The sequence below is a fragment of the Nipponia nippon genome, unplaced genomic scaffold, assembly GCF_047370975.1.
Source record: "Nipponia nippon isolate SJK-2023a ecotype South Korea unplaced genomic scaffold, ASM4737097v1 scaffold_7, whole genome shotgun sequence".
In the NCBI taxonomy this organism is placed as follows: domain Eukaryota; kingdom Metazoa; phylum Chordata; class Aves; order Pelecaniformes; family Threskiornithidae; genus Nipponia; species Nipponia nippon.
Genome location: NW_028262391.1, coordinates 39,007,639 through 39,079,727, shown reverse-complemented (window position 1 = coordinate 39,079,727; position 72,089 = coordinate 39,007,639). Strand labels below are relative to the sequence as shown.

Sequence of the window (72,089 nt, the reverse complement as noted above, 5' to 3'; positions counted from 1 at the left end):
CCTTGTTGATACAAGATAATTAGTTAGCTTGCAAAAAAAAAAAAGTTCCCTTTATTTAATGATTTCCCTTTCAAAACAGTTGTGCACTTAGACATTTATACATGAGCTAATTATTTTTTTATGGCCACTCCTTTTAGCTCCTGAAAGGCACTTGCTCTTAAAAAACAAAGAAGCAAAACGTTTCCAGTCCTTAAGACCACGACGAAAACTCAAAGAAACAAATGTAGAGTTATGCAGGTTGGTCTTTTTTTTTTTTTTGAGATGAGACTGACAGAACTTGTAAGCTTTGTTCATCTCAATAGATACTAAGTGTGAAGTTAAAACCTACTTTTTCATGTCAACATTATCTTGTTACTGATCTTCATAGCAGATTTGCCACAGAAATATGTCTCTCTTCCCATGAAAATGTAATTACTTTGTATTTACCTATTATTCCTTCTTTTCTACTCCCACTGCACCTACAGTGATCTCAGATGTATTGCTTATTTTCTGTTCGATTTCTAAAAAGAAAGTGGTGTCCCTCTGATACTTATTTGCATATATTGTGTGAAGAATTATTACTATTTTGTAAAAATACGTACACACGTTTTATACCACAATATTCATAAGTGAAACAAAAAGCTCTGTTTACCTCCCATAGTTGATGCATTACCAACAGTATTGTTTTTTTCCTTTAAAGGGCCTCTTTTATGCATTGTTCAAAAATATGCTTCCCGCCATGTGCATTAACTGCTGGTAGGAGATCATCCAACAAATAAATATTTCTGTTGGCATAAACAACATGCACAAAGATGATCCTTTGCTTCTGATGACCAGAAAGGTTTAAAGCTCTTTCATCCACCTAAGAGGAAGAGAGAACTACATAAATTAGACGACAAACACCTAGACAAAACACAGTATTATAGAAGATAGCTCTGCATTCATAATTGCAATTGATCCATGATTTACATTGATTATAAGGCTGTGTTCTTAATCAGATAAGGATTTACTTACCTAATACAGTTGTAGCCTTCCATGGCAGAAATACATCAAATCACACACAAATTTTGTGAGGCTTGATTCTGTGACTTGGTCTTTTTTGTGTTAGTGTTGCAGTTGCAGGCTTTCACATGTTCATAAAAGAGCACTGTCACCTGTCTCCTGATTTTTGATAATTTTCATAATTTTGGTTATAAGAAAGTATTCCCTCACAGAGATACGCATAACCTGATAGACATGTCCCTGTACCTTAAGGGAATTTGTAGGAAATTTAGACCTCAATTTCATGTCTTTGTTACTTCAGCTATTGCATCTTTTAAGTCCACGAGTCACTGAAATGAAAATTAGTATATGAGCTTCAATGGGGAGTCAAGAGGGGTATAAATTTATAAAACTTCTGTTTAACAATATCCTTCTGACAGCTATTTCTCTAGCCAAGGAAGAGAAGACGACCTTTCCCAGAACAGGTCAGGTCAGTGAATAACTGATCTATTATAAGCTGGTGTAGAGATGTCTCCACTTCTGAAGTTTGGAAGTGGGTCATTCTCATTCCAAGATTTTTTGAAAGAGGAGGATGAAATCTTAAGGGGAACAAAGTGACTGTGTAACAGGGTGCTCTGATTGCATCACTTTTGTGACTGATCACATTAGCATTTGCTCTGATTATTAGGAACAACTATATAATTTGAAATGCATGCCTCTGAAGTAGTTGAATTAGCTTAATCAGCTATAGTATAATTTTCTACTGTAAAATTTTTCATCTGCATTTTGAATTCCTAAATGCAGATCAGGGATTAGTCACTTTAAAAAAAATTCTTTCTAACTTCAAAACATTTGAGAATGTTTGTTCTTACATGCACAATCAGAAAAAAAAAAGACAAAATTTGGTAGTCAGTTCACCATTGGGAAATAACTGACTTAAACGTTCAGTAACAGATGCTTAGCAGTTACAATATAGTATAGCCTCATTCACTTCAGTTTACCCCTGCTGAGACACAAGCCCTTGTTAATGGACTATAAATGACTCACAGACAGTAACTACACTGAAATGGCAGAAGAGAATACCATCATTCTCCTGAGTCTGCTAACAAGAGCTTCTTGTTATAAAGACACTCAGTGAACCTCTCCATATTTCATTGTTTTACCATCTTGATTTCTTCATCTAGTAGGATGTGATGTAACTTTGTTGACAAGAGTATAAGAAAAATATTAAAAGCTGGTAAAACTTGTAGCTTTTTATATGCAGTATTACCCCCAAGAGGCATAGATACTGAATAGTTTGTTTGAGGTTCTTAGAGGCAAACCCACCAATATATGGAAAACATATCACAAAGATGATGTGCTCTTAGGAGAAGACATGCATACACACAAAAGGCGTGTTGAATCCTAAGGCCTACTAACATGGCAAGACATCTGACAAGCTAGAGTCAGTTACGTCTGAAATAGACTTTGGTGCAATTGAACATGTGCTGCTGTGGGGAATTTTTGAGAAACTTCAGTGTATAAAAGAAATTCTGGGATACAAAGTGAGTGACTATGTTTAAAGCCTTTTCTTCAGGGTAACAGTTCTTAGGGTTAATTGTATTAATAAACTTGGTATAGTAAGATTGCTCCTACAATACAGTTTTGGGTTTTCTTCACTTAAAAAATAATAAGCATTTAAAAACCTAATCTTTCTCCTTTATTCTTTCTCCTTTTTTCTTAAATGGCTGTATAATTGCTTACATTTTAGTATGAATTGTAATACTTACTTCAGTCATATCTCCATGAGGAAGAATTTCCATACCTGACTCCAGGCTGCATACATTGACTGCAGAATTGTATCTGAAAGTAAGAGTTCAGCATTTCTTATTTGTCACCATCTGAATAAAATCTCATGCATTTTTATTAATTGTGGCACCTGTGCCCCAAAACAGTGCTTTGAACAGTACAGATATATGACTAAAATCCAGTCCTTCATCTAGCTCTCATGTTTTCTCTCTGTAAAACTGCAGGTGTTTCATGCTGTGAGACCTGTGGCTTTCTCTTTAATTCTTATATGCTTTTTTTTTTTTTAATGAGAAGAAATAAATTGTTGCACTTTCTACCTCACATTTTAGACAAGCACTGGATTTATCTGAAATCTTGAGCACTTACATACCAACAAGTTATGGACTTGACATAAGATTTTATTGAGGATATACAAAGCACAGGATTTTCTCCTGTAATAGGCCAGTTTGCCTTAACAGTCAGGGTACAAATTTACCAGGTTGATTATTTGCCTGTTCCATTGCATTTTCACAGGACTGTTACCTTTGCTAGTTATCTTAAGCCAATATGGGTACGGTAGCTAATCTACAAATTCCCCTTTATTTTGTTGCATATGGCATGCTCAATTTTTATTCCAAGGTGAATCCTTCTCCACTACTTTCTGTCATATTTTTAACTTTCTAAGTAGATGTATATGAATATTCTGTTCTCTCTGTGTATATACTAGTTCTGCTTTATGACTGAGTAACTTAAAAATGAGAAAAGTGTTAATACCATCCTTTCCTGCATATTCCCCATTATATACCGTTCTTTATCATTCCACTGAGTGTTTGGCATTCCGTCTCATTTCAGTGTAAGTGTTCACATTCAAAGTGAATACAGACTATCTTGTGACCAAAATTTTGAGGCATTGTATTTATTCCTTAAGAACCATACATTCAGTACTTGCTATCTTCCTATCATTTACGAGAAGTCATTTCCAACAAGACTGAGTTGCTCCTTCTCTATCAGCATTTCAAGATTGATGCTTATTAGGGCAATTGGAGTGAGTTTAGAAAACTGCATGAAAAGTTATTTGGAGAGTAAGGGAATAATTTATGAGAAAAGATTAAGTAGGTTAAATATGCATGCCTTAGTTAAAGAAACACCTATGTTGTTCGTAAAGGTCTACAGATATTCAGCAGAGATAAACAGCAAGGACAGTGTGAGTGGAATTATTAAGGGACTGTCAGTCATCTGACTAGAATAAGGAAATGAAGTAATTTTTTTCCAAATGTCATCTGAAAATTAGAGGAAAATTAATGATACAAAAAATTAAATCTTTGGGCCAGCACGTGTAACCTTTAGCATGCTCTGAGATCAGGGTCACAAAATGAAAATAAGTCTTTGAAGAATCATGGCAGTTTGAGGCTGTTATCACACTCCATTGTCTGTCATGGTTTTTGAGACAGAGTTTTGATTTTAAAATGGTTGGAATTACGAGTATAATTAGTTTAAGTGCTTGGAACATTTGAACTGGATGTGAATCAAGTACTAGATAACATATGTTAGGAAAAAGCGTGCATTGGGAAATTGTTAGCACAAATGAGTTTTGTGTTTGGGGGGATTTTTTGTGGTTTTTTGTGGTTTTGGGGTTTTTTTGTTGTTTGTGTTTTGGTTGTTTTTTTTTACTGTAGGAGTAAAATTGTAAAAAGTCTGCAGTGATTTAGAAAACTAAATTCAGAGGAATGGAACTGTGAAGAGAAATCTGTAGTATCTGAATCTCCAGATCTGTTACTATTGGCTTTTCACATAGTAGGAGATTTTTTCCTACTGATGCAGAGGACTTCTGTTCCTTTGGGACAGAGCAAAAAAACACTACCCTCTTGAGATAATTTCTGATATTTTGTTCTCTTTGCCTCTAATTAGGAGAGAGAACTCAGAAGAGGAACATATAAAGATCCTTCCAGATAAAATGTTTCAGAAACTACAATAATGCATATTGTTTCTGTGAACTCCTGACGTTGGAAAGATAAACCACAATTACAGTTGTGTCTGCTACTTTGCAATCGCAGTTTTCTATACCTTAGGTGGTTGTTGCAAAAGCTATTTCCCGATAATACATTATAGTCAATTTAATGCATGTTGAAATCTCATTCTTTATTTGCATACACTTATCAGTTACTGAAATTGCTGCTTGTTGAAATTCAGTTGTGAATTTAGCCATCTTCATGTGTAATCAAGCTGTAAAAAATCTTGTTAAAATATTTCCTTAATACTAAAATATCTGACAAAAAATTAGCATAAGCAGAGATAATTCAACATGAGTGTTATAAAGTAGAAATGTTACAAACCATGTGCCACACTTTTTAAAGTCATATTTGTTATCTCTTCTTATGTGTGTTTTTTGAAGCATATATGCTTTCATATTCCTACTGAATATTCATTTATTCCTGTGACTTCTATTACATTTTATTTCTTACTACACTATTCTGTTGCTCACTAAGAACATTAGTCAGGGTTCCCTTTTTATACTCATTTCTGTATGCTAGCAAATGAACATGGAAAAAAAGCTTTAAAAAAAAAAAAGCTTGTTTAATGAAAGAGCTCCATGTTAATAACTGCTTGATTAGGAATATATATATGATATATTAGATATATAGAGAGAGATATGATATATTAGAGAGATATATATGCTTTACAACTTCTGAAATATGAAGTGATTCCTTGCACATGAAGTTCTTCTGTCTGTTCCAGAAATTTCTTAGGATTTTACCCTGCATCTTATTTTTAACTGACAGAACTGTCTAGATAATTGTTGTAACTGGCTACAATGGCTTTTATGACCCAGGTGACTTTGTTGTCCAGAACCTCATTGACATCATCTTTGTTGTTGCCCTAAGAACAGCTGACATGGGATTAATTGGTTAGACAGACATGTGGGCATTTAATAATTAGTCTGGCAAATAACTGTATTCAAATCATACGAGACAGCCTGTCGTCTTATACTGTGCAAAGTTTCAAGTCATGGAATAGGATTCGAGCAAAAGAATGTTTGATTAACAAAACATGTTGGTGCCTCCTTTCTTAGAAAAAAAATAAAGGAGCTATATTCATATTAAATAACAGAGAAGTTCCGTTCTACTGCAAGAAGCTTTATAAACTATTAATAAATAAAATGTGTTCTTTAAATGAAAAAATGTAAGCATTGAAGTATACCTTAATATCTTAAGAATTCTTTTTTGCTCCTACGTAAAACTTTTGCAGAGATGCAAAGCTGAAGAATTATTTTCCTCTGAGCATTGTACCCGAGATCTGGCCTGCATCTTTTCTTCAAATTATCCACTCTGAAGTGGATGTGAGTAAGTGGATTTAAGTGGAAATCTGTTGGTTTACTCCTTACAGAACTGTCCCTAGTTGCAGTAACTGAGTATTAAATATTGTTCACTTTAGTATGGAAAGGCCATTTATTTCCTGGAAAGCCATTTTTATTTAGATTCTTTCAGATGTTATAGGGAGGAATAGGTCCATGAAAGGACTGGGAAGGAGAGCAATCATTGAACTCTGGGAAATGCAGGTACTGAAATTTTGTTCCTGGTGATGCAGAGGAGGCATGCCATGACTTTGCCTTTTCTTGCTCATTAATCCGTGACACTGGCTGATGGTATCAAGGAACAAAGTCATGTTTGATGCACACATTCTCTTGCCAAGACAACACCAGGCAGTTATCCCTATGGACGATACATATATTTTTCTGTGGTGTTTTTACCTGCTTGTAAGCTGGTGCTAAGCACAATCATTCTTCTAAAACCTATAATGTCCACTCATTAGGAGCACATTTGCTATTCTTGTTGAAATAGGTGTAGACTAAAGCATTAATTTTCAAGTAGAAATACTGGAGTAAAGTTTAGAGAAGGGTTCCTGTGGCACCACAAGCACATAGTTGCATAGGAGTTATTCCTGGTTTAATTATTATTACTATGCATACAGAATGTTTGAGAGTAACTTGAATAAACATACTAAATGTCTTTTATAAAAGAATCACAGGAAAACATATAGTACAATAAATATTCAATAAGTTTTATTTTTAATATATTCAGAAAAAAGTTTTTAGAAGTTATATGTAGTAGAATGTTTTATTGATCTTTTATTTTCTAGCTTTTTGAGTTATACTTCCTTGAACTTGAGCACTTTTCAAATCAGTATTAACTCATCAAAGAAATAGAATGTAAACCCTGTGCTTAGTTGCCTGCTGCTACTGATTTCTATAGCACATAATGCTTGAGTGCCTTTGAAGAGCTGAACATCAGATACTGTAGCAATATGAGAAGAAACTCAGACCCTTTTTAGAATAACGAAAAAGTACTGCTAGAGTCTTTCTGAAAACTGTGCTTTAACATTAAAAATTACTTTTAATTCCCACTGTTTGGTCACACATAGAATACAGAGATTCAGGATGACTGAAGTTCCCACTGGTCTTCAATCACACTATTAAAAACTCATATTCTGTGTTGTTAGAAATCTTCCTTAGATTTGGACTAAAACACCAGCTTCCATTCCTGGCTTCCATATCATAAGATAAAAAAATGACTTCTGTAATTTACAGTGAGATGTCACTTTATGGAAAATGTGGAGAAATAGATTTGTTTTGCTAAGGGCAACCCCAGGCTCCTCTCTTTACGTACAATAAAGATGAGGGAGAATGGTCTTTAAGCCTTTCTAAATTTTTTGAAAGTTCTTCAATTAGTATGGAGCAAAATTCATCTGGGTTTTTTTACTTCTTTTATTCAAAAGATATAGTTAATTTCATCATACTGAAATTATTCCATTGTAGCAGCAAAACCTGCTCTTCTCTTGATCATGGTAGCTTTCAGTGGAACCGGCTGTGGGCAAAGAAGAGAGAATGCGGGAACAGCATGTCCCTGCTTTTGAAGATCAGATCTGTGTACTAACATACCTGCAAACTATAAGATGCAAATGGGGAATGACGCTTTTAAAAAGGAAAGATGAGGAAAAAAGGTCTGCTAATGTTACTCTTTGCCATCTTCTCCCATTACAGAAGCAGAGTGTCAAAACAGAGATGATGTAGAGACAAAGGTACTCTCAGCATCCATTTTCCACCATTTGATGTAGGGTTAAGGAAACGCTGAGGTTAAGTGAGTTAGAGATTGAACAGTAGGGCATTTGCATCAATTTAAATACATCGGGTTTTTTTATATCTCTTTAGTTACGGCGGTATGATGTGGTGTAAAGCAGGCAGGCTGAGAGATGCACCGTTTCTTTGTGGAGCACAAGTATTTTGTGTTCATATAGTTGAGGAAATTGTGTATACTCCAATCTTCTGTATTGTCTCCGTATTGTGGTTTCTGTTCATGCATGAGAGGAGATGCACATATGGATAAGAGAAACTTCCATAGAGCAGGTAGTGTTGTATTTAGTGATTTGAGGTTATGTTAATTGGTCAGGTTCCAAGAGCATGAAAATACAGAAAATTAACTCAGTTTTCATGTGAGGTTCACGGATTCCTATAACAATTATGCAAGTAATCTGTAGAAAAATGAGGGCAAATGATTAAAAAATGAAGAGACACTGGAGAACATTTTGGGACGACATTTCCCATTGTGCTGTTTCTTATTCATCGCAGGTGGGATATATTCATCTCCTGTGTTGTTCGTCTCACTATTGCATAAGCAAACCCTGAATTGTCGCTGAGGATAACATTAATCTACACACAAAAAAGGATTGATAATATATTTATATTCATTCCTAGACCATATGGTTTACCTTTCCAAAAACAGACTGTATTTTATATGTTTAAAATGTTTTCATTTTAAGTATTTATGTGGTAATAAAGTATAATAAGAATATTAGTAAAATCATTCACAAATATGAAGCAGAACATACAGATGTTAAAGCAGCAAATATAATGCTAACTAAATGTGCTATGATATCCACCAAAAGTCTTGTTCTTTGGAATTTCCATACTGCCTTGCCCAAGGAAGCCTTTTTCAGGCCCAACATTTGCAAGCTGTACTTTCCAAAGGTGTTGAAATCTGTAAATAAATATAAATTTCCCTCATTTAAAAAGTGAAATATTTGATGAAATTTTTTCTAATCCCAAAAATTTCTAAGACAGTTGTGTAGGAAACTGCTTCAGTAATAAAATTCATCTTCTTGCTCTGTCAATCAGTTTATTTGAAAACATCTTTAGAAGTAACATACAGAGCACATTTCCACAGAGCAACATCTCATGAAACAAATTTATTATGCAAAATGACTCCTCTAGGAAATTATTAAAATGAAGCATTAATTGAGGATTTGTTTCATGAGGACAGACAGTCTTAATTTTTGAGCTAAATGTAGACCACAGGGGAACAAGATGAAATCACTGGGTTTTTTCAACGCTGGGAGTGAAGTCACAGAGTGCAAATGTTAAGTTGAAGTGAATGTCAGCTTCTAGCACTAGAAACTGAAGTTTCATGGGGTTGTTAATACCAAGTGTAAAACTCACTCCTTTCTTTCCACAAAGCTTTGGACTTGATGGTCTAAAATTCTGAGCGTTCTGACCCCACCCCATGGTGCTATGAACATGAATTTAAGGTTATAAATAAATATTCTTAAGTATTCGTGCCAATCATGAGCAGGACATTTGGATCAGAGTCAACTTACACAAAAACCATTCGCAGCTTCTGCTGGTTTTTGGCTAGGACCATATGCTAATTTGGCTGGAGAGACATGTAGATTGATGAATTTTGAGAGTAACTCTTCACAGCCTTTTTCATTTTATGGGTAGAGACTAGGTCTTCTTGCATAATGTTTAAGGAGGGACGCAGCAAACCTTTTTTATTTTTGCTTTTATGTTTGTTTCTCTTTTTTCTGTATACTACACACAACTCCTACTTGTCCTTTTCTTTCATATGTTAAATATGTTCCTTCTTCCTCCCACCTTTTTTATTTTATTATTTTCTGAGAATTGTGTACTAAGTTAAACAATGGGAACAGCACAGAACTTTTTGCAGCTAAGAGCTATGTCTGTATCCTTTCATCATTAAGGGCGAAAGCCAAGAATATGTAGCAGATGAGAACAGTCTTGCATCATCCATTGGATTAACAGCCAACCCAAGGGAAAACAGAAGATATTATTAGGTATTCACCAAATTCATTTTATGGTTGTCGGACTGACTGTACAAATGTTAACTGTAGAAAATTATGTGTTCTGAAGCATATAAAGATCTTTTGACACTTCTAGACAGAGATTACCATGCATTTTTTAGGAGCATGAAAGACAACCTGAATACACCACTTACTAATTAATGAAAAGGTAAGATCACGTTCATGGGCTAAGAACAAAGCCCTTCTTTCCAGTGCCTGCTGTCTGCTCGGTTTCTGAGCCAAAGGAGACACCCTTTCTTGAAGAAAACTGGCATTTGCTACACGTAACCAGTATCCTCCTCATGCTGCTACAGGGCATGCACAGAGTATTAGGGCGTATGTTCACGTCACCTTTCAACAATGCTGAAATGCCATATTCTGTGAGTTTAACTCAGCTCAGGTTGGGGCTAAAGATTATCTTGACAACATATTGACCCAGTTAAGAAAACAAACTAAGACACTATTTCATAATAATGCAGCTAATGACATTTCAACTGTCCTGTATGTTTCTAGATTTCATTTTTCAGTTACAAACAGATGTGACTTACTTTGCTTTGATGTGGGTAGGAATCATTGTTTTTAAACTGGATTCATATTTCTGAAGAACAGAGCTTTTATTTACTTGTCCATCTGCCTCATGTGGTGCTGGTTAGTCATAATGCCAATATTCCACTTCTAGAGTTTTATTTGTGTTCAGATTTTTCTTTGGAGCAAAAATTTGAAAAGTTTATAATTAACATTGACAATTTTTAAGTAACTATTTAAATCTGGTGGCAAACTCCCTGGGGTTTTTCCAGTCACGACAGAGTGTTATCCTTGGAGATAAACATGGAAAGTGTTCTAACTGAATATATGCATGTGTGCGTATGTATGTTATATCTGTGTATGTTTGTGTGTATTGGGGAATTAGAAATCGCAGTGATGGGAACATTTTTAGAGGACCAATAAATAAGGCCAGCTTCAAAGCAACATTTTATTAGACTGATATTCAGTAACAATACACGTTGCCAATGGTTAGTTCTTAATCACTGTCAATCATTATTGACAGAAGGGTTGGAAGGAGAATCCGGGGAACTACAGGCCTGTCAGCCTGACCTCGGTGCCGGGAAAGGTCATGGAGCAGGTCATCTTGAGTGCCATTACACGGCATGTGTGGAACAACCGGGGGATCAGGCTCAGCCAGCATGGGTTTATGAAAGGGAGGTCCTGCTTCACTAACCTGGTCTCCTTCTATGACCAGGTGATCTGCTTAGTGGATGAGGGGAAGGCTGTGGGTGTTGTCTACTTGGACTTTAGTAAGGCCTTTGACACTGTCTCCCACAGCATTCACCTGGAGAAGCTGGCTGCTCACGGCTTGGATAAGTGCACTCTGCACTGCCACACCCACATCATGCCCAAAAACATCACCTCAGTGTCTGAATTGTGTAGACTTTAATTGGAATCAGTGGGATTTTCTTCCAGTAGTGCTTTAGAATTAAGCCCCCAGTCTTTTTATTTGGGTTACGTTATCTCATTTATTTATGTGGATTTCTTCATGTGATTTTTCTGCTCAAGTCTTCAAACTGTAACTAGAGTCATCTTGTGCCAAAGATGTATTTTAACAGCTAAAGTGTGTATGCATATAGGTATTTGGGTGTGTACATATGTGTATATATATGCACACAGAGAGTTCATATTTTTATAATATATATCTGCATGTGCACACACATATATTTACAAACACTGCAGAAATCCTACTGTTTCCTGCTTGGTTCCTAGTGTTTCTCTGTCACTATAATTCTGTTGTATCAAGTGCCATATCTTTTTCCTCTACAGAGTTTTAGATCACCTGCATATTTGATCAAGGCACAATACAGCTCTTTCCAATTGCCATAAATATTAATTATGTTAATTAAATATTAAATCAAATAGTAAATCATAATTAAAATTAGAATATTAAATATTTATTGAAAGAGATCTAGTGTTGGTGACTCTGAGAGCAGATATCCAGAAATTATCTCCTAGTTAATGTTGTGCCATTTATAATTGTTATGATAATGGTCCGGCAGCCAATGACGTATTTCAGACTGCTATGTTCATGTTCAAGTCACATCATTCTTTCTCCTTGAAGTGGATTTGTTGAGCTATATTGAAACCACTGATCAAATTTTAGCAGTACATTTCCAGTTTGGGGAAGATGATTATAGTACAAGACCTGAGAAGTATGCTGGTCAAAGTTGACGCTTGCTCCCCAGTTCAAAGGCTGCTGGCCTTGTAACTTGACCTTTGAGTAGTTTAGAACGTAGTGAAGGAATGCTATACTTTAAACCTAATCATCGCTGGGAGGAAATAAAGTATTACGTCTCTACACTTTTTCCTGATTGTGCTTTCTACTCTTGGAATTCTCACAATAGAAAAGCCAATTTGTGCTGAACATCTGTCATTGCATTTGACTAGTGAATATTATGTTTTTAGCATATCTGAGCTTACAACTCTTACTCTAACCTGTATTTAGTGTTGTAAAAAGAACTACTGGTCTTTCTCTGTTTTCTACCGAAAAATTCCTGAAAGTGCATCACCTAGTCTTCTATGTTCCATTAAATTGCCAGTATCTTGACAGTTCTGTTATCTTACTAAATCATCATTAAAGCTAAACTTGTAGAATGTATTAACGTGAATTTAAAATACAACTTCACAGGTTAAAAAAAAAAAAATAGTGATATGCTACAGCTAGGTTCCTTGTGTTTGCTGCATGTTTTCTGTAACAGTATTTTCTGTATCTTTTCTGCGAAAGGTTGATTACTGGGGGAATTTGAGCTGTAAAGCAACTGGGGCAGAAGAAATTTCTGTTTCCAAGTTGTTTCCAGGTTCCAGCCTCCCACCCTGTCATAACTGTCAATCTGTTTTTTCTGTGGGGATCTCTCATTCATCATTTCAGTAAGGAAAAATAGCTGCTAACTGGGAGAAGGGAGAGCATTCAATACTCCAAAGATTTTAATGTTCCTCACCTCGATTTCATACTATAGCAAGGTTGCATTAGGAAGACTGGCCTCCAACAGGAAGAGAGTTGCTATCAGATCAAGGGAGGTGATCCTTCCCCTCTAGTCAGCACTGGTGAGAGCACATTGTGTCCTAGTTCTGGGATCATCAGTGCAAGACAGACATGGACATACTGGATTGAGTTTAGCAAATGGACACAAAGGTTATTAAGAGTTTGGAGCATCTGACATACGAGGAGAGACGCTGACGTTGTTCAGCCTGGAGAAGAGAAGGCTTAGGGGGGATGTTAGCAATATGTATAAATGCTTCATGGGAGGATGGAAAGATGGAGCCAGACTCTTCATGGCGATATCATGTGAAAGAAGAGACAGTGGGCAAAACTGAAATAACAGAGATTCTATTTAAGCAGAAGGAAAACAGGAAAAAAAAAATACTGTGAGGTTGACCAAGCACTGGAACAGGTTGCATAGAGAGGTTGCAGAGTCTCCATCCTTGGAGGTATTTAAAACCCAAATGGACATTGGAACCTGCTCTAGCTGACCCTGCTTTGAGCTGGAGGTTTGGACTAGATGGTCTCCAGGGAGCCCTTCCAACCTCAACTATTCTGTGATTATATGTTTCGTACCATGTATGTCACAGGATTTTTAGTATTTTTAGTGCAAAATTGGCACTAATTAACTAGAATATGTAAATGATGATAGCATGGAAAAAGTCATGTTACTAATGCCTATACTGTTCACTTTCTCCTCTGTTTATGCTGCTTAATGTCGTTTGAACTGTTTATAATTTTCACATATTTAACTGATTTTCAAATATTTAAGAAACCTATCTTAGATTATTTTCACTAAACCAGCATTCAGAAGAAAAGTATAAAGAACTGGCATAGCTCCTGGAAGCATTAGAAGCATAGTGTCTGATACAAAATTCTACCTCTTATCATTTTCTTCCAAGTTTAAAGTGATAAAGTGTGCCTAAAGCCTAGAAATCCAGCATGTCTGAAACCATTTATTTTTCATGGAACAAACTAGATGTCACAGACAAATTTGAACAAAGCACTTGATGCAACAGGCTGAATACTAAATATGCAATAAATAAATGTGAGCTCTTTTTTGGTGAACCAGGTCTGAGACTTTCAAATATCAAAAGAGATTTGAATATCCTATCCCGAGTCCTCAATAACCCGAATAAAGCGTATCTTAAAAGAAATAGGGAAAATCTGCTTTTTTTTTTCTGTATTAGTGCTCATAGGGCCTGGTTTTATTAGCTTTTATTTCTGGCCACATTTTTGTTCCCATACGATAATTCTATTCCACTTGAAATTGTGGAGGCTGAGATGATAATTATCAGCCTAGCACAGCTACCTATTTAAAATAGCTGCTCTAACAAAAAATGAGGCTAAAAAGAATCGGAACATGTAAGTTTCTGTTAATTTTTAAATGGTGCTTTTGTAATTTATCTGCTGTCACCATGTTTTGTCAGTTAATCTCCTATAGCCTAATATTTCCTGAAAAGCTAGCTTGCTGTTTCTTCCCTTCTTTTTTAATGTAGCAATTAAGAATTAAAAATAATTATCCCTTTAAATTATGTCACGATATTTGCTTTTCAACAATTGTACTGTGAATGGTTTTAAATCTACTATGGAATTAAATCAGAAAGAAAGATGGTGAAATACTGCAAATAATACATACTGCAAATAATACATGCGCCACCTACTGTTGGACATTTTGATTGACGTTAAGACTATATTAAATGACATTGTAGAGGCTCAACCTTTATTAATTTAGTGTAGGTATTATTTATAAATATTTATGTTGAAACAGATGAGGCTAAAGGAGAATACTCCCTGCATTTGGAGTAAAGCAGTTAGGCTTTCCATCTGTTTCTACATGGAAACTAATTTTAAAAAATTCAAATATAAATTGTACACATTTTGTGAAAAAACAACAGTTAGGTAGTAAAAAGAGATCTTAATTAATGTCTGAATTAAAAGAAAGATAAGCAGAAGTCTGTTATTATACATTTTGTTTAGCAGCAGACTCTTGGCCAATTAGTTTGCATACAGGTGCAGACCGAGCAAAGCGCTCAGTGAGACTGTTCCCCTCACTGGGCTACCTCTTAGACCTATGCTCACAGGTTACTCCAGAATGTGCAAGTGCACAGCAATTTAATATTCCCTAGATTTAATTGATGGATAAGGACAAAAACATCACCGTCATTAATACTTGCACGCCAGAACCGAACCTAATGAGCTTTCTCTAATGCAGTTGACAGGAAAATATGGTCCTCCCTTCCTAAATAGTGTATAAATTAACATTGAAAAAAACCAGCTTCTTTCTTCTCCTGTTATACATTTCCATAATTTAGGAGAAAATAGCTCATGTAAAAGGAACCTACATTACCTGTTTTTACTATATCAACTCTAATGTTTTCCGGAGATGACTAGATGCATCAATAGAGATTGTTTGCCTCTCTGGCAAAAGAGGGCATAAAAGTGAAGGAATGTGAGGAGAATGAAGTGGAGTAAAATTTCAAGATTTATGCAGAGGTGTGTGGGAAATCAAGCTTGCTTTTGCTTCTATTAATTTGTAGTCCATTTTGGCATTGGTTCAGGATTGTGTTTTTTCTTCCTAGCCTGAAGAATTAATCCCAAAATGGGTGATTGAATTATAGATAGAAGTAATTTTGGTAACATGACTTGCTGTCTTGGATGTCATTAGAGAAGCTGCTAACTAAATGGAAGACTCTTTACTCAGCACAGTTCTGGTAAGCGTACTGTACCTTTCACGTTTAATCATGAAGCTGAATAGCATGCAATGTATGTCCAACTTAAATCGCAGTGCCTTGGTTAATCTCACATTTGTAAATCACAGAAAATTCTCAGCTATTTAATGTATACTTGTCCTGGTTTCAGCTGGAATAGAGTTAGTTTTCTTCTTAGTAGCTGGTATAGTGCTGTGTTTTGGATTTAGGAAGAGAATAATGTTGATAACACACTGATGTTTTGGTTCTTGCTGAGCAGAGTTTACACCAGTCAAGGACTTTTCAGCTTCTTGTGCTCTGCCAGGTGCATAGGAAGCTGGGAGGGAGCATAGCTAGGACCGCTGACCCAGACTGGCCAAAGGGCTATTCCACACCATACGGCATCATGCTCAGTATATAAGCTGGGGGAAGAAGGAGGAAGGGGGGGACGTTTGGAGTGATGGTGTTTGTCTTCCCAAGTAACCGTTACGCATGATGGAGCCCTGCTTTCCTGAGGATGGCTGAACACCTGCCTGCCCATGGGAAGCAGTGAATGAATTCCTTGCTTTGCTTTGCTTGTGCACGTGGCTTTTGCTTTACCTATTAAGCTGTCTTTATCTCAAGCCATGAGTTTGCTCACTTTTACTCTTCCGATTCTCTCCCCCATCCCACCGGGGAGGAGTGAGCGAGCGACTGTGTGGTACTTAGTTGCTGGCTGGGGTTAAACCATGACAATACTTTATAATGTCTAATGGTACTCTCTTTTCTACATGTCCTTATTTATGGCAGTTTTTTGCAAGACTCCCAGGAATTTTTGAACACTGATAAACATTTTGAATTTTATAATAGACACTGAAAAAAAGTTTTACAAAGAGGCAATAGGAAAAAACAAATGTGCCTCTATCTGCCATGTTTTGTATATTCTCTATCATAATATTCTACCAGAGGGCCAACTGGATAAAAATGTTAAAATGTAGATGCTGTTGTTCATTTCAATGAAAACCAAGGTGGTTTTAACTTACTTTATGTACATTAGAGAAATCAGCATGAAGTAGCAGTGTTGTTGCCGTGTACACGTGATATGTTTCTGCTATGGAGATCTCAGAATTTCAGACAACGAGGTCAGTGGCTACCTGACCTGAATTTAGACAACCATATTAGAGAGGAAATTGGTTCTAGTATATAATTTCCTGAAACATCCTCAGGGAGTACACAGTCATGATTACTTAGTGGCTTTAAATCAATGCAGCTGGAACAATATTTGGAATATTTGGCAGCTTAAAAATATTTTTAAACATGAAATTATGCATAACGTTTTGGCTAATGATTCCATTCAGTTTGTATCGTGATCAAAACCAGAATGAAGAGCTGCATGTTTATGTAGCACAGATTCTGCCAAATGGCAGTGTGCAGGTACAATAACAAAGAGTGGCCAGTGTGAAAAGGATTATTTCCCTAATTCAGAGATACGTAGCTGTTTCTGTTCAACTTTATTTTTGAAGGGTTTTGCCTGTGGAAAATTGAATAATGTAGATAAAATTTGGTTGAATAAGCAGAGTAGGTCACGCTTCATGTAGGGAATCATTATCCTGCAGATTTGAAAAGGATCAGGTAGGGAAACATTCTTGAGTTGATTGACCTACAGTGTGCAGTTAATATGCTAGCAAACTGTTGAAAACAGAGAAGAGTGACTAAATCCAGACCAGGCACTCTATTCAGAGTTCTTGTCTGAATGGATATGATAGAAAGTACATGTTGCAAAACGAAGAGAAGCAAATACAGGAGGAGAAAGAGCACAAATACAATGTCAGCCAAAGAGAAAAGGGAAGTATCAAGGCAAAATACAAGGAAGGACTGAACAAGTCTTAAATAAAGATTGCTAAACTTCTTTCTTGGAAGTGGTAGGTGTTCAGCAGTACCTCTGCAACCAAATGATTAGGGTAAAAGAAAATCTAGGCAATAAATGTGAGTGGAGTAATATTTGAATAAAAATACTGCGAGAGAGGCTTAAGGATTAATAACAACTAAAGTTAAAGGAGATTTTATACTGAAATAAAGTTGCAAGTCAAGAAAATACTATACTAGTAGTTTATCACAGTGAATTTTATGTAAACACCAAGCTAACATTGCTTTAGTATTGATGCAACCCCTGTGATACCACACTGAATTAATTAAGTTAATAAAATGGACTATGTACAAATAATAGCAATCAAAAATGTTTTTGTTATGTGACTTGAATTTGAAAATGTGATTAGATTGTGAACTTGGAAGCATTAGTAAAACAAGGACAGGCTAGCAGAACATGTAAAGTCAAGGCTGCTTTACCCTGTGCTGCTGCCATGAAGAGCCAAACCTCGTTGTCCATCAGTAGCATAGAGGCTGTGCATTACTTCCCTGCTTCCTATGAAAAACGAAATGTCCCCTAGTGCGTAGATAATCCCAGATTGTTAGAACAGTGCTTTGTGATTATAACTAGTAGATAATAATAATGTTACAATTAGGAGAACTGTAATCTCATTTTTTCTCATGTTCTTTAAAAGGAACATGATTCCAAGGATCTCTAGGAGCCTACCCCACAACCAATGGGGCCTGCTTTAAATTTATCATTCAATGAAACTAGAGAAATGGAGCATTAATGGTTTCTTTTTATTCTAGCATCTTGCTTTAATCACAGTCTTTTTACTCTCTTTTTGGTATCATCAAAATTAGAAGTTGCACATCTCTTTTTTTTTTATTAAAAATCAGTTAAAATGTTTTTAGATTAATGTTAAGTCAGTTAAAAGAGAACATTTCTGTTCTCATTATAGACTTGTAAAAATACAATATTCAGGCTTCAGAATTGCTGAATACCCCCAGTCTGAGACAGTGGAATAAGCAGGTGCTCAGAAAACAGCAGCAGAATTTGACAGTCTGTAAGAGGTGCAACACAAGGCACTTCTGTTTCCTATCTGTTCTTTCTCCTCTAATATTGCCTTTTCATCCTTGACTCTCTCTCTCTGCTTCTTTCTCCTGATGATCATTTCCCTTATTGCCTGCCACTTTCCATTCTTTGTGCTTTTCTGCTGTGGATTATACTGTCCTCTTCCTCTCCAGCAGCCTAGTCAACTGCCACTGTCAACTTGCAAGGCACTTGCAACGGTGTCCCCTTCTATCCTGTCAAAGAAGCACTATCCCAATTACTGGAAGCAAAAGCCAGAGAGAACTTGATTTTTATGCTGAAAAAGCAAATTAGCTACATGACACAGCCAAACACCCTCTTTCGTGGTAGAACACATCCATTTGGGAAGATAGAGTTCCTCAATCTATGCTGAACTCCTCCAGAGACAACACAGGCAAAAATACAGAAAGATGACTTTGTTAGTAGCATCCTATATCAATAATATCAATAACATGAGATTGATTCCTTGTATCTTATAAGAGAAGGTAGCAAACAGAGCCTGAGAGCGTGTATTTTAGCTGCTGTTCTAGGACCCAGGGAGATGTTCAGGTCTTCTTCCGTCGTAGAGTATTAAGTAGTTGCTAAGAAGCAAAGGCAAAACTCACATTCATCCCAAAGTTTAACTGCAGTTTTGTCTACATAATAATTTTGAAAACAGGCCTGAGGACTCCGTCCCACAGACTGTGTGGACTTTCTTTAACGTCAAGCTCCAGAATTACTCCATGACATTAGCATACCACTTTTAGGTTGCAGTCAGAAAATTTCATTTGAACTATGGAAAAGAACATGCTCCCTCTGGTAAGAGGAACATAAAAATGTGATTCTGCAGCTCCTTCAAACTGTTGCTTCATTAAAATATGGGCTACAAATTTAATTGAGTTTGACTCAGGAGAGTATTTACTTCAATAAGCTGTGGCAGTAACTCCATTATTTTCCACGTGTTTCTCTTCTTTGGTGGCTACGTTCTTGGTTTCAGGAGAAAATTGACTCCTTTTAGTTCCAGGCCCATTTTTTTCCCCTTTATGAGGTTAAAAAAAAAGGGCAAAGCTTGCAAACCCATACCAAAGATACATGAGCCTCGAACCTGGCCCATTCAGCTCTTTCATTCAGTTACATTATACTAAGGAAATGTATTTTTATCTCTTACTAGCAGTTCCCATAAAAAGGCTGATTTGGCAGTGTGCAGATTAAAGAGAGGGAAAAAAAAACCCCAACAATATTCCAGGTAGTATGACATTGTGTGCAAAAAACTAAGTTTGAGTGAGATTCTCTTTCAATTCCTTACAGCTGTATCCTCATCTGAGCATTAATCAGCACAGCTCTACTGATAGCATTTCTTTTCTTTAATTTCCCATGGATATTTCCTGTCCTTCAGAAGTTCCTCTGAATCCTTGTTATTTTTGTAGTGTGCATCTGGTGTGAAAATCCTGTCTGGGTAGGCAAGACAGTCAACAACTCTCTCTGGCCCATGCTATTCTAGCTCAAGTTTCAAATTTGAACAGTAAGTTTGAATTTCTTTTTCTGTGTACCTTCCCCCCCCTCTTTTTTTTGAGCTCTCTCCCACTTTTGAAGAAAAGATGAAGTCTAAGTTCAGTTGTTCTTGCAAGGTTTGTTAGCACTTACTCCTAAAATGCATTTTACAGTTGCCATGAAAGAATCCTACACACAGCTTTAGAAATTTCTGAAAGGTCTCACACTCTTTTAGTCAGCAATGTGCTGCCAGCAATTCTTGGCATGGATTCCATGTGCTGCGCTTACATAACCAACTGGTAGCTTTTAAATCAAGCTGGGTGTGAAAAAACACAGATTCTTTTGTGTCAAGAAAGAATGATTGGGGATATGTAATACAAAGCCTACACTAAGCAACAGATTTTAAAATTTCCACTGCAACCTTACAGAGAGTAGAAAAATTAGACATTAAAACAAACAAACGTTAAAATGGAGTTCAGTTATATTGTGACATCCTTTGAATAGCTTTACATAAGTTTCTTCCTAGTTATGGTATTGTAAAGATTTTTGAGGCGTTTGTGATGCATGCCAAGATGGTAGGAAACAGCAGAGGTTATTCAGTGCTTGGGGAAGAGGAAGTATTATTGAGGAACATGATCCAATGAACAAACAATTTATGTAGTCCATCTTGTGCACAGGGGATTGACTGTGTCTCCATATAATCTCCCACCTGGGAAGACTGCAAAATGTACATTGTATCATCACATGTATTGCAAAATCCTGACAGTAAGTCCTTTATACTACACCAGTCTTGCATATTCTTTATTGGATGTCTCACATTGACTGATGTATAGAAATACAGCTTGAATCAATTCAAAGCAGCTTGTCGTAGCATCTTTAAGCATAAGTGCTTTGTTGGTTTTGGAACCAGTCTATGCGCTTAAGAGAGGCTCTTAAATTTTCACAAAGTAGAGAGAGAATTTGAAAAGAAAATGGGAAAACTTCTTTTTCTCTTTCATTTACAGACATAGCAGTTGAGACCAGAGAGAAATAGTTCCTAAAGAACACCATTGCATCAAACAATCTGTAAGTATAAAACAGAACGAGTATAAGAAGGGGAAAGTCTGATGACAGATTGAGTGTCTTGTCTTATAAAATAGCTGCAGAAGGTGGAGTGAGGGCTTGAGAACTCCAGGGCGTGCCAGTGAGGAGACAGAAGAGAAGTCTTAGGAGAAGAGAACTGAGTTTAGAGAGGCAGAGGTAACATTAGTAGGCTAGGAGTTTATATTCAATGGAAACTTAACACAATGTTCTTAGTTTAGAACAGTGTTTTTAATATTCAAAATATCCCGCTCTCTAGGCACTATGAAGCTGTACCATTTTACAACTCAGTTTTGTGAACAAGTTCAAACGGGTGTTGGCATTAAGAACTATGTAGTTCTTAATAGGTAAGATATAATAGATAAGATATAAGATATAATAGCTATAGAACATTTTACAGGTTTGAAACTTCTACCACAACGCCCCAAGAAAGAAATGTATCTTCAGTATATGCAGACTGGCCGTTGCAAAAATTACTTGAATCTCTTTTACTAACTTTAAAAAAGACAGGATCACTTCAGTCTGCTCTCAGATCATGAGCTTCTGGGAAAGGCTAATTCCATGTAAATAAAGCCTTCATTTTTTTTATGTAGCCAGAGTCAAAGCATTTGTATTAGGGGAACTTCAAGGTCATAAAACTATGATCTGTAATAGAAAGACTAAAAAAAAATTAGCAATTATTGATGTCTTGTGGGTGAAAAATAAATCTATCAGATTGGTATTAATGAGAGCTAGTTAAGGATCTAGCAACTCTAAAACCTGTAGCACATCAAAGATGCACAGTCTTAGTTAAACCAATCAAAATGCAAAATGGTTTAAAATTCCTGTGCATCTGTAAGAATAATATTTGCTATAATCGTATTTTCTGTCTTTGTGTTAAATTGCTTCCACTTTAAAGTAATGATGATAATATTTCCAAACAGTAACAGTGGGTGCAAAATAATGGGAATGTACTTCAAATGAAAATAGGTAGATGTACACAGATGATCTATTTCAATGGGAAGTTTTTAGTACTTTAGAATGCAATATTCCAGAAGTATAAAGTCGGTTAATAAGAAGAAAGAAGCTATGAGGTTTTTTTTAAAGGAAGACTAGTTAGCATATATTATATTAGCTGTCAAATCTTCCCAACCCTCATGTCCTAATAAATTTTGAAGCTCTTCTAAAACATTTAACCGGGTTGAAGATTTCAAAGACATTACACTGATATGAGTATGGGCAGAAGCAGTGGCCAAACAGAGAGGGATCCTATTGATCTCCTACTGGGGAAAAAGTAGGGAGAACTCAGCCCTTATCGGTTGCATTTGACATCAACCAGCTACTGAATTGGCCTGCTTGGCGCTCCAGCCAAGCTGCCTTCTCTTGTGCTGTTTATTGCTTGGCTGTCTGGTGTCAAACAACCTAGATAAGGACTGAGAGAGGAATCCCAGGAGTACTTGGTAGGTGGGCATAGGCATCTATACCTGCTTATTAAAACTCAAAAGAATGATGATCCTAGAGAAACGAAGCTGAATTTTGATATCACTGTTTCCATTTTGAATTTTCATTTTGGATTTTCTGTAGAGTATATTTATTTCAAAATAGTCAATATTTCAATTTAAATTTATTTTCATTTATAGTACAAATCATGATTATACCATGTGAAACTTGAAATGTCATGTGAGTTTCAAGTAGTTAACTTACTCTATTAAAATATTTTTTCCACTGGCCATAAATCTTGAGGCAAATGCTTTTATATACAATTGTACTGCAGTAATTTCTTTCTGTCTTTAGTTTAAAGGTTAGGTCAAGTTAGGTTAATTTAAACAATCATTTTATGCAATTCCCAGCTACAGCATTAATGTGAATGAAAATGTCTTCATTTATATGAATGTCAGTCTAGTGTTTGTGAAAGTTAACAGCACGAATTGTGAGAGGCTAAAATTTCTGTTTATCCATCATCTTGTTCTTCAGTACAAAAATCACTACGGTGTGGATTCTTAAGGCCTACAATTGGGAACACTATATAGAGTGCGGTGTATATATGATGCAAGGGAAATGATTAGATGTATTCAAAGTAGAGAATTCTGGATGAAGAATCCTGAGTTCTTTCCATTACTGTTCTGGTACACTGTAGGCTTGGGGTACAGTTCTTCAGCAACACACATTAGTCTCAAGTCTTCGTTGTGGGGTACCTTGGTCTTGTTTATGGGAGATACTGAATTCTCTCGTGTTCGTGTAAATGGAAGAAATAGGGCAGAGGTGGGGAAGACAGGAAAAAGTTATGTGAGTTTTACAGGTATAAAATAAACACATCTGTGAATTGCTTTATTTTTTGAAGAAATATGTCTTGCAGAAGATCATTATTGCAAAATGATTAGTATGATCTTGTCAACAAGCTCAGGAAGAGCATTGCTGTCCTTTCACTCTTTGAAGGATATGGAATGAATGGGACTACTTACATCCTTAATGTGAAGGAGGTGGTTTTGTACCTTGCTGAACTGGGACCTAAAGCAGTGCCCATCTGTTTTAGTCAATGAAAGTTCTGTGAGGTCCAGTTCTTGTGTCAGTCCAGCTTCAGAGAGTGGAAGCAGGAGGCCCCGCAGGGCACGGGTTTATTGGGTGGGAATCTCAGGTGCACTATACCACCTGGTATATATTCACCGTCTTGTGCCATACCACATTGTTACCCATCTCCATCAGTCGAGTTTGTGCTGCATCCATACCAAAGTATTAGTAGTTAAGCTGTGCGAAGTGGTGCTATACCCACGACTACAAACTTCAGGCTTGATTTCATGAGAAGGGAATGGAAACACAAAAGAGAGTATTACCCCCTTTATATGGCATTTGCAAGACCAGTACTGGAATACTAGTTAGAGGCTACCCACATTTTAAGGAGGATGAGATTTTATTAAAAAATGAGAAATATGGCTCATAGAGAAGCTCAAAGTAAAGCAGTGACTTGATCATGGAGCATTGGTCATGTTCACAGAGGAAAGATTTTTCTCATAGTAGGCAACTCTTTAATCTGTTAGATATGACAGAAGTCAGTCTCTGGAAACTGAGATTACAGGCAAGGTGCAAATTTTAACAACATAATCAACTGTTGAAAAACATACCTGTAGAGGTGGTAGGTTCTCTGTTCCAGTCAGTCTTTAAATCAAGGCTGAATGCCTTTAGGAGATACAGTGTAACTCAGATACTGTGGACTTGACAGAAGTTGCTGGTGAGTCAGAGGAGGTCAGACCATGTGGCAATCGTCCCTTCTGATCTTAAATCCTCTGAGGTGGAGGCACAGAATTCTCTTTAGTACTAAATGCTAGACTGCTTCTCCATGTATCAAGAAATGTTCAGCTAGTCCCCAAAAAAGTTCCAAAAGGCTGCTGCTCAAATATGATCTGGTTGTGTTTAAGCAAAAAACAATTTGGAGGATCAAGTACTATCTAGACATCCTAATCGGGATGTGGCCCTATTGTATTGCACACTTAGTACATGCAGTCAAATATAGGCCTGGCTATTAAGAGTTATTCAGTAGAAATTGAAAGGATTTTTAAAAGCACTCATTGAGATTTTTTGATACAGCTCCAGAATGAATTAAGAAACTATTTTTAATGACCACAGGGACTAGTCGTCTCTGAAGAAGAGAAAAAAAAATGGTAGCCTGTAGAATAAACATTATGAGATTGGTAGATTCTTTTTGATGGAAAGACTCAGACTGAGAAAATTCATCACTAAATGTGCCGAGCAAATGTTTAACCTTTAGGTTTGGTTTGTGTTCACGTTACAAACTAATATAGTTAGAGATGCCTAAACATTTGTGAGTGTTGAACATATGTTTACAGAGTAATTATATTTAACATCAGGAAGTTCACAAAACACTTTCCATATTCCTGTGTTATGTGCCCTTTTGTATTAATGTTTGCTAAATGTCATGTTGAATAGTATATTAAATTCCAGCTTCTTTCTAAGGTACCTGAGGTGTCTGCTTTAGAAGATATTTTTCTCAGCTGTAATAACTTCTTGCATTTAAATATATTGTTAGTATTTCCATATATCCTTGACATTTTCCTGTAGGCCAACAGATTAAGATATTAATAAACTGCATGATGAAGCAAGTTTTTTACTGTAGCTATACTTGTGCATTTCAAATTGTCAGTTTGTTGCGAGTGAGATTTCCCCTCTGTACAGGATTACCTTTGTTCTAACTGTATTATGCAAGTCAGTGATTAACAAGGGATTGGCTAATGTAGTTTGTTACATTATGCAATTTTGATTTGCACCTGTTTTCACCGGGGGGGGGGGGGGGGGGGGGAAGGAAAGTTTCTAAAACTTGCTTGTTCATTTGAACTCTCCGTAGGGCCCTTTCACCTGAGCAGGCTTGTGCAGGACTGGGCAAAGGAGCGTTACTGACCACAGTGAGCCTCTGCCCTTGGCCGATGCCTCCAGCTCTGCTGAAAATTAACTGTACTGCAGTAAAACTCCCACAGCCCTCGCGAGGTCCCGGGCCTGCCCTCGGCGGTACCCCGCCTGGCTCGGGCTGGGGAGCGGGGAGCGCCCGTGGCGGCTTTGCTCTTCCCTGCTGCCCAGCCCCGGGGAGGCTCAGCCTTTGGGCCCGCGCCCTGCAGAAGAGAGGCGGTGTGTGCTGCCTTCCCTCCGGAGCACTTGGAAGAGCACCTGCGCTAACCTGTGCTTGAAGAAACAGGGTCCTGAGCCCTTTGGCCACGAGCACAGATGCAGAAGAGCAGATTTTTGTAAAAACACCCCAAAAATGGATTTCACTCAGTAACCATCCCATTTAACAAATGATTAATTTGTTGCACACTCCCTCTCCTAGGTCAGAGTCTTATAGCGCTTTTTCTTTTTTACAGAGCAATTAAAGCCCGCAGACCTTGTCGGTGCCAGCCTGACACCTGGCGCCTGAGGCAGCCACAGCGGCACGCGGGGGGACCGCGGCCCAGCGCGCTCCTCGGGCCCAGCGCGCTCCTCGGGCCGTGACCCGCACCCGCCTGTGTCTTTTAAAAGAGGAAAAAACAAACAAGCAAACAAACAAACAAACAAACCAAAACAAACCACAAAAAAACGGAGAGAGAAGGATGAAGTTTCGTTACTGCGCAAGGGCCGGTGAGGCCGGGCGGCGGGAGGGCCGGGGCGGAGGCGGGCCGCAGCGCGGGCTGTCCCTTCCGCGCGCCCGTAGTGGGGCGGAGCCGCGCGCCGGGGCTGCCCGGTCGCGCCGGTGTGCGGGCGGGGCGGGGAGCGGAGCGGAGCGGGCGGCCATGGCGGCGGGTAGCGCCATCCAGATCCCCAGCCGCCTCCCGCTGCTGCTCACCCATGAGGGCGTCCTGCTGCCCGGCTCGACCATGCGGACGAGCGTGGACTCGCCGCGCAACATGCAGCTGGTGCGCAGCCGGCTCCTGAAGGGCACCTCGCTGAGGAGCACCATCATCGGCGTCATCCCCAACACCAGCGACCCCACCTCCGACTGCGACGACCTGCCCTCCCTCCACAGGTGCCGCCCGGCCCGGCCTGGGGCGCCGCGCTTGTCCGAGCTGCCGCCGTACCGCGGCGCGCTGAACCCCTCCCCGCCTCCTCGGCCGGGACGGTGCTGCCCCGAGGCGAGCTCGCCATGTTGTCGCCTCCGCGGGGGCGCCGGGCTCGCCGGCGTGGGCCTGGCCGCGGGGGCGAGGCTTTCCTGCTCCGCCGCCGTGTGCGAGGCGCTTCTCCCTTCCGAGAAACTTTTCTCGCTGCCCCGGACGAGCGTCCGTTGGGGGGTGCGTGGGGTCGGGGGGCTCTGACTGGCGCCTGGGAGAAAAGCGTCCTAAAGAGACCGCGGTGGGAGAGGAAAATACGGTCAAAGAACGTAGGCCAGGAGCATTAAGGCTGCCGCAGCTGTGAACGATAACATTTTTCACCTGATAAGTAGCACGAGTCGTGACCTAGTTCACATAAAATTAAAAGGAATTGTATTTCTGTGGGATAAAGCATGGGTAAAGCTAACGTGCTGTAACCTTACCCTCAAAACTCTATCACATCAGTGGACTTAGTACGGTTTTGCAAGAAAATAACTTGTTTTAAACCTCCTTAAACAGGTACCTGTGATCTAAAACGATTGTTCAGAACGAGGCCAACAATTTCACTGAAGAACTGTAAATTACGAACGCTCAATTTTCCAATGCGTATAGCTTAAGCAGAAATTTCAGCATTCCTGTCTGCAGCAAGATCCATTAAATTATTTATGAAAAAATTACATGTGTTTGTAAATTGGGTGACTGTAATGTATTATCCTAGTTAGTTTTTCAGTTAGCTCGTTCATTTTCAGGTTTTAGGGTTTAGTTTTGTAATCTGCGTTACAAAGGAAATTGTGTAATTTGGTTGTCTTTCACGATAAAGAGCTATGACCCAGGAGGTTCTTGCAACCTATAGCTTGATTGCTTCTTGATAAGAGGTACGCAATACGTTCTGTGGAAGGTGACAAGTAATACAAAGATTTGATCTGTTTTTAGGATCGGCACTGCTGCCTTGGCAGTTCAGGTTGTTGGTAGCAACTGGCCCAAGCCGCATTATACGTTGCTGGTTACAGGCCTCTGCCGATTCCAGATCCTGCAGTTGCTGAAAGAGAAGCCGTATCCTGTTGCTGAAGTTGAACAGTTAGATCGACTTGAGCAGTTTACTAATGAGCATAAATCTGAGGAGGAGCTTGGAGAGTTGTCAGAACAGTTCTACAAGTATGCAGTGCAGGTAAATTGTTTTAATCCGATATATGATATATCAAATGTCTTTATATGTATATTTGGATTTTTTCTGTTTGTTTCCTATGTGCCCTTCTCTCTCTATAGTTCTTATATTTTTCAGGGACTAGTAGAGTTTCAGTACCTCTGCTACAAAATAAATATTTTTATTATAGCTGAAGGTTTCTCTGTGGAGTTCCAGGGTGTCTATACAGCTCATTGCAGGATGAGTCGGTGTATGTTAGTGCTATGATAAGTTGCTATTATTTCATATATAGCAATACTATCAATACACTCTAGTAAAAGGAATACTTTTGAATATTTTTTTACAGAATTCATGATATACATAATGGATGGATTTTCTTGTGAGGGTTATTTTTTAAAATTACTAAAGAGGAAAAAAATCCTTCTAGAGCCTTCATTATAAACAGATATAAGGAGTTTGAGTTTAAAGGATGTATAGAAGAAAAGTCATTGTAGCGTTAACATAACTGGGAAAGTTTTTAATCGGGGGTGTGGGGGGGAATAAGATATGTAGGCATTGAAAAAAGTGCTGCAAACAACAATGGTGTTTTTGAACTTCTTGAACAAGCAGAAAGCCCGGTCTTGATTGCCCCATGCTGAGTTAGTGCCTCTTCTGTGAACTTTTTTTAATTTATTTAAGTAGCTTTTTGGCAAGTGCCTAGATACATTTAATACTGAAAGATGCAATCCTTTTTAAGTCAGATGCTCACTTAAATAACTTAAAAAGAAACATAGCAAGCATGAATATTGTTCATTGTGTGTTCCTTACAGTTGGTTGAGATGCTGGATATGTCCGTTCCTGCAGTCGCAAAGCTGAGGCGTCTTTTGGACAATCTGCCTAGAGAAGCTTTGCCAGATATACTGACTTCTATCATCCGTACATCCAACCAAGAGAAGCTTCAGGTATTATGTTCCTAAACTTTTTTAAGGGGAGTTAGGTATTTGGTATTTTTTTTACGGTTAATGACATTTAGATAATTTTGAAATTGCTTACACTTGAGACTGTACAGTAATAATATTGTGCTAGAAGGTATTTGTGTTTACAACTGAGCATGAATACTTGTAAAAAGTTTTAATGTTGCTGTTTGAAGTGTTTGTGTATCTATATGTCAGAACTCACCTAATAGGTAAATGAATCTAGGTAGCATTGGAAACCGGTCATTTTATTAAACAATAAGAAATACAATGTGGACTTCCCCTTCCTGTGGTAAAGACTATAAATCTTTCTTTGAATTGTGTTGAAATCTTGCTTACTTATCGCAGTTGACAGATCATTATACAGCTCTTAATACGAACAGCTTCAGAATCTTTTTTTTTTATCTTTTTAAAAACGTCTTGAAGTATGGGGTTTTTTAAATATTGAGATACTGGTTAAATTTGCATCATATGTCAAAATAAGTTATGCAGAAATGATGCTATGGCTTGATGCTTACTAGTCTGATTTCTATACTTGCTTGCTGTGTTCAGAAGTTCTGTTATTTCTTTTCTTTTGTCACTACCAATCCCGCACATTGAACCCTGAATTGAAAGCGTAAGTTAGGTTCTTTCTAAGCTGTTCTTTCAAACAACGAATAGAAATTAATGCAGTAATTTGAAGTGAAGGTGTGTACTGCAGCTGAATATCCTGCTGGAGGAAGGTACATTAGTCTTTAAATTTATCATGGCCTTTCTTTTATGAGAAGCGATAAAGAAAAGAGCAGATAGTGGAAGTACAGAAGAGCCAAATTCTACCTATTTCCACATATAAACATGAAAATGAAATAGTGTATAAAATTTGAAAAAGAAAAACAAAAGAAACAAAAAACCTCAAACCAAAAAAAACCTTAAGGCATAAGGTGATGTTTTTTCTGGGTTAACCAAGAAGATCGTGCTGTAACTTTCTTAGAGGGCTAGCTCTTTTCTGAGGCTCAGTAATTGAAAAATAGAATGCTGATAGATGTTTGCCGCAGAAAATGTGACTGAAATAGTAAGATGCTTTAAAAACAGGCAGGATAGAAGACTTTTTTTCTGTTTGGAATGCTTTGTAGTTTTGGCATCCAGACCCTTGAGGCTAGGTTTTGTGTTCTGTATTCTCATTGCTTTTCTTGCTACCTTTTTTCCTAAACCATCTAGTCTATAAATCTGGTCAAAAGACAGTAACAGTACCCTCCGTGTTCCCCTCCCTCAAACTGATGATCCATCAGCATGAACTTGTTGGCTACTTATAACTCCTTGCTCTTAGATTTTAGATGCTGTTAGGCTGGAAGAACGGTTCAAGATGACTATACCATTGCTTGTTAGACAGATTGAAGGCCTGAAGCTGCTTCAGAAAACAAGAAAGCCCAAACAAGATGATGATAAAAGGGTAAGGATGTTTAAATGTGGGATGCTTAAGCATCCTAAGTAAGTATAAAGATGCACTTTTAAACAGGCTAATGAACATGCTGGATTTTCACCTGTGCAAAGTTTTAATCCATAGCCATGATATTTCATGGTGAGTCTGAAGCTGCAGAGAACACCCAGCTGGCAACTTTGGCTGTTCAGATACCTAAAAAAGAAAATGTTCTTTTAAAACTGCCTACGCTTTTTTTTTTTTTTTAAATCTGAGCACTTTCTGACATTGAATAAATTCTCAGGTTCCTTTAAAGAGTCATTTGATGCCCAGTTTACTTGCGTGGTACGCACACGCTGAGTTTTGGCCTGTGCAGTGAAAGGTGTACTTTTTACCAGTGGCATGGCAGGTGAATGATAGCTTTTGAAATACACCTTGTGTGTTGTGGAACATAGTTTGCTAAAGTAGGGCAGCTCAGACTTTTGCTGCATCTAACTATACTTATGCAATTAGTAAACAGGAAGTAATTGAGAAACGAAAAAAGGTAAAGAGAAGTCTTACCTGTTTTGTAAATATGAGGCTTATTCTGCTTAATATGCCAGGCTGCAATGCCCAAAAAATCACAAATAACTCTTTTCAGTTTTGTTCTTGTCTTCTGTTGTCTGCTATCTAAGGGTAGATGATAAATGCACTTAGGAAATACGTACAGTAAAATAAGAACTGTAACTTTTTAAAGTAGAACCAGTAACACTGTGAAGCTATTTATTGGATGAAAATCTTCTGAATTTTTCTATGAAGGAGGCTCTCCCAGCACCTTGCATGTTTTTCTCATGGTTTCCATTCAAAGCCAAAGTACACACCTTATTTAAAAACCAAAAGCAGATACTATTCTCTGGCTCTGTTTTTCATTTCATAGGTTGTAGCTATTCGTCCTAATAGAAGAATCAATCACATTCCAAGCATTGCGGAAGATGAGGAGGAAGAAGAAGATCATGATGATGTTGTCATGCTGGAAAAAAAGATTAGAACATCCAGTATGTCAGAACAAGCTCTTAAAGTTTGTCTTAAGGAAATAAAGAGGTAGGAGACTTTCAAATGATAGTTTCTTCTCTTATTTTATTTTTTAAAACAAATCTTGCATTACCCTTTTCTTATTTGATGATATGTTTGTGTTGGTTGTTTTGGAAATGATTTTTAAAAATTTAGTAGAGTGCTGTTTTTTGCTTGTAAATTTCATCATTTCATCGTTTTGGAACATCACAGGTGATGACAGAGAGATATGAAGTCTTCTAGATATGGTTTATACATTAATACAGCATTAAAATGTAAGCTCTAAGCCTCTATGTTATGAAGTGAAGATCTCGGGGGGGGGGCGGGGAACCCTAACACCGCAGTTGTTAATAATTAATGAATAAACTGACCCAGTCTTGAGTCTTTTTTCCTCTGTTTTTCTCTAGTGAGGGGGTAACTGTGCTATCCATGGTGATATGATGGTTAACAACCTCATCTTCAGTAAGGATGCATATATAGTGGTGCATGCATGCTGTATGCAATCTCCTAATTGATGGAATAGTGACTTGCTTTTTTAGTATTACAGTTTTCAGAAAGTAAGAGGGTAAGCTGATGACCTCAAGTTTGCTAAACATCTATCTTGTGGTGCAGGAGAGTCTTACTTCACAATTAATTCCTGGTTAGCATTATGAATTCTGTGCATGTATTTCCAGGTTAAAAAAGATGCCTCAGTCAATGCCAGAATATGCTTTGACCAGAAATTACTTGGAACTGATGGTAGAATTGCCATGGAACAAGAGTACAAAAGGTAAACCCTTCTATTATTGTTGATTGTCTCTTGCACAGCCGTTTTAGGACAAGTAGCCGTCATGTAAACACTACATACTTAGTTCCGTCTTGCAAATGTTTGTCTTGTTGTCTGATCATAAAAATGTCATTAATACGTTACTGAAGTCTTACGGTCTGCCTGGCTTAAAGTAGTATCTGTATACTGAACAGCCTGTGTAGCTCAGTTGTACATCTAATAATGTGAATTTAAAATTATTAGGAATATCTACACAGAAAAAGGAAGGTGTTATTACTTACAATCTGTGCTAGCATGTATCTAAAATAATGAAAAAAAGAGCAGCTAATTACTTTTTGTATGTCAGACGAAAAAGGTTTTGTACATTTCTGTAGCATTGGTCTTCCTGAAGAAGGTTCTGGTATGTCTTAAGTTAATCAAGTTTGGTAAGGAACAAAAAGAGGAAAAAGCACAACTGTCGTTAATTTTAATAATTACAACTTCAGGTACAGTAGAAAACCTCAGTATCATGTCAGCTTTGTACCACAGTTTTCAAAAGTTGTGAGCAGAGAATGATACAATTAGTATGGGAACAGTATGCAAAAATGGAGAGCAAGGAAAGAGTAGAAAATCAAATGTGACTTTTCCTACTGACCCACACAAGTAAATTAAGTGGGCAAAATGACTTTCCAGAAGGCGTACTGCTGGAGAAAAGGATTTTAATTCCTTCTAGCAGCTACTGAAGAATGAAGCTTTTGAATGGCATTTAAAACAATCTAATTTTAAAAAGAAATTTAACATACCACACCAGCAGAAACGTTTGTCTATCTTTTGCCTTCTTAGTATGCGTGGTGATGAATTTTGGCCGTTTTAGACTAGAGCCTTGGCTCTAGTCTAGATATTTACAAATCTTCTTGTAAATATTTTCTTTAATCATTAAACTGTAAAAAGATCTTTGCAGTTCTCTACAGCATTATTCAAAGAATCCCAAAATGAATAAAGTATTTGTTGACATTCATGTCCTAGCAGAATGGTTCTTTGGTGAAAGTTGTTCTTTAATCTTGCAAAACTATGCCGTGTCACATGTAGTTTGAAGTTTTTACTTTAAGCAAAGTTGCAAAGTTTGTATTCACATTCATGCAAGTGATGCTTTGGACTCCATAGCTACAATGAATAAAAATATACATGAATATAAAAATAGAGGATCCAATAGAACGTTATGATCATTAGTGAATTTTTTGTTCAATGGTTCATTACAAAAATTTACATGGTTGATGATGCGAATTTAATCACAGTTGTCTATACGTGAAATGCACACTTACTGGTATGAGAGGTCTGCATCTGGAATGCATAGAAGTTGAAGGGCGAGTGTGTGCAGAGTTGACAGACTTCACTGCTTCCTGCCTACTCTGTGTTGTAGAGTGAGGGAGAAGACAGCTGCTTTGTGCTAGAAATTCCTGCTCTGTGTAAGGCGTTAGTTAATGTCCACCGCTAAGGCCTGACCATTGGGTATTTTTTTACAGTGCCAAATCACTTTAAGTGTTGCATAGCGAGTAAAGCCTGCCCTTCAAGCCAATAGGATCTTGCTCTGTTTGTGAGATAGTTGTAGACTCTTATCAAAAGTAGATGCTGAAGACATAGGGAAGAATTTATCTTTCGAGAAGACCTTACAGGATCGGACTTACATCTGTGAGAAAGCAAATGCTGAAAAATTTGCCTATCATTGAATTGCTGTTCTGGAATAGGTACTAAGTTCATTGGAACCAGATTTCAATCTGTGACACAGTGAAAAGGTGGGGGTTTTAAAATTTTATTATCAGTACTATGGTCTGGCTAGCCTATGTCTAATTTCCTTATTAAAGGAGAATTATAATACCTTTGTTTTAGGAAAACATTGTCTGAAATATGTGTGTGTGTCAGGGGGATTGCATTGATGGACATGTTTGAGAATGTGTTTGTTTCTATTGTATTGTAGAATGAATTGTTTCCATTTTTAAAGGTAAATGTGCTGATATCTTTTCTGTTGTCAATGATTGATAGATCGCCTTGAAATTCGTGCAGCTCGAATTCTTTTGGATAATGATCATTATGCTATGGAGAAGTTGAAGAAGAGAGTTTTGGAGTACTTAGCTGTCCGACAGCTTAAAAACAATCTCAAGGGACCCATTCTTTGTTTTGTGGGGCCCCCAGGAGTTGGTAAAACTAGTGTTGGAAGATCAATTGCAAAGACTTTGGGTCGAGAATTTCACAGAATTGCTTTAGGAGGAGTCTGTGATCAGTCTGACATTCGAGGCCACAGGTAACTACTTCTTCCTTTTGTAATTGCAAGCTTTTCTTTTGTTTGTCACAGAATATATTGATTATTTTCATTGTTTAGCTAATACAGAGAAATTTTGCTTATTTCAAACAATGGTAGTTATTCATTGATTTTTTGTGGTATTCAATAGTATTATTCAGGAGAGAATTTCAGTAATGGGAATGGATGTTTAGTGTTGAGATACAGCCTTTATTCTTTTCTTCTGCTGCTGCCCTTTATTGTCACAGTGGAGAATGGGATTTCATCTTCAGTCATTTTGGCACTTTGAAGTAAAATTCAGTAGAAAGTCTAATGCAAACTCTTAAAAAGTAGAAGAATCAAATCCAACATTTAAGAGGGATGTGAAGATTTAGTTATACAAAATAGCCTGTGAATAGCAATGCATTACTTCATAACCATGCTTGTTGCTAAAACAGGAGTAAGAACTAGGAGTGATGCTTAAAAGTTGCTAGAGGATAGCAGCTGAGTTACTCAGTATCTCAAACTTGTTAGTGTACTATTTTCCCATTTCAAAAGGAAGTTTATACAAGGACACTTAAGCTCGAAGATTTTTTGGGGTGACTTTCCTCAGGACTTTTTCTTGGATCATGCATCTCTTTATGTATCTACTTCTTAGTCTTTTAAACCATTTGTTTTTATTAGTCCGTTCCCCGTTCCTTGCAACTGGAAGCATGATGAATGGGTAATGTAGGTAAGTAACTGCCAAACATCAGTGCAGCATTTTTGGTTCCATTAAACATATTTTATGCTTATTGCATGCAGTGTAGGAAATTTGGAATAATGAATTTGTTAGTGTTCTAAAGATCTGTAAAACCATGTGGTTTTCTTTTTCTAAAAGTCACATTATTGAATAAAATTGCTCCTTACAACAATAGGTAAATTATTATGAATTAAAGCTATCAGTTATTTCTTTGGTGCCATGTAGCAGTTAATTCTGCCCAATAGCTATGGTGCTTCTTTCAGTCATCAGAACACACTATCATTCTTGTTTCAATTCTAGGTTATTCTGTAATTTCTTTTTGTTTTCAAGGCATAAAAAGGACCCTGTTATTCTTATCACTTCCCTGTGTAATTTTAATGAAGACTTAGAAGAAATGCCCTAATAAACGTTCATTTTGTGGTATCAGACTTCTGACTGTGTAAGCTAGTTGCATGTGTGAATACATTAGAGTGGTGAAAGCTCTCAGTCCCAACTGGAAGGAATGCGGGAGACTCACTGGGAAATCTTGTGCTGAACATATGCATAAACTTCTAGGAATCTGGAATATAACATATTTCGAGGAATCTAGAGTATAATATACTATTGATCACTTATTACACAAGAACATGAAAGATGAAATGACGACAACTTGAAAATTCAGAGTTGTTTAGTAAACCTTTAGTTCAGCACCCTTGATAAAATGCGCAACACGCATTTTTTTCCTGTGCACATTCTTCTGTGGCAAATTTGCAGGAGTTTTGTTTTCCAGTGTGTTTGACACTTACCTAGAGTTTGTAGCTTGAAAGAATCATCTGTAAGTTTTTTCTTAGTGTAGTTTTGGTCTACCCAGCAGCCACTGGGGGTTTGTAGATACACTTGTTTTAACCCATAGGGTTTTACTGCATAGCAGCACGTGTGCATGTGTATATGATTGTTTTGCAAACCGTTGCAATAGCTGGCCTTTTTACCAATTTACTTCCACACTAATGGAAAAAGAAGCTAAATTCTGTCCCCCTCCTTCACTGTGTGTTATTCCTGTAATTCGTAAACTGTGTTGTTAATCACTGTTTAATAAGTAAGAATTCTGATGTTTCAGAATGGATCCTAAAACCAATGTAAAATGTGATTCAACACGTTGCTATTCGAACTGAAACCACTAGAGGCTGTTGAATACTAAGCGTTAGAGACTTTTCCAGGGCAGAGCAGTACTCCAGCCTCTGTAACAGGGAAACCACATCTGTGAAACTGACGTTATGAGTAAAAGTAAAACTGTCATCAGCTCTTACTCAATTGCCAGTAATTCCTTACTGTTTTCTTTTTTTTTTTTTTTTGTTTGGCTTTCTATCTTGTGCTTAGACCTAATAAAGAATAAAGACAGCTAGAGTCATGTGATAATAAGGCTTTTAAAAACTTATAAATTCATGTGTTTGTGGTTGTCATTGTAGTATTTTTGAGGGCATTGTTAAATTATTAATGCGTGTTAGGAGCTAACCACTATAAATTTCATATTAAAAAATTTACTTGAAATTAGCTGATGGGAGGTATTTGATAAGACAGTTTCTTTTTCATCAGCAAAGGAAAACGCTATTTAGAATTAGCAAGAGTATCATGTGGTTACTCTTCAACATGCAAGTGTATAGTTCAAAAACAAACTTTAGAGGAGTTAGTATGAGGAGTCCCATGTAACCGGTTGCTTTTGCAAGTTTTTTGTAGGTAAAATCGAAACTAACTGTTGCATACTGGTTTTTTTTTAATCTGCTTCATTTTTTTTTTCTGCTTTTCTACTTCTCAGAATAAGATTTAAAAAAATTAAAACTACAACTCTTCTGTAGACCTCTCTCTGTAATGTCCTTTTGCATGAATAAATCCTTCAGGTTATTCCTAGTCAAGTGAATCCATATTATGCATCTGGTGGCAGTCACAGAGAGGAATTACAGAAGTGGTCTAAAAGTGGAGGAAACACAGGCTGCTGTTCCCCGAGTTTTACTGTTAATTAGGCTGATTTTCTAATATTACATGTTAGGAGCCATCCTTTTTCTCCTAAAAGCTCTTTATTAGGCTTTAAGGCTTAAGTTAAGGATTCCATTAACGTTGCAGAAGCATGATAGTATATGTACCTACTGATGTACTAAACATTTTAAAAAATGTACTAAATGTACTAGAAGATTAAAAAAAAACCCGTGGTTCAGTTTTACTTGCAAGCAAATATTGCCTGAAATGGCATTCACTTTGGCTGCTTATTACTGTTGTAAGTTAGATTCAGCAAGCAAGATAAAATATATTAGATGGCAGGAGGGTGGGGAGTGGTGTTTCAGTAAGTGTACTGTTCCACCTGACGTGTAACTCGGACAATCGGAAACGCCCAGTTTTTGCCATTTCAGTGTGGATCATGTGCCTGCAGCTGGAGTTTGTGAATCCTTTTTTGACTGGGTAAAGAGTAGCTACAACTGTTCTGCATTCCCAAAATGAAATCGTCATCTTGGTACAAAAACAGAATTGCTTTGTCAGACATCCTCCAGCTGTTGTTTGCATTTACCACTCATCCATACCATATGTAAAAGTTTGCTGGTTTACGTTTGTTGTTAACTTGTATTTAAAAAAGTAAAAAAAGAACAAAACAAAAAAAACCCCTAAAACAAAACCAAAACCAAACAAACCACCCTGAAGGATGATTTAGGACTTTTTTCCAAGAAGCTCACTGCATTTAAGATCTCTGCGGTACTGATATTTTGTTTTATACAGGAACTATATGATCTTCTCTGTTGCATGTGTGTGTGGCTTTCTATTTTTAAAAAGGAAAGATGTAATTGCACCATTTATTTATAGTGGTGCTGGCGAGATCACCGTGAAGCTCTTTTTTCTCTCTCTCTCACCTCTGTGTGAAGCACTCTTTCTTGTATTACCGTCACTTTTCAGTTTCTAGAAGTTTGGATAGTTTACTTCTGGCTTAGGCCTGTGCTGAAGACTTGTTCAGGTGCTGCATCTGCGTGAGAAAAGGTGTGATCCCTCACCAGTACAACTATGCTAGCAGAAGTTCACAGCACAGGCCTTGTTGCTCTAGAAAAAAACAAACCTCAAACAGTTTCACCTGTGAGCGGAATAGCTTTGTTATACAAGTATAAAGCATAGATACATTTGTAAAGCGCTTGCGTAGACACAACCTCTGTCCTTGCACAAAAATAAGCTGTGACCTTGTGCAAGTAAGTTCAGGAATAGTTTCTTTGGTGGTGTTAACTTTGTTGTCTTTTCCTACCTGTGCAGTTTGAAAACCACTGTAGTTAAAAACAATTTAAAACTTTTTGTCTTTAGAACAGTATGAAGAAAGTGGGTGATGTTTTCATCAATAATACTAGTACTGCTGCCAGGGTTTCGATTCATACACGTTCCCAGTTTACATCGGGAGAGCTGACAAGGTTAGATTTCCCATCTGTCTGTCTGACATTTTCTAGGATACGTAGCTCCTAATGACGTGCTGTACAACTCTCGTTTTTTAAAGGTACCTTTTCACTGATTTAAAAATAAATAATAAGGTTACTAAATTACAGACCTTCTGTGGCCTGAGCTCTTAAGGGTTTTGTTTAATTGTTGCTACACAAGTGAGATAACCAGGAAACTGGATCTGTACTTCCTGTTTTGCATGGAAAGCAGCTGACTCGCTTTCTAGGTTTAATGCATGGAGAGAAACAGCGCATCAAAAAATGAGTAAAGCCACGTTATATCATCAAAAATGCTAACGCAGAATATTGTTTTTCCTCCTTTTAACCTTAGCTAAAATAATGAAAATAAAGAATAACATCACATTCAGTGGCTACTGTTCACAAACAGCAATATGCAGTTTCACAAGTTACAAGGCAAAGGTTAATGTCCAGATGGGTAAATGGCCATATCTGCTTGTAATTTTAATGTGTTGTAGTGGGTTTATATGTAAATATCTGCAGGGCCTGTCTTACTGAGGACTTTTGGGTTGAGATGTGTTCCATAATAACCATTTAGAAATGGAAACAGGCTACCTGTGTTTGTATTTCCAAGGTAAAATACTATGTTATTGTTCTTTGTCATCCTACATATGACATTTGCATTAGCATTTTTTACTTGCCTTGGAGACCTTGAATCTTTGATTAATAGTATAATAAAATAGGTATTGGTCCATCTCTAATAAATGAAGATGTATCACAGATTTAAACTGTTACATATGGGAAGAATCAATTGATACCTAGGTATTTGTTATCCTAAAATTTATAGTCTGAATTTCTATTTTGTGATACCTGATCAAATTACATAAATGAATTTAAGCATGCTTTTATTTGAAATTTATTGCATCAAGTAAACATTTATATTGGAGTTAGTTCTTTAGATTGACCGTGCCTAGAGATAATTGAAAATACAAATGAGAAGAAGAAAGTATGAGAGAGAGGAAGAGTGGGAACAGTCAATTGTCAGGTAGTGAAAGGAAGAGCAGAATGTTTCTAGCCACTGTGTGCTTTTCTCATCTGTTAACCCTAATTCTGTGGAGGCTGAGTATTTTGCAGAACTGCTCCATATTTCCAACAATAGTTCTTTTAATTTTGACCTCTGAGTTTCTTGAAGAACTCTTGGGTTGTATAGGGAACCATTTCATCCTTTTCATAACATTGGATTCATTTCAGTTGGACTGTGATTTCTGTTGAAGTTTTTTATATGCTAGCTCATGACCCAAGACCTCCTTTGGACAGGGTGCTTAAAAAAAAATAAATTAGTGATCTTCTGTCACTGTTAGAATGTTTTTCTTATTGCTTGCTTTAGAAGTCACTCAATTTTTATACTCTTAAAATCGTATTTCTCCAAGATATTGATCTCACTTGACTAGTCATAAGTTGTCTTGGGTATATTTGCTTTTTTCTGCTTTTTCTTCACCGCAGATATTGATACATTGTGTTTCAGCCTACCTAGTGTGTGGTTTATTTTAAAATGTTAAGAAACTTGGTTGTGTACAACAGTTAAGTCTTACTGAAAGATGCTGTATCTGTGAGAATCTTCCACAAGTGTAAATATATCATTAAATACCCAAATCTACTTGAATCTAAAATAACTGTGACTTGAAGTCTATTTTCAGGGTTGTTTGAGGGGAAGAAGAAGTATTTCAATCTATTAATAACAGCAGCTTTTTTTGTGTCTCAAGAAAGAAAAATCTCTTCCTGTTTGTTTTTTTTTTTTTTAAGTGCTTCTATTTCGAAAAACTCCAAAGAAGTTTTTAAAAGTGGTGTGTGTGCGCACATGCATGGGTATAAACAAACAGATTTATTATTCAGAAAACCTTTTGGTACCTAGCACTTATTATCCTTTGACCTGTGTTGTTGCAATTGGATGGTGAAGGGAGAGAAAGAGTGATTATTCACAGTGCTTTCCCTTGACTAGAGAAACTCAGTTTAACTTCGTTTAGTTTATGAACAGCAGCTGTTTCTCAAAACTAGATGGAACATAGATGTCTCAAAATTTTATAGAATTTAAAAGGATCAGATAAAACTTTGTGTATATAAAACCACAAACGTGTTAAAAAAAAGTGTAGTGTCTTTAAGCATTGAATTCAAGAAGTACTTGAATAATGTACCAAGCAAGAAAGAAGAATCTTTAATGTTTACCTAGTTATGTTATCCTATTACTGGTATAAATACAATATTAAAAACAGGCTTCATTGTCTCTGAAGCATATAAAATTATTTGCTAGTGCAGTAAGCACCTTTTTCTTAAAAAAAAATACCAAACACAACAACAAAAAAACCCCACCACCACCAAACAAACAAAACGCAAAACCACAAACAAACAAAAAAAACCCAAAGAAACCAAACCCCCCCAAAATTGCTACAATGATTAATTTGGTTGCACTGGTAAATGATTCACTTCTAAGGTGAACTTTAGTTCTGTTTCAGTCTCGTAATTTTCTGATTGCATTTTATAGGATCGTTTCATTCTTTTGGCAAGGTTGACTGTGTGCAGATGGAGAGTGAAGTGGCATGCTAGTATAATAGCTCCCCCATGCAGATTCTTGATCCGTAATAAACGTTACATAGCGTGATCCTGAGCGGAGAGGAATCCACTCACTCACTGCAGAGTAAGACTCTACACAAAAGCAGTGAGGTGATAAACTATTGCATGCTGGCTGCTCCGGTCTTTAGCAGCTGTCTCATGAAGGTGGCAGTAGGCAAACTGAAATTCTGTTGCATTTCTGGCTATTTAAAAGATCTTTAAAACTTTTATTTTTGCTCAGATCTAGAATTAAATACAGTAACTGCAATTTATTCCCTCAGTGGTTAAATACTACATGGAACTAACATCATTCCTGTGTGGTTTGAGCTGGTTTTTCTTTTTTATATTTAAAGTCTTCTCTAGTATCTTTTGAAATTACTCCCATGGTATTTTTAGTTTCGTCTTTCTAAATGTCATCCTGTTTATTTTGGACTGTTTTAAAACAGATCATATGGCAAAGCAGGCCTGTTCTGCATATCTGCTTTGTGAGGGTCATGAGATAGGTACTGTAATTCAGCACTTCATGTATCTCTTTCTTCTTGAGTGACCGGCATTTCATACTCTTAATTATAGTATTTTGTTTAGTTATGGCACAAGCAGAAAAGGCTATGATAAATGCAGCAAACAAGGGACATAAATGCATGTAAAATGTTGCTCTATGCATTAAGAAAAAAAGTTTTTACCACCTTTGCTGAATAAATTCAGACTCATAACTTTTTTGTTCCATTGCACTATTCTAGTTTTTTTTATTTCATGTTGAAATGACGTAGTAAATATGATTATTTTTTTGTGAGTGTTAATTAAAGCATGCTGTATATACAGGGGACATTGACAGTTCAGCATATTTGGAATTTTGCCGTGATTTGTAACATGCTGTATGAACTCTGTTGTGATGACAAAAATCCAGTATCATCATTATTAAAATGTTAGTATTAATGAGGTTCCCAAGTCTGCTTCTGCTTGTTCATACAGTACAAGGGTGCTCGTACTGAATCATGTAAAATGCCTGCAAGCCATAAAGTTTGGATATACTTCAATGCACATGTTTAGCTTTCCAAACCAACTAGTGCACCATGGAACCGGAATTTTCATCTGCCAGTATAATTGCTCATATTAGTTCAGATGCATGTTCCGTATTTTTATCAACTAGTTCCAAAAAGTTTTGCAAAGAAGCAAGAATGGTTATAATAATACTTATTCTTATATTTTCCTTTGAGTTTTATTTTTGATGTTTCTACTCCTGTTACATGCGTCTGTCCCCTCTTTCCCCATATACGTTTATTTCTCACAGGCGCACCTACGTTGGCAGTATGCCTGGCAGAATAATCAATGGACTGAAGACTGTTGGGGTTAACAATCCAGTATTCCTGTTAGATGAGGTTGATAAACTAGGGAAGAGCTTGCAGGGGGATCCTGCAGCAGCCTTGCTTGAGGTAAGAGATGTTAAATTACAAGCATTTTTTCATTTGTAATTAAAGAGTTAAAATACTGGACTCAGAAAGAAAGATTCACTGGATGAAAGATAGCGTGACAGTGTCAGCTTTTTTGTTCAAATACCAGCTACTATGTTTTGACATTGTTGGATTTCTGTCAATTACTTGTGCACAATGCAAATGCTGTTATATAGTATGCTAAGTAAAATATCTTTAATCTCAGTGATCTGTATTTGAACACAAGGATGTATTTTGTGCGAATTGTTTTGTATATTTAAAGACTGTTCAAGCCTTAAACATTACTTATTTGGGGGACTTCAAGACATTGATTTTTTTAATGACCGAATGCTGTTAGCTGTAAGAAAGAACTGTAGAGCAGCCAGATGGTAGCTGGACTTTTTCAAGTTTTCCCTTTCTTTCTTGGAACAATTTTTTTTGAAGCTTTTGATGGTGCAAGCTTATATTGGAGCTAAGCATTTTACCTAGCATGTAATATGGACTAGTTGCATGTTCTTTTAGCAGCATTTCTTTAATTAGTGTTGTAATTAACTTTCTGAACTGAAGTTTTTCATTGAAGTCACAGATCCCCACTCCTCGACTGATTAAGATGTGGTGAGTGTTTGCTTTCCATGAGAGTCAGCTATTAAGTGTGTGTTTTCTGAAATTCTGGGACTCAGACCAAGGTATAAATTAATCTAATTTTGAAGTATGTGGTGTAGTTATTTTATCACAAAGAGTTTAGAGGTGTTAAAGTTGACTTGCTTAAGGGCACAAGTAAAATCTAGGAGATACAAGTAAGGACTTTGGTGAACGAGATACTGTTGGAATATTTTGTAAATGCATCAACTGTTGAGATGTTATTAACTAGGTTAGTTGTTGGGATTTCGGGAGGCTAAAACTTGAGTGATGATGAAGAACATGAATTGAGACCTATGCCTTGCAGGCTTCGTGTATCGGAGTCTGTAGCAGAGAGCAGTAATGAGTTGCCAGAACCTTCTTTCTGCCTTCTTTTTCCCTGGAGTGTGATACATGATGATATCCCAGTACAATTCCTTCTTCCACTGACTTGCATATTCAGCGGTTTTCTTCTAGCGGTTTGCTGGAGAGAGGAAGGAGAGTCTCCTCAGGTATGGGGAAGAGACAAAGAGCACTGCCCTTCCCCAGCATCTTAGTGCAGAAGGCTGTGCACATCTTCCTGTGGTAGCACTGATGAGGAAGACAGGAGGGAATGAGGAAGGTAATGGCACAGCAAGGCTGGGCTAGGCTGAAACACTTGAGGCTGTCCAGGGCGGATATAGCACTAGTGCACTTAATGGTTTTTGTATTGTGTACATTTAGTTTTTCCTTATACTGCTATATTTTTATACTGTCTACCTCTCTTTTATGTTCTCTCTGGCTGGAGCAGCTACCATCCTGTCACTGTTTCAGCTGAACTGCTTCTGTGATTGTTCTTTACCTGTTTCAGTCGAAAGGAGTTGGATTAGTAAAAGATATTTATCCACATTTTTTGAGCTAGCCTGGCTCACTTTCACTGAAATGATTTAGGCGGCGTAATCCTAGAAGCATCTCAATTGTCAGACTTAAGGTGCGGTAACTTCTGTGGCTGGGTGGTGGTAGGTGGGTATGAATGTGGTTCTGGTAATATTTGCCTACAGAGTCATTCCAATGACTTTTTGACTGACAGTACTTAATACAGTGATTTGAATATGAAAAATGCTACTTAAATTAAAGTGTCATGAGCTCCTCTGTATGCCATATGAATGAAATGTGAATTGACATTCTACGGATGTCATTATTTTCTTCCTGGTAGATAGCGTAAAATTACTGTTTTGACAAGGCCAACTAGTTTTTTGAAAATCAGCGTATGAACAGGTTATGGTTTGAGAGCTGTTTTGATCTTTGCATGTTAACATGAACTAGTAATAATTTAGATGTGCTAGAAGATACTGTGGCTTCACTTTTTTAGCTTTTAAAAATGACAGTTATGGTCCTTTACCTGTGTATTCTTCAGGTGTGTGGTACACATTTCTAGGGTGCATGAAAAGCCTCTAAGTGCAACGAAAACAAGCAAGGGAGTGTAACAAATACTCAAATGCATTTTCTTTGTACTTTTCGCTTGCGGGATTTTATTTACTCTTTGCTGTTAATAGTAATGAGCTCTGTTCCTGAGTTTGCTGGCATTTCTTCTGTCATTTCTCCTTTAGATACTGAACTGAGCTGGCCTAAATCTAGTCAATGTATGGATAAAAAAATACCTGAAAATCAAATTTTGTTAGCTAGCTGACTGTTGTTTGCCAGGCAGTCAAAATCAGTAATGAACCAATGATTTTGCATTTCTTGGAAAGAGAAAAACTTTTTCTGGAAGTGTTCCAACCATGAATCCAGATCTGTACATTAATATTGTTAATTTTATTCAACCTTTGCTCTTTCTTTTAATTTATTTTTAATTCCCTGTCTTGCAGCAGAGAATTAGCATTTCTGTTCTTCTTCTATCATATCAAATGTGTGAGGGCAGATGAAATTAATTTATTTTTTAATTCTTTGTGTTTGAATTTTTGATACTTTGTTGCTGTTTTCCATATTTTAAAACCATATTGTCAGTGATACTCAGCTCAGCTCCTGCCATGGTTTATTCCAGCTGAGGCTCGTCAGGTTAGCTTCCAACTGTCTGCTTGGGCTGCAGTCTTTATGTAAGTCATTACTAATTGACCATTAGTTGCATCTGGAGAAGTAATTGCTCTATTAACTGTGTCTGGGCTGCTCCCATGTGAGATCTGTATATGCCTCTACTGCTGTCTAAACATCCTGAAGCAGGTGCTTTACCTCTTCTAATGGAGAACTCATGCCTGGACATAACAGCTTAATTTTCATCTGCTTTTTGTGGTTTACATTGTTGGAAAGTCTATCTGGAATGAGCAAAGGTGGCTATTATGTAGGAGAACAAACAATAGTAAGTGGTCACCTAGATGGCACATTTGTTTTTCAGACTGCTGCTTCTTGTTTGGTAAGTGCCATCATTAAGTATAAAAGGCACATCCTTTTTTCCTTAATGTGTAGGTGTGTTAAATTCTCACTGACTGTCTACAAAGGGGTATATTCAAGAAGAAAATCGCCATACTCTGTAAGCTTGGAAGCAAAGCTTGATGTTTTATAATTGCCGGATATGTGTTTAGTTCCAGTGCTTCTGCAGAGTTGTTGCTTAAGCAAGACAGAATGTCTTCCTATTTCCAGTTACTGTTCATCAACAAGGGAATGTTTTAGTCTAAATTTAGATGACCTCTGTTTAAAACAGAAGAAAACAGAAATGGATCCAAGTGCCTGATAGTGAGTATTTGTATGCAGGGAAATTAGACCAGGAGCATAGCCAGGCAATTAAATGCTCATGGAACTTATTCTGGATTTTGTGGTAATAAAATGCTAGTACAGAGAAGCCTTTGTATGCATGTGAGCTGTTGGCCATAAATTAACCAAGATGTTTTGTTCACTGAATGTTCTTTTTGTAGTTAATATTTTTGTATTAGTTGAATATCTTTGAAAACTTTTGAACTTGAACTTTAGCACTGATACCTAGCTGAAGAACGGTTCTATTTGCTTTGGAAAATGTGTTTTAAATGTATAGGCGTGATGTTGTTTTATGTCTTATTCTAAAAAATAGTTACCGTGACAAAGAATTATTAGTCCAGAGAAACTCTAGCCCTTGTAGAAAATCTCAGATTATTCACATTTTTAGATATAATCCGAGTTGGTTTTGATTACAGGTTCCTTTACCTTTATTGGATAGTATTGTGTGTGCATGAGTACAGCATCGATATTTTGTATATCTTTGTAAATAATATTATAAGCACCAGCTTAGCGCTTAGTAGGATTTGTAAGAATTTGTACTTGCAGACTAGAAGAAGAAAGATATAAACGTGTGTAGATAAATGTTATAAAAAACCAACTTGGTCTGTCAGAATATGTTGTTTTTCAACGTATTTGGAAGTGGTTGCAAATGCTTCAGCTAATAGACTGGAATTTTGTGGAGATACTGTGTTATCAGTGTAAAAAATAAAGGATAAGTTGAATTAGGATTTGCTGTTTAAATCAGTTTTGAAAAATTTGCAAGAGCAGACTTTGAATGGGAGACTTGAATGGGATTTGGTATAGATCTACTTTTTTTGAAGATAGTTTGTAGATGCTGTGCTTGGATACGCTGCCTATTGTGTCCCCTCACATTTTAGGACTAGATTGTAGGACCAGTTGAGGTAAGAGACATCTATAACTCCGATTGAATTATGCACTTGGCTAGTCAGGATGCTTCAAGGCCTTTTCCTTCACCAGTAAAGAAGGGAGTAAATGATAGCAGCTGCCTGCTGAAGAGGATAAGAAAAGAAGCTTTTGAATAGCTTATAGCCAATGAACAATAACATTCACTGAGTTCCAACCTTAGTTTTAGAATTTAGGCATATGCTTCAGTATGTTTTAAGATTTTACTATTAAGGGGAACGTATAAATAACTTGTATTTTATTACAGTTGCAATACATTTCCAAATATTAAGTCTTAAATCTGTGCAGTCTTCAAAATGAAATCAGAAATTGTTCTGTGTTTCTACATTCTGCAAAAAAAGCATTTTGCTAGTTTGTTCTGATCATAAAACGTTTCTGTTCTAAAGATTTTTAACTTTTCAAAGACTGAACAGAATTTAAGAGTAATGAGAATTCAGAGCTATTTCTTTCATAACTAGCTAAGAAGTGCTCAATTTCAGTTTTTTAGAATTATCAACACTGTTCTTGGCTATAATTCAAGTTGCTAAGACAAGGAGTGCATTCATTTGGGTATAGGCAGATAAATTATTTTGACAGCAGCGTGCTATTTCTCAGGAGATGCCTAGGTCCCATTATTTGTAACATGAGAATTATTCATGTCAGTGTAGCATTGATAATTCATCATTTGGGAAGGAAAAGTGTGGCAGTACTTTAAGGGGGGGTGGAATGAAGGTGGTTCATAGGTGGTGATATAGAAGCCAAATGTAGATTGCTATATACAATGAAATTACAATTTTCAGCACTGTTAAAAAAACCTAGAAGACAGCACCTCAGTACACTCGTGATCCACATATATAGAGGATTCATCACCTAATGCAGAAAAACAGCCTATTCAAAGAACAGCTTAAATGTATGCAAGCGTTGCATTAGCACACATAAGTAGTACTAAAAGCAATAGGAAGACAACACTGTTATTTAAGCCATGGTTCTACGTGTGCAGTAAATTTTTGAGGTTGGTCAGACTGTGTGTTGTTATTCTTCGGTGCTTGTTTAATTTTGTCTCTGTTGTTTTTATCACAGAATTTGGGGGGAAAAAAAATGCGAAGATTGTGTTAGGAAAGCCAGAGCTCGCCTAAAGTCAAGGCTAGTATGGGATGTCATGGGCACTAAGAAGAGCTTGTACTACTACATTAGTAGTAAAAGGCTGGACAAAGCTGAATGAATGGGGCAGGTGATTTAGTGACAGCAGATAAGGCTGAGATAATCCGTGTTCTTCATCTTCGTCTTCACAGTGAGGTCTCTCAGGTTGGTGTGCTTAGAGAAAGAAGAGCTGCCAGCAGCAGATGAGGTTTGGAGTCAGGGATTACTTGAGAGAATTGTACTCATACAAGGCCATGGGACTGCATGGACTGCTTTTCCAACGGTGCTGAGCGTCCTTGAAAGGCGACTTTCTACCATCTGTGAAAGGTCACAGAGATAGATTGCAGGGGGTACTTGGTGATTGGAGAAATGCTGCAACCATCTGTAGAAAAGGGTAAAAAGAACTAATGGGGAAGCAACTTTTTTTTTTTTTTTAATGTGGTGTGGAATGTAGTTACAGAGTAATCAGAGCAAGGCAGGATATTGAGGGTCAGGCTTTAGCAGCAAGTCATAACGTATTTTCTGAATGTAAAGTCAGATTTGGCAGATCCAAGTGGAATATAATAAAAATGTGCATATTTTATTTACTTCTAATTGAGCAGCTGCATCAATTTTGTGTTCACTCTTTTTAAGGTCTTGGATCCAGAACAAAATCACGGTTTCACTGATCACTACTTAAATGTAGCCTTTGATCTGTCCCAAGTCCTTTTTATAGCTACAGCCAACACTACAGCTACTATCCCACCTGCTCTGCTGGACAGAATGGAAATTATTCAAGTTCCAGGTAACACTACAATGTTTTCATTGAAGTAGCTATTGCAAGTCCTTAAACAATGTTGGGGTGCTTTTCCTGAAAGGAAAAGCGGTTCCTTAAGGTAAGCCTGCCAGGAATCTAGACTGAATGGCCAGAACCGTTAAATGAGACTAGTCGGCGTGCCTCCGTTATGGCCTCTGTCATGAGAATGAAATTTGGCATTGCACTTAGGAAAATTCAGCTCCAGGTATATGGAGATATATTGATACATTCTGTAACAATATTTTCACTAATTGAAGTGTTTGTTTTCTAACTGGCTGTTGGCTGATGCATCTTTTTCCCATGAAGTTATGAATAACCACAAAGTATCATACCAACAGTCTTTTAAATTATAGCTGGGTTTTTTTTGTTGAATTCAATTACAGTTATAAATGGTAAGAAATTTTATTATATTATAGTGTGTAAACAAAAAGACTAGTAAACATATGCTTTTTCTTTCGAAGGATACACACAAGAAGAAAAAATTGAAATTGCACATAGACACTTGATTCCTAAGCAGCTTGAACAACATGGCCTGACTCCACAACAAATACAGATTCCACAAGTAACCACTTTGGACATAATTACCAGGTAAATCTGTTATTCATTGCTTTAAGTTTAAATAACTTCTTTTTCTGGTAACTAGTAAATAATTTATAAAGTGATAACACAAAACATTTCTTAAGACCTGTTGTCCTTAATAGCTTCAGAAGTTCAGCAATTGGTAATTTATGGAATTGCTCTTTCCTGAGCTCTGTCTGGTTCTGCTGTCTAAACCAAATCATTCTTCCTTCTCTAGAGAATTCCTTGGTCTGGTTCTCAGAGTGTGCGCACAGTCAGTTGTGCTGACACAATTGGTAAGGCACTATGAAAAAACAGAAGCACTTAAGCTGGTATTGCTGCAGTCTTCAGTGTGTGAAGCCGTGGTCTTGGCAGCAGACAACCTTTATTTTAAAGAAGTTTTACATCTGTCATTTTCATAGAAAAATGGAAATTACCATTTTGTTTCTTGTGACTTGATGGGCCACATTTGTCTAAAAATTGGAATTACGTTAAAAAAATTAAAATGTGGTGTTTTAAATAGCTTGTATTAATTAGAACTACTTCTCTGCTGGATGTGAGAGCAAAGATATTGATCAGAACATCTTTTGGACTTGAAACTAGCTAATTTCCAATGGAGAAAGTATATCAGCGTTCAATGAATTGAAGTATTTTATGACCAGGAACAGCATTTTGGCATTTAGTGAGGGTTATTGTCTGGTGCTTTTTTTTTTTTAATTCATAGACTAAAAGAAAATATTCTTTTACAGTCAGTTCCTCAACTTCCAGTGAACTGTATTTTGAATTTTAAAATAGTTCTTCCTTTTAATTTTTATGCATCTGAGAAGACCTTAGTGCTATTGGAGCATTGTTTAGCATTTCACTAAGGTTTGAGACCAGGTGTTAGTCATGTCTTCTTCCCACTCAGTAATTTGTCCTTCTTTACAATTTTATCAGCAAACCACAATTATGTTGATAAAAGCATGTGACATTTTTTTTCCTGTTTATTAGAGTAACCCAAGGTCTCACTGCCTTTCACATCTCATTTTATTTGGATGTATTTTTAACCAGAAAGTATGTTTACATTCAAAAGAAATCTCTTGTACAAAGAGTATCGACCAGTAAAACGATTGTCTCTATGCTAGATACACTAGAGAGGCAGGAGTCCGCTCTCTGGATCGAAAGCTGGGTGCTATTTGCAGAGCAGTGGCAGTGAAAGTGGCAGAAGGACAGCACAAAGAAACAAAGCCAGATCGTGCTGAAGTGGGTGAAGGAGAAGGTGTGTATCTTTTGCATATTTTATTAAAAAGGAAACTTCTAACGTAGTCAACTAGGAGGCTGATTTATCAACCTTGTCTGCTTTTTTATGCTTCTTTAAGGGCTCTGTTTTGAAAAGCTTTGCAAATAGCGTGATATTCTTATTATGCGTGGTTCAAGTAGTGCTGAATTCTGCCTTGGGACATAAGTAGAGTAATTTCAGCCTGCCAGCTTGGTAATTGAGAAGTACAATGAATCTGTTTCATATCTTAGGTATGCAATTATGATTTGTGTATGTTTTTATGTCTTTGTAGGCTTTTTTACACAAATCTCTCACTTTTTTTTTCTTTAATAAAAGACTAAGCATGGCTTTAGTTATTGTATTTAAAGAGGTTCTTGAACTGTGCTGTGCATGCTTTACCAGGTCAGAACTCAATGGGATTATTTCGTTGTACTCTAAAATAAATGTCTGCTTGAAGAGCTTTGAAATTAGAAAGGTTTAGGGACTCCTTTTATGTGCCTTTTAAGACTGCACTTATTCTAAGTCTCTTGGAGCTTTGGTAACTTGTTAACTTCAGTAAGTCTGTTCTCATTTCCCATGTGTACAGACAATAGTGATTTATCATTCCCAGTCACCCAACAGACTGAAAACTAAGCATAAAATTCTCCAACAGCAAAAATACTCAGGTAACTGCTTCACCGGTAAAGGTAGACCTCTTTCTAGTCTTGAAATAGAAGGGGGGAAGGAAGAAGTCAGGCCCATAATTCAGTTCATGTTGAGTTTTCCAAGATCATCATAATGTCTGTAGAAACTGTAATATCAGAAGATTGAATGTGGTCTACAAATCAGTGTTTGCTTAAGTGGATTCAGCTCAGTTTTCTCTGAATGTTTGGCTTAAAGAAAATGAACTCTCACAGTAGCAGTGGCTGTGCATGCGTGAATGAGTATGCAGTTTGAATTGTCCCATCTCCATTAAAAGGAAGAGCTTTTAAGACACATTTATTAATGCTTTCCATTTATATTATGTGCATCTTTTCTACCTTCTCTCCTCTGCTGAATTTTTCTGAAGTCAAACACTGAGTTTGTCAATACTTCTGTGATACCTGAACTTGCTCTTGAACCAGAACTTGCTCTTGAACCAGAACGCTGAGCCTTTGGGCTGTGGTGGCCAGGCTTACTAGCAATATCGGTTGTCTTTGCTACTGTCACTTTTTTTATAGTAATTTTGACAAGTCATATTTTTAAAGTATTTCTTTGCACTGAAGGGGAGCTGTGTCTAAATGTGCTTAAAAGGTCTAATGCGATTGCTGAATAAAAAAAAAGTGTCATTCTGCTCTTCAAAAGCCTTCTGATAAAATAAATGAAAAGTAGGTTCAGAGCACAACTCCTGATACTATGAGAAGAAACATTTTACTATTAAAGCAAAGAACAAAAAGGAACTGTATTAGACGTCTCAATCCAGTGAGAGAGGTATTTACAAAACTAAAATTAGCACCAGACTTGCAACTTAGGTATTTACACTGTTAAAATTACCCACTGTTAAAATTAGTACTGGACTTGCACCTTACGCAAGCTAAGTGCTTCAAAAGAGGGCAAAATGCTAGCATTTTTGGTTGACACACAATTTGAAGTAAGCCCAGAAGAAATGAGCTGTGAAGAGTTGCCTTTGTACTTCTGGAATTGAAACTGTCCATAAGAAAGAGCTGTATTAATAAAAGGGAGTCCAAGGGACAGGTGGCTTTATAGTTAAACTTTGATATTATGAAGAACTGTATAGAATGATGCAGTCTGCAAAATGTGTTTTATTTTGTACTAATAATGTGCTTATACCCTGCTGTATTTTTAGCAGAATATGTCACTTGTTGGGAGTCTATGAGGGTAGGACACTTCTAAAAAATATTTTTGTTTAGTTTTCATTCAGTCTGTTGGAAACAACCAAGTATTTAAAACAAAACTTGGAAATATCCCCAAATACTTGCAAGTTGATGCAAATAATGGGATTTGTAGCCTAAATTTATTTCTTTGGAATTTTTTTTTCCTGTTGATTAGTGGACATTTGTGCAGCTGTGCATAGTGATGATGAATTTTTATTTCGTATAATGAATGACTCTGGAAGAAGAGTTAATGAAGTTATTGTCTGTTAATAGTTTCATTTAGAATAATTTCTTGATATTTTTTTTTCTTTATCTGTATGAAAAGACCTATAATTCATTTTCGCTTTGCACATTTGTCAGTTACTGATGTGGGATTGAGACTCTACAGTTAGTGCATTCATTTGTCATGAGCTGTGACTACGAGAGAGCAAGCTACAGGCTTGCCTTGTAGATTTTAACTTGCTAAAGCATAATTTGTATATGATTTGTAGCGTATCAGAATAGTAACGCGGTGCCTATTGTGTTTATTCGGCTGAGTGCCTTCTGCCTTGTGGGTTTGTAATAAAAGTTGAAATACATTAGGTGGTAGAACCACAACATTTCCATCATTATATTGATTAAATCAGATTAACTCAAAGTGGAGCATCTGTTTTCAAGGCTTTGTAAACATCAGGCTTTTGATGCTGTTTGATAGTAGGCTTTAAAAATGGAGGATACCTGCCATAGCAGAACTGATGCTAGGAGATACGCTGTCAAGCCATGTTTAGCGCTTTCCAAAAATGCATGACTGAAATACACTGGCAGCTTTGTATTGCCTTCCTCGCTCCTTTGACTCCTGAGCTTTATGATGAAGTTGGCAAGTGGAGGAGTGTTAGTTTGCGTCAGTCACTGAATTTGTACGGTGAACTTCAGCAAAAGCAAATGGAGTCATTTTTCAGACTTCTCCAGGGAGTCATCCTTGTGTACAGTAACACTATCTGATATTTTACTGAAACACTATCTAAGATTTATGAGACATTCATCTAGTCTTTGACACTAGAAGAAATTCTAGGAGTCACAAAAATATGTGAAACTCTCCTTCCTATTTTAGTGCAACTGCCTTGAGAGTACAATGCAGCAACTGTGCACTAAGGCATCGTATCATGATACGACAGTTGAAACCCAGAGTGAAAAATGATTTGTCTAATTCAGACTTGAAAGGAGGGTTAGGACAGGTGATTTTTAATAATTAAAAGTGATTAAATGAGGATTCTATCAATACTGAAACCAAGGCTTTGAAAATACTTGAATATTTCCATAACCCAATAATAGAATACAGTTTGTTCTACTCCTTGTGGATGAAACAACACTTGGTTTTGAGTTTAAATGCGAATTTGACTGAAGTGGTCAACGTGAACTGAAACACATAGTCTTTGCTCTCTCTCCCTCAACTTGGACATAATGCATTTTCTTCACAACACATTATTATGCACAACCGTGGGGTTTTTTTATTATGCACAACCGTGGGTTTTTTTTCTTAGTTTTAGTATGTATAAGGGCCTTAATTCAGCTGGGCTAACATCACTGCTCTTGCAAAAAGTGACCTGTTCTATGTTCTAGCCTAAACTCAGCACTTCCAGCAGCACAGGATCTCCCATAGCACTGGGAAATGAGTTTATGAAATCCGATCAGCATAAATCCCACGGTGGTATAACTGTAGGCACTCAAGTTTGAGCTGAGCTGTGCCGGCGTTAGTATACTTGTGAGCTCTGCAGACTGTAATATGTGGTTGTTTCTAAAAATTGCTTGGAATGTCTTTTCTGTTTTAGGCCAAAGAGGCATAAATGTTATGAAAAGTTGGGTTTATATACAAACTATTTTTTTGCCATGTTAATTTATCTAAATATTCCTGCATGAAAACCTCAAATTCAAGTGCTTCAATTACACGTTGTTATAGTAGATAAGAATTGATGGAATGTAATTATTTTGTGAAAAGAGACATTTTCTGATCCTGTGAGGAAAAATGCACATAGCGTTAAATTTAAGTATACAAGTGTGTGTTAGTAGGATTGGGGTCCCAGGAAGGAGTGCCTTTCCAAAAGGAAATCTTTTGGGAGTAACACTTCCCAAGTATGTCCAAGTATGGACAATGGAAAGTTGCTTTGAAGATGTAGTTTCGTGTTATGCCTGGCTTGGAATGTGGACCGCTGTCAGCAAGGGCAATCCCATCCTTTCCCACCTAAATGTAGCTTTATGGAGTTTGCTAGTTAGTTTGGAGGAGCTAAAAGAATTCTGGGTCTGTCTGTCATGTGCTGAAGCATCTGCTCGTCAGTCAGCTGAGACAAAACAACATGCTGTTTTCCCTTTAATTGCCCACAAATTTGAAACCCTTTCTTTCATGCTTATGTTCTTTCTTATACCTCCTCATAGCAATTCAGCAAATCAGAATATCGTATGTTAAAAGCTGTTTAAAAGTTTTAGGTTTCTATTGTATTCTTCTATGTTGGCCAGTAAGTATGGCTAGAAACCTTTGGGTTTAAGAATTATGTGTTACTAGTGCTTAATTTAAATATGTTTTATGAAGAGCTGAGAAGTTGCTCCATGTTGAGGAAGTTTTTGGCTCTTCTATTCACTCATTTCCATTATATCTCTAGAAGAGAGTAGCAGTCTTAAATTCTTCGGTCTTTGTCTTTGTGCCATGGAATTCCTTTTTAGATTAAATCCTGAATTATATATAGTACATCGTTGTCAGTTTGCTTTCTTAAGAGTCCATTTTCTTATAAATCCAGTATTTACATGCAAGGTTTTCTCTTGTTTTGGGAACTTGCAAAGGCACATTCCTGAGGAACGTTGTCATGATCTTTGCTGAGTAGCTGCAGATACTGCTCTGAAAATTTTACAAACATAATCTTCTTTTTTTGGTTGGTTGGTTGTTTTTTGGATTGGGGGGGGGGAATAGGTGTTTGTTGGTTTATTGTTGTTTGGGGTTTGGTTTTGTGGGGGTTTTTTGTTTTTTTTTTTTTTACTTTTTCCAATTTTTAAATGTTAAAACAACTCAGTACCATGCTGCTTTTGTTTAAGCAGTAATGTAATAGTCGATCAGCAGGTGGTTCCTCCGGTGCAGTGTGGAGCTCTGTTAAGGGCACTTCTTTGACTTTTTCGCTTATTTCTCCAGCTTAACTCAAAATGTAAGATGATTAAGCTGTTGTCCTAACCAAAAGTTCTCTTTCTGGAAACTTGAATTCAACTGTCTTGTTTTAGATAAATGTGTCTTTTAACTTGTACTATGGTTTATGGCTATTTATCTGGAATAAGTAGGGAACATGTATTTGTCATCATTAATGGAAATCTTAATTACTTGCATTTTTATAGATTCTTCATGGTCAGCACTTCTATGAAGTGATGAAAGAAGATGTTTTTTCCTTCAAAGAAAAAGTCAGTGTTTGTAATTATATTTTGGAACATCACCGTATGCTTTTATGGAAAATATAGGGGTCTACTAATTAGATTATATAAACTCAAAGAAAGAGTTTCCAATTCTTTTAATGGGGCAGGCGGCCTCAAAAATCACCTACTGATTTGTTTACAAGAAGTCTTGTCTCCTTCAGCTGTATACGTAGAACTAAGTGAAATAAGAGCAAGCAGAAATGGAAAATGGTGTTTGTTAGGCGGTAAAATCTTGGTATAGAACAAAAGCAGTTGTTGTTAAACTCAGTTTTGTTTTAAAATATGAATTGTCATATACCAAATTACTCGAGTTTTGAAGTTCCATAGTGTTGAAATTGCAGCCTGAGTTGCAAGAATAGCATGCAGGGTTATGTTTCCTAGACTTGCTAGTATTTATGTATTTGAATTTATTATGTACCGAAATAGTAGTTCAACAAAAATACGGAGACATGCTGGAACAACAGGAGGGCCATCTGACTACGGCAGTGTTTATAGGAAAGGAATGGGGTTTATGCATGGAGCAATGAGTTGTACAATGGAAAGATTAGCGGCTGTTGGATAATAACTGTTAGATTTGAGTCCTGAATGAAAGCTGAGTTGGTGTTATTATAGCAAGAGTGATGCAGAACATTCTCCTGGATGCTGTATGAAGGCATTAGTGAGAATTGCACTGCAACAACATTAACTGTAAAAAGGCCTTTATATATCAGGATTGATAAAAGGATAGTTTGTGTCTTGTGAAAGGAGACATTCTCTCTTCATCCATTCTCAGAATTACTTTTGCAGCACAGAACACCTCTTTATGTTATATTAAATAGATTAGATCCGTGATTTGTGTTTTCCTAGAATTGTTTAAATTCCTGGATCTTCAATAATTGTGCATGCATTAATACGCAAAGGAAAACAGTTCCTTCGTTGAAAGTAAAAAAGAATTCAAAGAAAGGAAGCAACAGCGGGTAATTTCCCAAAATACGGCACAGAAGTCTTGAAGCTCAGTATGCATTCCTGTGTAATATAGACTATGGCTTTAAATGTATCTTAGGCTTGTGTGTTCGGGGTGGAAGAAGTATCTTCACTATATGTATGTGTACAATGCTTTTCTTAATGGCAGCCTCAGGGCAGGGAGGCAGTGCCATAAAACTGCCACAGAACCTTAGAAACATCTGGATTGTTCAAGTATTTTTCATTTCTGTGATATACATTTCACTAAAATATTGCTTAGGGCTCTGGAGGAAAATGGTAATGAGCCTTTTGCATCTGGATCAAATTCTGTGGGGAAATGACTCCCTGCTTACATTCTCCTTCTGTATACAGTCGCTTAAGTAAATGTGCAGTGTAGGCCTAGTACAAATGATGTTTAAGTTCTTGAGCTTATTCAGGCAAACAACTGGCCGTGTAGTCTGGTTTAAAGCAATTTTGAGGCTTTGATATTTATATGGTCCCCATTACAGTTCACTTTTGTATAGAAAACACATTTGTAGGGAAAACAGAAATTTTAAGGAAATTCTGCTAAGGAAACAATTGCATAAGTAAGAAATACAGTCATACTATAAATGGAGGGAGGAAAGAGCACACTTTTGAATCCCTAACTATTGCTTTAACTATATGGCCCCTTCTTGATGACACTTGAGTATATTGCATGCAGAAGTGTCAGGCTAATTGGGTTTTATAGCCCTTCCTGAAGAGTGTATCACACCTGTAGGTATTTCTGATAATGCCTCATAATTTGATCCTTGAGGAATTTTTTGCTGCTAGTCGTTATTGGTCAAGACATCGTAGAAATACTTTATCCAACAAAGAAAAGAGCAGAGCCCTGTGTAAGTATATTTCAAGACAAAGGCCACAGTAGGTTGAGGATTTTCCACTGAGCGAGGACTGTATATGCTGTGTTCTGAACCGGCTGTTGAACAAATGAGGGACGTCAATGTTGTGAATTAAACCACCTGATCCAGTGGAAGCTGTCCCTGCCTATGGCAGGGGGGTTGGACTAGATGACCTTTAAAGGCCCCTTCCAACCCAAACCATTCTATGATTCTATGATTGAGTAAAGCCATAGGAGTCATAAGAGACAAAGTAAAAAGCGTCATGTCAGAATGTGTGCTGCATAGGCTGCAGCGAAGGTGATCTGTGCTGTGTTGGGGTAGCGGTTCCATCTGACAGCCTGGAAGGAGGCGGCACGCTGGGGCTGGATGCGTTAGGCTTCCAGCGGAGCTGGGTTCCGTGCGATCTCCATGTAGCAGCTTCCCCTGCGCCCTGTCAGCTGGTGTTGAGGGTATGTGTGCGAGGGCTGGGGCGTGGAAAAAGGAAAGCAGGGTGACAGAGCAGTAAGTTACACTGTCCTTATGGGGTACTTTGAAATGAGATGTTATTGAATGTACTGCAGGCTAGCTATAAGTAATGCAGCCATGTGGCAAAGCAATGTATGTAAATCTGGCCAAAATGCTCCTACTTTATTTGACAAAACTTAATTCGTAGTGTCAGAAGTTAAGCATTTAAATCCTTGCAGAAAGAGACCACAGAGAGAGAGCACAGTTGTAAACATACGTAAAAAGAACATTAGTTACTGAACTTTCAGTATTTCCACATTCAGCTCCATATTCTATATTACACTGCATTAAACATGATCATCTCCTACAAATACTGGTTTAATGCACAAATCTGATGGAAAATGCAAAGTCCTAAGCGAACTTAATGTGTTTTGCTATTTGACCTAGTTTAAAATGCATTTAAGCAGGTGACTTGCATCTCTGTCAGTGCTCTAGATTTAATATTATCTTTGCTGAACAGTTAGAACATGTTTAAGCTTAATGATTAAATTTGATGCCATATTATCTTTAATTTGACAAGATTTTTGTGAAAGATGGTTTAAGCACACTTTCATGAACTTCCTGAGCATTTCTTTGCATATTTTATTTTTCTCTGTCATGATTTTATAAATTCCTGTCTCAAGAAAGACTGCTACAAATCCTAAATTAGATGTTCTTCTCTTAGATTGCAAAGAGCATGTCGCAGAAGATGCAAAACCAGAATCCATCAGTGACACAGCTGACCTGGCTCTGCCACCTGAAATGCCGATTTTAATTGATTTCCATGCTTTAAAAGATATCCTGGGGCCGCCCATGTATGAAACAGAGGTAACATCCTCATTTGTTTCTGCTTGACTGCTGTTTCTGTCTGGTCTGACTAGTTGTCTATTTTATAGCTATTGACTCAGTTTATACAATATTAACTTTTTAAAAAATGTATTAATAACAGAACTGTGTTTCTTTGTGCTCCACCAAGTTGTTTTTCCACCTGAAGAAGTCTTTATTTTATCTTATTTTGTTTTAATTCAGGGTACATAAATAACATAATGGCATGACTTTCTGTTAGCAGAGATGCCTGCAGCAGTGCTTAAGAATGTGGTGGTGTTTTTTCAGTTTATAACAACTTTGCTTTTGTTTGGGGGATGTTTGGTGGTCTTGGGAAAGATGCCAAAAGTAGAATCTACCCAGGAATCCTGTCTCTGAGGCAGCTGTGTTAAGGACTGTCCCACATACCTCCTTAAAGCCAGTCAGCATTTTTGGGTATTAAAACCACTTCAGTTTGCACCAGAAGTTCTCAGACATTCTTTAGATTATTGTGACTCTTAGGTATTAAAAATGTTTTATGATCAGTCAGGCACCTCCAGCTTCCTAGTACCAGCTCTGTTCCTCAGTAGGCATATTCCAGAATTTTTTCTTTCCCCCATCTGTATTTTGCTACATTCTATGAAAACGCCATCAATTAAAGTAGTTTGTTAGTTTGGGTTTCTCTTTTCACCATTTACATTGCAGTTATTCTCTGCTTTACTTCAGGTCCAGGTGAACTGACCGAGCGTAAGTAGTATATATAACACTATGACAGGAAACCCGTTGCTGATGGAACACTAAATTTTTCTATCTTTATCCTGGAGAAAAGATCAGTAAACCAGTAAGTTATGGAGAAAACAGAAATGAAGGGAAAACTTCCAGAAGAGACAAAATTCAAACTTTTAAGTTCTTCTCTCCTAGATGAGAGAACCAGACTCCAGTGGGAACTGGAGGATAAAAAGGGGACAAGATACGCAGGGGAAGCAGGAGAAAATGAATGAGTGTTAAGGAATCAGTCAGTTGTTAGACCTGAACTGGGGGGGTTGGATTTGAAGATCTTGTCATGGAAGAGATTCTTAACAAAGAGACAGAAATGAGGAAACAAGTTGAAAGAAGACAGCTCTGTTGATTGCGTTAGAGGATGATGATGGTAGCAGTGGAAGCTGGGGGGAATGGGAGGCAAGGAAGATCAGGTGATCAGGACACCAGTACCTTATGACTCTCTTGGCTGAGTTTTTTTCACATTGGTCATTTATGTTCTGGTTTATTTCTTTTTACTTTCAGAAATTAGAAGAGATTGCTCTTTAGGCAAATGACTTTGTTGTAAGCAACTTACATTCTTTGTTTGCACCCCTCAGAAGCCGCTATGCCCAGTAATAAAATCACACAAAACAGTTTAAGGCCATTTTAATTAAGAAGGTAGTGTAGATATACTTTAGCTTGATTTGGAATGACTGTAGCCATCAGACCATTTGTAATACTCCTGTGGAAATTTTTACTAGTCTGTCTATCTTCTTCTCGCTACCTGACTTCTAGAAACAGTTACTGAAGAATAGCATGTGGGTTTTTTGCAGAGGAATAACATTCTATCTGAATTTTCATTTTGAAGTATGTTATATAGTTCAGAGATCTGGTCTTGGGAGCTAAAGCACTGCAGGATCATTTGGCTTTTTAGTGCTTGAATTGCATCTGCACGTAAAGCCATTGTAGTAAAATTGAACTTAATATTCAAGGCAGTACCCTGATTTCTACAAATGGCGTTTATTCGTTTCATAAAGGTGCTAAAAAATAAAAAATTGAATTTTGTAAATTTGTACAAAAGTTCTGGTTGCTTGCAGCTGTACTCCCAGTTCCCAGTCAAGAGTAGAATTAATTCAAAGAAATGTGAACTTATCACACTTTTTAAAAATTAGATTGTAGGCCAAGAAATATGCTAGTAGGGTGACTTTCCTTAGATGTTCTGCCTCGTTTTGAACTTTTTCTGGAGTTGATTATTCATTTAAATTTGGTAGTGTGGTTATATTGGCAAATAATTTCTGCTATTTTGTCGTTTTTCTACAGGAGTAAGCAGTGCAAGTAAAATTTTTAAAGCGTGGTTCTTAATTCCAAATATACAAATACATGAGTGCTGGGTTGGGTGTTTTGGTTTTTTGGTTGGTTTTTTGGTGTTTTGTTTTTTTTTTTTCATGAAGAGTTGCCCTGACCATGCATGTAAGCATTTCATGGATCTGCTGGCCTGAAGAAGCTGAAATAAGACTGACTGAAGCTTTTGACCTGTGTATCAAAGGTTTTTTAAACGTTTCCGTATTTAGCAGGCAAATTAAGTAGTGCGTAAATAGAACTGGAGATGTATCCACACAGCATCAATTCCCTGAGCAGCTCAGGATTTACTTTCATGTACTATTTGCTGTATTTATTAATGAGTAAATATTTTTTCAGTACACACTTATGATTTTTTTCAATGTCAGTTGCTCAGCCACGTAACTCCTGTTTTAATGAATTTTCCCAACTAACCTATTATTCCTTTGAATTTTCCCAAGTGCCCCCAAGATTCTCTCAAATGAAGAGTATAGCTCCTCTCTCAGTGACAGGCGTTCCAGGCTGGCTACTGGTGTGTGTTCTGCTTTTGTAGCCTGCAGTGTGTCTCTCTCCTTTCTGTATCTAGCCTTTAAAGCGTCACCTTCGACCTGCATTTTGCCATTTGCAATTAGTTGAAATAAAGATACAATGGAGGCAGCCACTACGTCAGTACGTGGATGAGACTGAGCAAATAGAACTGAAAACACGACATGACTTAATTGATCTGTTGTCCTTCAGGGAGTACCTTAAAATCAATGATTCATCTTTCACCGTTTCAGTGCATGGCCTGTGTGTTTTCTGCAGCGGTCTCCCAGCAGAAAGGCATGACAGAATACTCAGCTCATACTCGTAGGATTAATTCATTCATCACAAATAAATAATCTTATGTGTCACCCTACAGAACAAATGTTGGAATAAATCACATAGTAAGGCTTTGGAAGAATAATCTTGACCGTAGTTTAAAGTGTAAAAGATGTAATGAAATGTTTCAGCACAGCACGCTTTTGGGGGAAAGGGTTTATAACATATCCAGAGTGTTTATAATGAAATATTTCTCTTGTCACTTGGATTTCAGCTTTTTTTTTTTTTCTTTCTTTCTTTCTTTCAACCCATAATTCTGCTCAGTTAACAAAACGTTATTGGCACCACAGGAAGGCCCGTCAGAATTAGTCTGTGTTCTCATAATGTGAGTGAAGTTGGAGCGACAGAAGCTCTAGGTCAGTGAAATTACCTATTCTAGGAAATGAAAGTGCGGATGCCATAGAAGAATAGCTCTGTTTCACGGGACATACACAGCTCTAACTAAGGAACAAATTAGGTTATCTTTTAGAAGCAAAACCTGTACAAAGCACAGGTTTAGATAGGCATTTTTATCTAAGAAATATCAGTCTTGTGGTGATATTTCTGGGAAATCCTCCTCCCTTGAAGGCAAGCTGCTGTTACGTGTTTTGCCTGCAGTGGTTTGCCAGGGAATGAATCAGAAGGGTAGACTAGAAAAAACGTCTGTGCAGTCAGGCTGGGAGAACCTGTGGAAGGATAACAAAGATGCCTAAGGCCGGCGAGTAACTTAGGACTGGTTCTCACCTTCCCATTATGAATCAGTGACTTAATAGCTTTTTGTCAGTCCTGCTGCCTTACAAAGTAACTCCAAAACTGCGGATTTGCAGATGATGTCTCTTTTCTTTTGTCTTGGAATAACCTTAAATATTTTAAAATAAATGACTGCACTAAATGCTAAGACTTTAATTTTGCAATGTCCAGGCAGCTAAAATGTATCTGACAATATGTTCATCTACTCGGATTACAGTTAAATCGTAGCTGGGTTGGTCTCAGCTACAAAAAATTTCAAAAACCAAGACTGTTTATGTAGGTCAGCGACCTCTCCTTCCATCATCTGACGGACATGGCCAGTCATCAGCTGATTCTAGTGGTCATTTGTAATTGAAGTTGTTTAAAAAGTACAAGTAAGGAGTTTTTCGAATTTAAATTCCTCTGACTTTGTGAGAAGAAATTGTTCAGAGGTGCCAGGAGTGACTGAGTCTTGTGGAGCTCCCTGTAACGCCTCATGGGTATGTTTCACGTAATGGAACGCGCTTCCCCTAAGTGCTGTATGGGTGTATGGCGTTCTGCGTGCGTGTGCGTTGAGGGATTTTCAAGAGTCTTTTCGGAAGACAGTTATCAGAGCTGCCAGGGCATTTTCTGTACGTATGCCTGCCAACACGCATCAGTTAACCTTCAGGTGAGGAGGCTGCAGTAGAGGTAGTACAGTCTCTAGTTGTACAGCAGGAGAAGTTGCTGGCCTCTTAGTCTGCCGGTTAGTGTGAAGAATGGTGGTTGAAAGGTGATTAACACTTACTACACGCCTAGTTTCTCTTACCGAATCTCAACTGACTTGTGAAAGTAGGAGGTACCGACGTAGTCTGAGGATAGAGGAAGGAGTTTGTACTGAGGTGATATAAATGATGAGTCTTTAGAACCATTTGGGTTTTGATCTTTACTCATGTTCGCTGTTTTCTGCCCCTGAGCTCTCAAACAGTGGAATTAGTCTGTAAACTGTTTTGAATTGATACGTAGTTCAAGCCAGGGCTAACATCCAGTCCAAAAAAAAGGAAAAGAAAACAAAAACTCTCAAACCAACAAACCTTGTTGATGGCTGCTGTGGGATGGGAGAGGGTTTGGACAGTTACTTTTGTTCATTATACCCGAAATGTTTGAAACCATGACAGATTGCCAAAATGTATGGTTGTTTCAAGTGTAAAGGAGAACGCTTCAGTGTTGTTGGATATCAGTGTAACCAGGATGAATTGATTTTGTTAACCTGAGTTACTAAGCAATTACTAAGTAATCAGAGTAAGTCACTGTAACTAATAAAATACAGGGAACGGATATAGAAACTTACGTTAACACAAATGAAAGTGCTTGATAAGCTGAGGTATTTTGATACCATAGAAGTGAAACGCTCTATTATGTACAATTTTCTTAAATGCTAGATAAAGAAGCAGCCATTCTAGCTAAATTATTTCTAGCTAAAGCAAATGGCACAATGTCCTTCAAAATATGTAGAAAACAGAGCCACAAGAGAACCAAGGAGAGGGGCTGCGTGGCTTCCTTGGCTTTAGTGTGAGCCAAGTATAGTTGCTAACTTCCCTGCTTGTCAGTTGGGTCCAGGAGTGTCCCACCAGTCCCACGGGCCTCCGCTGCTTGTCCCTCCTGGCAGCTGGAGTCGTTTGCGCCAGCAGCTCCCGTATCAGCACAGCTTCGCTACAGGTAGAGCTGGCACCACGCGCGCCGTGCCTCTGCGGCGTGCTGCTTTCCCTCCAGCCAGGAAACGGGGATCCTGAACGAGGGCCACATTTCAAATCTTAGTCATCACACTTAGAAGACGACAGCGCTTGATGGTTCAGTATAGAATTTGGCAAAGCATGTAATCCGAGATGAGAAATTACAACAAGAAGCATGTATGTTTAATTTCATTTTGTAGGGCTTTAAATGCTTTTTTTTTTTTGTCTTCACCAATTCTCTTGCATGAGCAAGTTGTTCCTGTCATGTATCTGAGTTGTCTACAGCTACAAGTAGCACAACTCGTGTGTTTGTAAATGAGCTTATTTTTTTTAAATGTGCCTCTCTTTGGCCAGTAACCAGAGGTACCAGCTGTAGAGCAAATAGTTGTTCACTCTTATTGCATAAAGGAAGCCGTTTTCTATTTGTGAAACAGGAAAGAGAAACTGAGCATTAAGAATTTTATGGTCTGGATTTGGATTTTATTTTTATGATGGGGATGGATTTCAGCCTAATACTGAAACATTAACATGTGGCTCCTATTCAGAAAGAGAGTCCTTGTTCTGATAACCCCGTGGAAGGCGACACTGTTCTGCTTAGGTAACCCACTGCTGCTGCTTGACTTGCAAAACTTCAGGCCCGTGTACTACTTGGGGACTTGCAGCAGCATTTCTAGTGGGCTTAGAGAGAGGCATTTTAGTAAGCGACCAAAGTACTTAGTAAGTTACTGTCTTTGGAGCTCACGAATTGAAGTATTTCTATTACAGCCAGCTCGCAGCAGAGCCATACAAGTATTTTTGCCTCCGGCCCTAAGGTACACGGCTGTACAGGCTTCTATACGGATCTCTCTGATCTCGCAGCTGGGCGGATGGTTCAAAGCAAGTCAGCCCTGTGTGTACCGAGCTTTGCCTCCTCGGTGTCTGTACAAAGTCTGATGAGTTTGCTTCCCTGCTACCTCTTGGAAGGGAGCAAAACAAAAGCATGAAGATTATGGTGAGTTGCGCAGTGCAGAATTAATTGATGCTAGAGGGAAAAAAAGGGGTCTGTTGCTCTGGATTCGCAAGTAGTATAAAATGGAATGTTAAAGGTGCTTAGAAGGGACAAAAATAGTTTGAGAAATTTAAACGTAACTAGAAATGCAGATTTCAGAATTGGAATTCTTTTACTGTGGTTCTGTTGTGAGGCTCCTTTGGCTTGTTTTCTATCCAACAAGTGAAATGTTTCTTTAAATTCTCCAAACAGTTTAATGAAGAATTTATCCCTTTCAGGAGTGAAGCGAATGAACTTTCAATTCTGCATTTCTGTAAAAGACAAAATTATTTTAAAATGGGCCTATCGCTTTCTTATACAAAGGAGTATTTGTCTTTTGCTCTAGTCACTGCCTGGCACAGTAAAAATTCATCCAGTTTCTTTTCTGCCTTGTAATAAATACATAACTTAGTAGTTCAGAACATGCTGAATAGCTGTATGATCTTTCATCAGGGTTTCTTCATCTCCTTGAAGCTCAGGAAAAGAAAAGGACTTTCTGTATATTCTAAAAGAATCTCTCAGACAGAGGGGGGAAAAAAAAAACCAAAAAAACAAAACCTGGAAGTTTCACGGAAAACATCCTGCCTCTCTTTCCTTCTCGTAACGCAGGAGACTGGGACTTGGAGACCTCCGTTACTCTCCTCAGTAACCAGGCACAGGCAGACTTTTACATAAGGAGCTCATAGCCTTGCGTGGGGTAGAGCTTGCTTAACTACTTGTAATCGCTAATGGGAGTCAGGCAGATTTCCCACCCGCTTGCATATCTAGCCTGCTAGCAGACGTGTTTTCATTATTCAAATTATTTATAAACATTTGCAATGAACAAAATCAGTGCGTTGTCTGACAGTAGTTTGGGCAATGCAGCCACCTTTAAAAAGGCTCTTAGGTAACATTCAGGAGCAAAACTGGCTTTTTTGTCTAACAAACAGAGTCAGGGCAAAGACACTGCTAGCGGATGGATTAAGTCATGGAAGCATTCAGTCAGGATCGACCAAATACTTGGAAGTCCTTTGAAGAGAAAGATTCTCATTGAACTTTGGGGGGTGGGGAAGGTTTCAAGAATGATATACCCAGATGTTTGCCATCGCCTTAAGCTAAGCAGCCACCTACAGCTCCTGTTCTGTAATTAATGTTTACACATAAGGCAGAATTAAAAAAAAAAACAGCAGCGATCAGACACTTGGGCTTAACTTTTGTGTTTTAATGGGTACACTTGTTTTGAACTATCAATCAGGTTGGTTTTGCAATAGTTTCGTTAGGACTGTTCCCTAAACTGTTTCCTGTGTTGTTTTCCTTCAGGTGTCTGAACGCTTAAGCCAGCCGGGAGTAGCCATAGGCTTGGCTTGGACTCCCTTAGGGGGAGAGATCATGTTTGTCGAAGCTAGTCGCATGGATGGAGAAGGTCAGCTGACTTTGACTGGGCAGCTCGGGGACGTTATGAAGGAGTCGGCGCATCTTGCCATTAGCTGGTTGCGCAGCAATGCCAAGAGATACCAGCTAACCAACGGTAGGTTGGGAAAAAAGACAAGCAGTGCACGGCTGCATTGCATCACAGAGACTGCCTGCAGCCATCGGCCTCTTATTGCGGGCATGCACAGAAAGGAAGCGTTAACCTTGCATGGAAATTAAATGTCCTAGAACTTGATATTTTTCAATAATGAAGCAGATTGGAGCAGTGGAAGTTACTTGTACTCATTGTGGAAATGTATTAAGCGTTGCCTTAACGAGAGAAAGGGCTTTCCAGCAATCGGTGCTACACCGGAGATGAAATCGGCTCGAGAGTTCCTTTTTGTAGTTCTTTTCCCGACTCCTGCCAAGCTGAGGTGTCCGTGGCCTGGCAAACAGGTCAGTCTTCTGGGCAGAACATGAGCCGCCACTGCGGATTCTCCCACCCTGGCCAGTCCCTCCCTGCAGCACCCTGGCAGGCTGCGGCCAAGGGTGCTTCTGCGCCAAGGTGCTTCTCCTTAGTTGTGGCAGGCGCTGCCTCATTGTCATTTTTACATTCAAGCTTTCCGGCAGTACTTCATGATGTAGATTTAGATACGCCAGGCTGTAGTTTTCCTCTAAAATTAAGATGCAGTTTCTGTTAAAAGTAGGCTTTTGTAGTCTAAGTTGTAGTATTTTGAGACTGAGTTGGGTTTGTGTGGCAGCTGTTGAGCTGCAGTGCAATAGGGCTTCAGCCCAGCAGCTTTTAACTCTTTTGGTTTTTGTTTGAACCTCCCAGGAGTTCTAGAAATGTGCTTTCTAGTTTGATCATCTGCTGAAGAGTCGAATAATTGTCCAGTATCTGTCATCACTTATGGAAGTTTAGGTAGTTAAAAAACTAAATTGAATCAATGTATGAAACGCTGCTGGCATTAACTGTATACACGCTTACATCTCTAGTTCACAGTGTCGTGTCCTACAGGTTAAGTAAGGCGAAAAGATGTAGATCAGAGATTTACTTTGTAATACTGGCTGATACTGGGTCTCTGGGGAGTGCTGATTTTGTGGTATGGTCTCTGAAAATTGACATTTATGATTTGGGACATAAAACCCCCAAAAATTCTATGTAGGAATTCCTTGGTTTCTACATTAATCCCTATTCTGAATTTCCCAACACATGGAAGTGCTGAGCTTATTGGTTAACTTGTTACGGTTTTGTCTAGGAATCTGGATGTAGGAAAGCTTGCGTTTTCTTTTTGTTTGTTTTTCTAGGGCCTCTGCAACATGGTGTTGTTTTTTCAGCCTACTGTTAAAAAATAGTGCTAAGACTTTCAGTTCTCTGGTGGGCTTTTAGAATAAAGACCAGGAACAAAAATGGGTTTAGATTTTTCACATTCAAACCATTCTTTTTTTCCTTAAGCTTCTGGAAGTTTTGATCTCCTTGACAACACTGACATCCATCTGCACTTCCCAGCTGGAGCTGTCACAAAAGATGGACCATCTGCTGGAGTTACCATAGTAACCTGTCTTGCTTCACTCTTCAGTGGGCGGCTGGTGTGTTCAGATGTAGCCATGACAGGAGAAATTACACTAAGAGGCCTTGTTCTTCCAGTAAGCATCATCTGAGAAAAGAGCCGAGTTGTATTAATTCTCCATATTCTGGATATGAAATCTGTTTATAGCCGTTCACAAAAGCAAAGCCTTGCTGGGTCGTTCCCTAGCAGCACCCAGCCTCTCCTGGTGCAGCTGTGCGAGGCTGGTGGAAGCCAGCCTGCCGTAGCACCGTACCACTCCTCTGTCTGCTTTGCACTTAACGTTAAAGCTAGCCTTGGCGCTGTTTTCAGGGAAAGCACGTTAAAACGTCCAGTTAGAAAGGAAACCTAGAAATCTTAAAATTCCAGATGGTTCCAAAATATATATTGCAATTTCTAAGCGTGCTTCCTCAAACGATGACTACCGAAGTATCTCCAGTTTCTTTAAAGAGTTGGTTCTTAAAGCTCGTACAGTAATTGCGTATAGGTTACTCTTGAAACCATTTCCATACATGTGTTTTTAGATTCTTCTTAAATTCTGTTCCTTGTATGTAGTTCAGCTGAATGGTGTTCCCAGAAAGCTTTTTCAAAGCATGAGGGCAAAGGCAAGTTTTCAGACGAATACAGCGTAAGTACCAAACGGAGGCTGGCATAAGTGATGGAGCAGATGTGGGAGCTACCACCTCATACCACATGAGGGACAAAGGAAGGGTGACGCTGGAAAACAGTACTTTGTTGCATGCAGTAGGGAGTGACCCAGAGGGAACACGGTAAGGTGGCAGACCAGAAGGATCTCTGAAATAGCACTCTGGTGGCAGTCAGACTGACGCGAGTGCCGGTCCAAGGCTCCAGGGAAAAATGAACACTGCGGTAACTCTGACCTGGTGCAAGTTTGCTTAGCTTTCCAAATAAATTGCCCTTGCTGCACCAGTGACCAAATTCTGCCTATTGTTTAAAGCGGGTGCAAAAATTAGGTATCTGTAAATACTACACCAGGCTGACCTTCTTTCTGAATGCTGTCTAGAACCTTGCCGTTAGTAGTAACTTAATTCACATGAGCATGCCATTAACTGCATCTGCTGCCCGAACGCAAGCAACGGGGTAAGTACGCAGCCCTGTCCGGACTGGACCCATCACCACGAGGACCTGGGGTTCGCTGCTGCCTCGTGTTACAGCAGCCTGGGTTGTGCCCTTTGTGCTGTAATACCAGGCTTTCCTTTCCTCTAACGCGTTGTAAAATTACAAGTTTCTTCTGTAAGATGGTCTTTAAATAGGATTAGAAAAGAGTTCAAGGGGAAGAAGCTACAGCTGTGACTGAAAGAAAAATGAATTTAAAACCCCTCTTTAGACCTCATTACAAACTCAACCAGGTGGCTTATTGAAGCGATGCCTGTGTTTCTAGAACAAAGCCATCTTTGCAGTTTTGGAGCACAGGTTTGCTTTTCCGTGCGTTTTCTGTTGGACAACTCAAGTTATTTATCGTGTGGCGTTGCATCCTTAAGGCTCCTTTCCCCCTAAACCTAACACTGCCTTTATCTCCAAAATCTTCTGTTCTAATGAAAATCTAATGGTCTAAGGTAGGTGCAGGATTTCAGCACGCCATATGAAAAAACTGAGTTAAGGCCATCTTTCTTAGAAAAAAATAATTCCTGAAAAGTAATGACTTTTCCGCTATTGATATTCTTGTACCTGCATTCCTAGATTAATGTTTCATTTTTAAATTTTTTTCCTCTCGTTATTAACTGTTACAGAAAGGGTACTGTAGCATATTAGCATATTTCCCTCATTAAGCATATAATGAGCTAAAACTACTGCTGCAGTTTTAATTGCTTTCCTAAATGATTGGGGGAGGGAGAACCTTTCATTAAAAATTTAACTCCTGATGTGTTTTGTTACGATAATTACCTTATTAGATTAGTGTCATGGATTTTTTATATCTCTTTCTTCTCCTGATTAGGTTGGGGGAATTAAAGACAAAGTCCTGGCAGCACACCGAGCTGGACTGAAGAGAGTTATCATTCCCCGAAGAAACGAAAAAGATCTCGAAGAAATTGCAGTGAATGTACGGCAAGATTTGACTTTTGTTATGGCAAGCTGTCTAGATGAAGTTCTTAACGCAGCTTTTGATGGAGGATTTGCAGTTAAGCCCAGAGCTGAGCGTTTGAACAGTAAACTTTAAGCAGACAGGCTGAGATATTACTTCTGTGTCAAATTTAGAGATCAGTAACTATCAGCTATACATGTATCAGGTATAACTATGAGCTAAACTTGATTGGTTAAATGTGGGTGTAAATGCGATCAAAATAAAAATATTACTTCGGCAGTTAACAACCTGAAACCACGCTTTACGGGCATTTGCTGCTTTTTACTATCATCGGCAAAGAACCTTGAAAAAAATACTGACTTCCTGCTAGATTCGAGCACGAGAAAGCTGAAGCTGGTGAGACCGAACTCCTTAGCTTACCTGGCATGTACGTATATGAATGTCAGCAGCTGATGACGTCTTTGAAGAGGACACAGCCACAACCAGGGAATAACGAGCAATTCTGCGAGCTACGTTCAGAGAACCCAACTTGCAGCAAGCGCAGCACAGCAAGAGGGTCTGCAGGCGGGGTTGTTACCGACAAGCAAACTGATTTAGAGCAAGAGTTTACTTATTTAGGCAGTAATGTTCAATATGCTATGGAGCAGTAGCATCACGGGAAAAATAAGGGTTTTGAAATCTAAAAAATACGCTTAAGGGATTTGAACAGAAGCAATATGGTCTAAATTAAGTTAGTGAGCCCTCTCAGTTCTAGTTTGTAGCAAGGTCAACGCAGACATCATTTTTCAAACCTAAACAGAGGAAGCAACTCCAGAAGAACTGAACTGTGCTAATTTTTGTGTAGGAAGGGAGATAACGCACTGAAGTTCACGTACGCGCAGTTGTACTTACAGCACCAGAAGCAGGTGGAGCGTACTTGGACGACTTTATGAAAAAGCCTGGTGACATGTTGGAGGGACAAAGTACATGTCCTTCATTCTTACCTGATACAAATCAACTTGATTCTGGGATGCCTACGCTCGGAGTTTAGCCTACAAAAATTAAATCCACGTAAACAATGCCAAGAAAATACCAGATGATTAAATTGCATTAGGTACAGCATACTGTGAACAACCGAAGTTTTAAGAAAGTCCGTCAGTGTCCCATCTCAGTTAATCGCTTTGTCTCCACCTTCCCTCGAATGTTAGTGAGGATAAAAATTTAAACTTATGTAATGTAAGATCTTTGAGCGTTTCATTGTTTTACACATGGTCGACCACAAGAGAAAACCCAGTCTGTTAACATTCTCTTCTTGCTCACTAATTCTGAAACAAACTCAAGTGTGCTTCTGCAACGCAAATTGTATCGATGACTAAAGCCTGTTACGGAGGCGGCCTGTAAATCAAAAGTAAGTTTGGTTTGCTTTCATTTCCATAGATAGAAAGCTGATTTACCTGGAACATAATAGCACTGACGGTAATAAATTCAGTGGGTATTTCTGCACCTGATTTACAAAAGATTTTACAACTTTCACAGAAGACTTCATCTAATAAAATGATAAAAATAAAAACCCCTTTTGTTTCACTGTTTTCAGAACTCTACTGTTCGTCATGCACTAGCTAAGTTCCAAGGGTAAGAGGCAACAAACACAGAATCTCAGAATATTTTCTGTCTTACTTGAACACAAGAAGTGCAAAGAAACTAGACAGTCCGTAAAACACCAGAGAGGTACGATAACTAATGTGCTGCTTTGCCTTTAATCAAAACCAGGAGGGGGGAAAAAAAAAAAATTCTTTACCAAACTTAATGCAGCTCAAATAACAATCCTGCACTAGTGAGAAAACAGACATGCATGGAATTCCAGAGCAGTCTGTTTACACACGTAACAAAAAAACCTGCATTTTTGAGGAAGATAGTAAGTACTGTAAAAAAAGTTTCCACGGCAATTTCACTTCAGAAGAACAGGGAGTTGCTCCCAAGAAAAGT

General features: G+C 37.8%; 1 protein-coding gene across 3 annotated transcripts; it reads left to right on the top strand.

Moving 5' to 3' along the window:
* Nucleotides 1-26,243: 26,243 nt before the first annotated feature.
* LONP2 (lon peptidase 2, peroxisomal) lies at nucleotides 26,244-71,675 on the top strand. 3 transcript variants are annotated; one of them, XM_087740950.1, is made up of 15 exons: nucleotides 26,250-26,549; nucleotides 27,544-27,778; nucleotides 28,564-28,695; nucleotides 30,014-30,136; nucleotides 31,020-31,183; nucleotides 31,828-31,922; nucleotides 33,939-34,197; nucleotides 42,209-42,350; nucleotides 48,369-48,519; nucleotides 48,993-49,119; nucleotides 50,214-50,347; nucleotides 58,618-58,760; nucleotides 66,423-66,630; nucleotides 67,969-68,159; nucleotides 70,038-71,675. In XM_087740950.1, exons 1-15 carry the CDS (start codon nucleotides 26,317-26,319, stop codon nucleotides 70,257-70,259), a joined length of 2,559 nt encoding a protein of 852 aa, XP_087597076.1. In that variant the 5' UTR covers nucleotides 26,250-26,316; the 3' UTR covers nucleotides 70,260-71,675. The 3 variants fall into 3 exon arrangements, 2 of the variants coding, with proteins under 2 accessions (XP_087597077.1, XP_087597076.1); XR_015700807.1 differs by lacking the exons at nucleotides 67,969-68,159; nucleotides 70,038-71,675 and adding an exon at nucleotides 64,862-65,087 and having other exon boundaries at nucleotides 26,244-26,549; nucleotides 66,423-66,561; XM_087740951.1 differs by lacking the exon at nucleotides 67,969-68,159 and having other exon boundaries at nucleotides 26,247-26,549; nucleotides 70,038-70,190.
* The last annotated feature ends 414 nt before the right edge of the window (nucleotides 71,676-72,089 follow it).

Excerpts from the sequence above, each read along its gene's own strand:
- LONP2 (XM_087740950.1), top strand. The coding sequence starts at position 26,317 with ATGGCGGCGGGTAGCGCCATCCAGATCCCCAGCCGCCTCCCGCTGCTG. Across the intron at positions 28,696-30,013 it reads CCAACCAAGAGAAGCTTCAG|ATTTTAGATGCTGTTAGGCT; the intron begins GTATTATGTTCC and ends CCTTGCTCTTAG. Across the intron at positions 66,631-67,968 it reads GAGATACCAGCTAACCAACG|CTTCTGGAAGTTTTGATCTC; the intron begins GTAGGTTGGGAA and ends TTTTTCCTTAAG.